Source organism: Equus caballus, chromosome 13, assembly GCF_041296265.1.
Source record: "Equus caballus isolate H_3958 breed thoroughbred chromosome 13, TB-T2T, whole genome shotgun sequence".
NCBI classification, from domain to species: Eukaryota; Metazoa; Chordata; class Mammalia; order Perissodactyla; family Equidae; genus Equus; species Equus caballus.
Genome location: NC_091696.1, coordinates 965,390 through 1,035,375, shown reverse-complemented (window position 1 = coordinate 1,035,375; position 69,986 = coordinate 965,390). Strand labels below are relative to the sequence as shown.

The 69,986-nt window shown below is 61.8% G+C and overlaps 1 long non-coding RNA gene across 1 annotated transcript; it reads right to left on the bottom strand.

Annotated features, from left to right (window-relative positions):
* Positions 1-40,044: 40,044 nt before the first annotated feature.
* On the bottom strand, positions 40,045-46,555 carry LOC138916962 (uncharacterized). Its single transcript, XR_011424232.1, has 3 exons — positions 45,651-46,555; positions 45,433-45,513; positions 40,045-41,050 (listed from the first exon to the last, which is right to left on the bottom strand). It is a non-coding gene; the product is annotated as an uncharacterized lncRNA (long non-coding RNA).
* Between the last annotated feature and the right edge of the window lie 23,431 nt (positions 46,556-69,986).

Here is a 69,986-nt window from a genome sequence, read left to right as displayed (position 1 = left end):
TGTCTGTGCCTCCAGAACCCTGCTCACAGCTGTACCCATGGACCGCGGGCCCCATAGACTCAGGCTGAGCGCCGGGGCGTGTGCACGGGAGAGGCCCCGTGTGCGGCCGTGCCGTGGGCGCGTGCATCTTCCTGGCCCCCCGTGCGGGAGGGGTGCTCCCCCACTGACAGATGCCGCGCCTGACCCGGGGTCGCACAGCGGGAGTGGGGGGCCCACGGGAACCTCCGGCCCTCCGACCACCCGCTGGCTGCTCTGGGCCGGCAGGCGGAGGGGAGCTAATTGCATCCCGGGTGAGAAGTGGGTCTGGGGTCTCGGCAGACGGTGTATGCTTGGGGGGGGGCCCCCAAAGTATGCCAGGCAGTGGCCCTGCTGCTTTGTCCCCGGAGGGTGAGCCCTGTGCCCTCGGAGGGTGCTGAGAAGCGCCCCTGTCACCAGCGTGCGGGCCGTGGTGGGGAGGACTCTGGGTAAGGGGACAGGCCTTGGGCTCTGGGGTCGAGGCGGAGGCTGTCAGTGTCCACCGTCTCATGTAGAAGGGCCAACCTGGGCTCTTCAGATGGCTGCCCGGGAGCGGTTACCCACCCCCCGGGCTGCCTCCCATCCTTCCCGGCAGATCTGCTCCCAGGAGGGCCCTGGGGCCACCCGAAGCCCCCCGCTCGGGGCTCTCCCGCCATGGGAACAGGCCGGGAGCTGAAGCTGCCCCTTCCGGCCGGGTGCAGAGGTTAATGGAGGCAGCGGGGTGCGGAGGCGAGACGTGCAGGGGGCCCGGCTGGGAGGAGCCCCGTCTCTTCCGCTGGACAGAAGAGGACAGATCAAAGCTCCGGGGTTTATGAGCCGCGGGGGTGAAAGCCGGAAAGGACTAGGGCTGGGGCTGGGGTCCCAAGACTCCGGGCCTCGAGGGAAGGGGCTTGGGGAGGGGGCAGGTGGGTCCCTGGCGAGGGTGCCTATCGAGTGCCCTTAAACACACTCACAGCAGCCTAGGAGCGGGACTCTCACCTCACTCGACAGATGGGGAAACTGAGGCTGGGACCAGATGACTCTCCTAGAGCTACCCAGCCGGCTGGTGGCCAAGCAGGGTTAGACCCAGGCCTGGATGGCCCTGCAGGCTTCCGGGACCCCTGTGGGGGCTGCCCCCCTGCAGTGGGCAGGCCGGTCTGGGGGCTGAGGTGGGGACATCCCGGTTCTCGGGCCGGAGTCGGTGGACAGTATCCACTGTGCAATCCCGCAGGGGTGAGGCGGCGGGCGGCCTGCCTGCCCCGGCCTGGGGACCCGAAGAGGCCGGGACACGGGGCCCGATCAAGGTGGAGGTGACAGGTTAGGTCTGCAGGGGCGTCTCCCGCCTCCCGGGGTCGAGCCTCTCCTCTTCCTCCCTCCAGCTCCTCCCCAAACACCCCCGTCCCCACAGCACCGTGTCTGCCCCACTGCGTCCTGCTCCCGACCCTCCGCTCTGGGTCCCGCAGGGCCCTAGACGCCACGGGGAGCGACTGGGTTCTGGGATGTGGGAAGCTCGGCCCCTTTCCCAGCGAGCCCCCGCCCACTCCCACCCGGCAGGGCTGCCCGCCCGCCCTCCAGCCCGGCCCCACGCAGAGACAGGCCCAGGCCCCTCGGGGCGCTTGGCAGCCCCCTCTTCTGCCCAGAATCAGCCCCCAGGAGCATCCAGAGAGCCGGCCCCACCTGTCCCCTGCTGTCTCCTCCCGTCCTGCAGCCTCTCCACCCCCGGGCCTTTGCTCGAAGTGCCCTCTGCCCGGGGTGCCCTCTCCAGGACTGCTCGCTCTTCTTCAGCGAGTGAGCCCAGCTCGTCCCGTAAGGCCCAGCTGCCCCGTCACCTTCTCCAGAGGGAAGACGTGGCCGGGTGGACGGCTCTGCAGGCCCCAGGTCCCCGTGCTGACCGGATTGTAGTGCTCCCTGCATTCTTGGTGACGGCCTCCGGGGTTCCCTGCGCCCACCCCCCGCGTAGATCAGGCCTGCAAGGGAAGCCCCTGTCTTCCTAAGGGTTCAATCCAGCCTGGCTAGCTACTGCTGTGTGACTCAGGTGGTGCCCTTGGCCTCTCTGAGCGAGTGAACACTCTGCCTTCAACGTTCCCCACGGCCCTTCTGGGTTGGCTGTTAGTATCATCCCAGCTTTACGGCTGGGGAAACTGAGGCTGGAGCAAGGAAACCGGTCCCCCACCTGTCTTCCTGCCCTGCCGGGGCCACCCACCAGTGCTTTTCAAGGGTGGATTTTAATTAAGCCGGTTGGTAATTACCTAGCTGCGTCCCCACTTAATAAAACTCGGGGGAGTTTTAATTTTTTTTGCCTTATTTAAAAGTTTCATCACCGCCTACCAACATGGGGGAGAGAGGTCCTTACAGAGCTGGCCCGTGTGCCTGGCTCTGGGCTCGGAAGGGGTCTGGGGGTGGCTGGCAGAGAGGGGCACCCGGCAGCCTGTGTGTCAGCCCATCCTAGGTGTCTCTGATGGTTGCCCCCACCTGAGTTATATCTGCCCTAGGGACTCCCTCCAGGGGTCTCAGGGCTCTCCTCGTCCATCCCTCTAGGCCCTGCCTGCCTCCCAGGACCACGCTGAGAATCAGACAAGAGAACTCCTGTGTCTGCTGCTTTTTCAGTGGAGATGCAGCACGTGCAAAGGTCCAGGGGCTTTCTGGGAGCAGATCACAGGGTGCTCCGGGAGGGTGGGGGTGTGGCCAGGATTTGGCAGCAAAGGTGGGCAGGGGCTGGGCCTCAGAAGCCGTTGCATGTGGTGGTGGCCGGGACTCCCCTCCTGAGTCAGCCAGTCCTGCTTTCACTCCCCACCCTTCCACGTAGCCATCCCTCGAGAGTTTACTGAACACCTACTATGTGCTGGGGCTGCTGTAGGAGCTGGTAAGGATGGCTCAGTCCACACACGGGCTGTCGGGCTCGCCCAGCTTTTTAGAACATGGAATCTATTATTGAATCGAAAGACCAGAGAGAATTTGCATGAAACTCGCCTTTCCGACTTCTTGTGAGACACCGGCGGTGGACCCCCCGAGAGTGACATTGAGAGGTGACTGCCAGGGCTGGTTGTCCAGGTTGCGCACTTGGTCTGGCAGCACTTCTGTCACGGCACGACCCTGCCTGGCCTTATCCCCAGACACTCCTGGGGCCTCAGCGTGGAGCCACCCCCCAAATCCTGGGGTCCCCCATGCTCCTTCCCCCACAAGTCAGCACCGGGCCCTGTACCCCTGAGCTAGAAGCAGGACCATGGGTGCTGCTCAGAGGACCACCCCGCCCGATAAAGGGCACCCTCTGCCCTCTGACCCCTGCCCACCCCAACTCAGGCTAGGAGGCCTTGGCCGAGACGGCCCCCAAGAGCCCATAGGCCTTAGCCCGGCCTGGGGAGGGAACACTTCATCCCTGGCCCTGGGAGGCCCCAAGGCCTAGGGGGTGGCTGGGGCCCGTCTTGGCGGAGGAGGCGGTGGAGGGGCCGGGAGCCGGGACGCGCTGGTCACTCCTCTCTGCTTCTCTAGAACGCTGTCTGTCCCTGACCGATGCTGACAGATTGACGCGGCGGCTAATAAATGTTCCCCGTTCCTTCTAAAAGCTAATTAAATATTAATCGGCCTGGTGAGGTCAGCAGAAATCGCTCGGTGCCGGCCGAGTGAGATGCGTTTAATTAATTCTCCCGCAGAGGGTCTGACCGAGCCCCTCCGCACTGCGCCCCCGGCTGCCCTCCACGCTGCCCCACTGCTTGGCGCCCCCTCGACGGTCTCTCGCTGTCACGACACCCAGAGGGGGGTGAGCGGTGGGCTCAGGTCCCCATGTGCCACCCGCCTGGCGTCCCCTGGAGGATGCTCTCCCACCCAGCCCAGCTCCCAGGACTTGTTGCCCTCAGGACACCTGGCCCTGTCCCCACCCAAGCGGTGGGCCTGCAGCTCCTGGGCCCGGGACGGTGGCCCCCGCTGCCCTCGTGGGTCCAGCGGGCAGGTCTGGTGGGACTTCCCGCCGTCCCTCAGCTCGGTGACAGCGGGAGCCGAGGGGAAGGGGGCTCTGACGTGCCCTGAGCAGGCCGCTTGGGGCTGGGGGCGGGGAGACGGGGCCCGGTCCCGCCTCTCCGTCCACCATCTGGTTCCCATCAGGGAAGCCCCCGCCCGCCCACCATCACGACAGGGGATCCAGGGTTGGGGGGAGGGTGCAGGCCGCCCCAGAGGGCCCCCCCAAAGAGGCCCCCAGGCCATGGGGCACTCAGAGGTGCGGCCGGGCCTGGCCACGGCCCCGACACGGACAGTGGGGTCCCCAGGCCAGCGCAGAGGGAAAGTCGGGGCTTCCCAGAGACAGGAGCTCGATGCCACAGGTGCAAGGGCATCTAGGGGTCACCTGTCAAACTCCCGGCTTATTTATGGAGGACATAACGGAGGCCCGGATGGGGAGGCTCGGCCGACCTGGCCGGGGTGGGAAGGAGGCTGCGGCCCGAGACCACGGCGCCCGGGGACGGCGGGAGGGCCCACGCAGAGGCCTGCAGGGCAGACCCTACGACGTGACAGGTGGGTCCTGGGCCGGGGTCAGGGACGTGCCGGGCAGCCAGCTCCTCCCCGACCGTGCGTGGGGCCGGCTCGGGGCACGAGGTCTCCCCGGGGCTCCCCTCCCGCCCTGCCTCTGCGTCTCCGCTCCGGTTCCGTGTTAATTTTTTATTTATTTGAGAGTGGGACTGGAAGCGGTTTCAAAGTGAGTCTAAAGTAATTAGGAGCCTCCCGCTGACGGATCGCACTGGAGGGACGTGGGGATTATTTATTACCGAGTCACTCGCCGGAAAGGTTAGAGGCTGGGAAGTAATTATTTTTCCTTCCTCTCTCCCCCACCCATCCTCTCTGTCGGAAGGGGATGCTTGGCAAGGGGGAGTTTCGGAGGTCTGGGAACGTGCCCCCGCGTCCAGCCCCGGGGAGTGGGGCTGACAGTAGGGCCTGTTCCAGGAAGTTCTGGGGTCACGGGAGCCCCCGGCGCCACCCCACCCATCTCTTCTCTTTTGTTCCTCCCTGGCGTGAGGTCCCCAGGAGGGGAAAGGCACTAACTCGCTGTGGCCCAGCCCTGTGTGGCACGTCACAGAGCCCCACAGATACCTGAGGGAAAGTGGCTCAGGACCCGGCACAGCAGGTGCAAAGGCACTGGGGTGGAGGTGGTAGTGGGCTGGCAGCCTGAGGGCTGGGACAGGGGAACAGGGAGCGAGAGGGGACCCGCACAGGCTGGGCCACATCATGCCACACTAGGGGCTCCGGGCTTTGTCCCAAGTGTTTGGAGAGATCTCTGAGGATTGGGAGTGGGGAAGCATGTGACCTCTCCACGCCCCTCACCTGGCCAAGGTGGGCTCTCAAAAGTGCAAACTCACCCTGTCCTCCTCGCACCCGTCCCAGCCTGGGCTTGCCTCGTGCTCACCTCCTGCTCCCTCCTGGAGCTGCCCTTCTCCTCTCCAGGGAGCCGCCTGGTGCAGCCATGGCTGGATAAGAAGCTGGCGGTAGCAAAGGGCAGAAGGCCCAGCCTGACAGACTTAAACACAAGAGGGAATTTGTTGCCTCCTAGAGCTGAACCATTGGGATAGATGTCTGGCTTCAGGTATGGCTTGATCCAGGGCTCAAGTAGCATCACCAAGATCAGTATCTGGGCTCTGATTTTTCTGCAATGGAGGGTCTACCATTGGCCCCCAGACTGCAAAAACTGCAGATTTCTGCTTCCATCCAAGATAAAGGACCAGGGACTAGATTTATCTTTTTACCTGAAAAAATTATTTTTTAAAAAACAGATAAAATATAAGAAATGATGGTTCTCGAGATACTAGACATCAGGCAGTGAAAGCCAGAGAGTCCTGAGGGATGGAGGAGAAATGAGGTGAGTCCGGCCATTGAGAGAATTTCCAGAGCATGAGGGCAGAAAGGGAGAACCCGGGTGGAGCCTGGCAAACCCCCTGCGTTGGAGAGACAGAGCCAAGAGTCTGGGGTGACCAAGGTGGGATTTTCAGGACAGTGCACCCAAAAGGAGAGACCTGCACAGAGAGGGTGAGGACCCCTATGTCCGCAGGGGTCCCTCCTGAGTATTCAGCAGACTATTGACCGCTGTCTGCAGGTGGGGAAATCCATTCTAAAGAATAAGAGAGCAAAATCGGTGCTGCCACGGGCCTGGGGAAAATGCCTTTTCCGACCAGCAGGACTCGTGAGGGAAAAACTCATCGTTCCCAGGGTCTCGGGAAGAATTTTCAGGAAGGTCTGCCTCCGTAGGGGGCAGTAATAATCAGCACTAAATTGAGAACGGCTCCAGACGCACAAAATCAACAGGAGGAGCAAGACTGGAAAGCATCATCGTTTCCCCGAGCAGCTCACGGACGTTTACAGGGGTCCAAACATATCCAGCCGCCGCGGAGGCAAAATTCACGATGCCTGGCACCCAATCAAAGGTTATCCGGGACTAAAAGAAGCAGAAAAATATGAGCCACCACGAGGAGGATACTCGGTTAATGAAAGCCGACGCGGATGTTTGAATAAACGGACTAGGACGTTAAGTCAGTAATTACAATCGTGCTCCCCATGTTTGAAAAGTTAAGTGGAGACGTGGAAGATAGGGCGGAAAAAAGACCCAGATTGAAATGTTAGACGTGAAAACTAGGAATGTCTCAGATGAAAAATACACGAGACGATGCTAACAGCAAATTCAACTTGGTAGAAGAGAAGATTAGTGAACTCGAAGGCGTAGAAAGAAATCTATCCAGGATGCAAAGCAGAGAGAACAAAGAATATTTAAAAAAAAAATAAAACAGATCATCTGTGGTGCATGAGACAACCTCCGGCAGCCTAAGAAATGTGTAATTCGAGTTCCTGAAGGGAATCGGGGAAGAGAAAAAATATTTGAAGGACTTTGGTTGAAAATTTACCAGATTTGATGAAAACTATAAGCTCATAGGTAGAAGCTCAACATACCCCACGTTTAAGAAACAGGAAGAAGACGACGACAGGGCACATCGTAGTCAAATTGCTCCAAAGCCGTGATAAAGAGAAATTATTAAAAGCAGTCAGAGAGGCGGCCGGCCCGGTGGCGCAGCGGTTAAATTCGCACGTTCTGCTTCGGCGGCCCAGGGTTTGCCGGTTCGGATCCCGGGTGTGGACATGGCACTGCTTGGCAAGCCACGCTGTGGCAGGCGTCCCACATATAAAGTAGAGGAAGATGGGCACGGATGTGAGCTCAGGGCCAGTCTTCCTCAGCAAAAAGAGGAGGATTGGCGGCAGATGTTAGCTCAGGGCTAATCTTCTTCCTCAAAAAAAAAAAAAAAGTAGTCAGAGAAAAAAAGACACACATACAGAGGAATAAAGGTAAGAAGGAGGGCAGGTTTCTCATGGAAATAATAAAGCAAGAAGACAGTGGAGCGACATCTTTAAAATCCTGAAAAGCCCGTCGGTGGAGAATTCTATATCCAGCAAAGACATCTTTCAAAACCAAAGATGAAATAAAGATGTTTTCCGACGCACGAAAGCTGAAAGAATTCCTGCCAGTAGACGCGGACCACAGGAAATGGGGAGAGAAGGCCTTCCCGCAGAAGGAAAATAGCAACACGCAAATGCGAATCGACATGAGGAACAAAAAGCACCGGAAATGGTACCCTCACCGCTTCCAGAGTCTCACGTCCTGACCCCATCAGCCCGGCAGACGAGGGGCAGCTTTCCGACGCTCCGTTTCCACGTCCGTAAAACGGGCACAAAACCATCGGGTTCCGGAGACGGTTGGTGGCCAGACAGCGGAATTGGACTCAGCCACACGGAGGAACGAAGCGCCGACGCCCGCTGCGCCGTGGATGGACCCGGAGGACGTGACGCTCGGAGAACCGAGCCGGACGCAAAAGGCCGCGTGTCGCAGGATCCAGCAGACGGGAGATGTCCAGAGGCGGCCGACCCGCAGAGAGAGGATGCCGATGGGTGGCTGCCGGGGACACGCCTGGGGAGTGACAGCTCGTGGGGACGGGGTCTCCTTCGGGGGGGACGAAAGTTCTCGGAACCAGACACAGGCGGTGGTTGTGCCGCCGTGTTGGTCTAAATGCCCCTGAATGGCTCCCCTGGAAAGGGTTAGCGGTTAATTTTATGTTGTATGAATTTTACCTCCATTAAGAAAAAGACGGCTGGGAGGAGGACGTCCAACGAGGTGACAACCGCAAAGGCCGGCGTCAGGCCAGGCAGCGGCTGGGAACGCGGTGAACAGCGGCTGCTCACACTTCTCTCCCCGCAAACCAGTTCCTTCCGGTCGCTCAGTGTCTCAGCTCATGTTCCCCACAGCAGTCCCGTCAGTGGGTATTATTTTTACCCCCATTTCCCAGATGAGCCAACGAGCCTCAGAGAGGGCGAGTGGCTTGCCCCAGGCCACACAGTGGGGCTGGGGTCCAAGCCGGGGTTCCCCACTCCTGGTCCAGCTGTTTCTGTGCACCACCCACACGTAACGTATTTGCGAGGGGCTTTCAGCACGTGAGCCTCAAATCGCCACCATCCTGGCGGGATTCAGGCAACGCTCGTGGACGTGGCACGTCACCGGGGCCTGGCACAACGCTGGGGAAGGAGATTTCATGAGGGGCTGTTCTAGAAGGTTCGGGCAGGATGGAGGGGAGGAAGCCCCCAGGAAGCGTGCTGGGGCCTGGAGCAGCAGGGAGGGCGGCCCGGTGGCGCGGAGAGTGGAGGGAGGGCCGTGGCCTCGGAGGAGGAACCAGCGAGTTGGAAGCATACACGTCACCTCACTTGTCTCTCCCCCGAACCAGAGAGCAGGAGCTGGGGGTGATGCCGGCGCCCCTCCTGGGACCAGAGTGGGGCAGAGCATGAAGCCTGGGTGTGGAGGGGCGCAGGGTGGCCCCCCTAGTCCACAGCGCCCCCCCTCTCACCTGGACACCAGCACAGGTCTCTCCGCTTCCCCGCGGCCCCCAATCCATCCTCCTTAGAGGGTCTTTTAGAAATGTCAGCCAGACAGCATCATTCATTGCCCCCTTAAACCTCCTCAGAGGCCCCCACGGCTCTTAGGACGAAGGCCAGCGCCTCGGCGGCTGGACCCTGCACTGCTGGCCCCCTCCCTCCCTCACTCATCTCCACGCCCCTCCCACTCCGGCAGCCCTAGGGCCTCCTGCCTTCCCTCCTGCCTCAGGGACCTTGCACTTGCTGTTCCAGCCACCAGCAATGCTTTTCCCTCCCCTCTCCCCCTGGTTGACTCTGCCCCTCCTTCAAGCATTGGGGAGCCCTCCCCCCTGCCCCTGGTTCCACTCCCTCCGTGAAGACCCTCGCAGCACCGTCCCCTCCCTCAGATTGCCCTGGGGAAGTCAGTGGGGGTGGGAATCAGGTCCGGTTTGTTCAGGGCTGTGCCCAGCCGGAGCACGGAGCACGGAGCACGGAAGGCCCCCAGGATCAGCTATAAAGGGCGTGAGTGACCGAGTGAATGACTAAGTGAGTGGGGTAACGAATGAGCGGTACTGGGGGCAGCAGGTGGCCCTGCTGACCGAGGGGGGCTCCTTGGGCTCCAGGGAAACGCAGAGCAGCCCAGGGGAGGGAGCCGGCGGGCGGCCAGAGGCCCGAGGTGCAGCCTTCTCGGCCGCCCGGAGTCTGTGCCCCGGCAGCAGCTGCCCGTCTGGCTGTCTGTCCATGCGTCTGTCCGTCAGTCTGCACGGGGGGCCTGCCCCGCCGGGCTGGTGGGCGGCTGGCCGGCGCACAGCTGTTAGCTGGGCCCCGTCCGTCACGAACCAAACACAGGGCCTGTTTAACGATCGAACGGCGCTAATGAATATCAGGCAGATATTTCCGAGGCCTGTTCCGACTGATTACTTGGAGAGCCGCGTGGGCTCCCAATTACCCAGGCAATTAGGCGACTAATTAAACACTCGCCCGCCGCTTCATCACCGGGCGCGCGCGGGGGGAGCGCGCTGGCTCGGGCGCGGCCGCACCGCCGTCGGGGGGGCCCCACCGCACGGCGCCCAGCATCTCGGCCGCCAGATGAGCAGGGGACCGGCGTCCAGACAGGCCCAGGGGTCTCTCCAGCTCTCCCAGGGTCTTCTCAGCCCGCCAGTTGTCTCCTGCTCCAGGAAGCCCTCAGGGCTGCCCTGACCCCAGGACTCCTGCCTGCTGACCGCGGGCGCCCTGGTCCCGGCCCAGCTCCGGGCACCTCCTCTCCCCACCCGCGCCTTGCTGCTCCAGCCGAGGCTGCTTCTATCTGTTCAGAGGAGCAAAGCCGGCCTCCCAGCCAGGGCGATGTTTCTGGAAAGTCCATCTGACCGCGTCAGGTGTGGCGGTTTGAAAACACGGCTCCAGATTAAAACGCGGCCCCCAGTTGTTGGCCCGGCTTCTGGAATCTCGTGCTTGAGGCCCAGAGCTCAGCACTCTGCACACACAAGCGTGTGCTCACACGCACGCACACTGCACACATCAGCCACCTCCGGACAGGCTGGGCCCGGCTCCATGGAACCCGCGGGCCAGCCTCCTCAGGGCACAGCTCCCTCGTTGGTGATGGGCCGGCTCCCCACCCAGCACACGTGCTCCCCGGGGAGGCCCCGTGGCGCCCAGCTCGGCCCCGGCCGGAGCCCAGGAGCCGCTCGGAGAATGTGTGACGCAGGCTCTCGCGGGAGGAGGGAGGAAGGAACGAACTCCTGGAGGTCGGGGACCGTGCCTGGGACCCAGAGACGAAGTCACAGAGTGAGGGAGCCTCCCATCCCGCCTGACAAAACACAGGCACATGCACGTGCACCCACACATGCACCCACACATGTGTACCCCACACACGCACCCCCACAAGGCGCACACATGCATACACACATGTGCATGTGCGTGCACACAATGCACCCCACACATGCACACACATACATGTGCGCACACACAGGCACGTGCACACACATGAACACACATACGTGCACACATGCACCCACACACAGGCACGTGCACACACATAAGGCACGTGCACACATGTGCACACTACCCACACACACATGCGCACACATTCACACAATGCACCCACCCACATGCACGCACACACATGCACACACGCAAGCACACACGTGCACACATGCACATTCACGCACGCACACCCTTTCCCATACCGGAGTGCAGCAGGCCCAGGAGGGAGGGGCATGGACTTCCCTCAGCCAGAGGGCCACCCTCAGGCACGAGGGACACCTCTCCCAGGCCCCCCAGGGGCAGCTTAGTGACCTCCACGACCACACCCAAGCCTGCAGGGCGGGCGTGGAGAAGACAGTGTGCAGGCTGTGCCCGGAGCCCCGTCCGCCCCTGCACTAGGGTCCTGGGGTCTCCTCTCCTATATGAGCGTGTCCCCCCTCCCCACCCTGCTGGGGTCCCTTCCAGGTGCAGAAGCCCCTTCCCACCCCAACCCCCAAGACCCAGCATGGAGCCTGACAAACAGCAGGCGCATCATAAATGCTCTGGATGGAGCCTCTTAGCCGGACCCCTAAATCCTCCAAGGCCGAGCATCGCCTCACCACCAAGAGGACACTGCCCAGCCCGTCCACCGCCTCGCAGACCCCGCCCTCCCCAGGGAGCCCTCGGGGGGCCTGGCACGTGGAACCCCTGCTTCTTAGGATGGTGACCGCAGTGGGCTCACTTTGGCCTCCATCCAGGCGGGAGACACAGAGAGAGGAACATGGTGAGGCCCTGCTACGTCCTGTGATGGTCGGGTCTCTGTGTCCCCACGGCCCAAACGCTGTCCAGCCATTGCTGGGGGACACTAGGTGATGTGGCCAGCAGTACGGTCTGTTCACTTTAAGTCAGGAGGTTGTCCAGATCATCGGGGTGGGCCAGGTCTCATCAGTTAAAGGCTTTAGAGCAGAGCTGAGGTTTCCTGAGGAAGGAGATGTTTCACCCGTGGACGACAGCTTCAGCCCGTGCCCGAGAGCTCCAGCCTGCCCCTCCCGGGCCTGCCCTGTGGTCCCTGACCTGCCCGCCGGCCCCGTCATCACAGCAGCCAATTCCTCACAATATCTGTCACCTGTCTATTATCTACCTATCTATCATCTGTTTATCAATCATCTATTATCTATTAACTATCTATCTCATCTATCAATCATCTATCTATCATCTATCAATCAATCTAACTACCTATCTTCATCTCTCTCTCTCTCCATCATCCATCCACCTCTTTTACGTAGAGATTAACCTACACTCTCCCTGGTGGGCCCTCCCTGATGTGAGTACCTTCTCGTCACCTCCTCGTTTAACAGGGGTAAATCGGCCGCCTACTGAATGCCAGGACCGTGCTCAGGGCTGGAGCCTCCAGTCTGGGGGTGGGGGAGTGGCGGTGGGGAGGGGCGTGGAGACAGACATGTGTTAAATGACGATGCTTCAATATCACACGGAAGAGACGAGGCAGGACTGGGACCAGCACCAGGGGCCGTTCGTGCTAAGGTCCTGGGGCTGCGGGAACAGAGCACCACAAACCGGGTGACTTAGCTCAATGACATCTCGTTTTCCCCGGGCCCTGGGGGTAGAAGTCCAAGGTCAAGGGGTCGGGGGCCGCGCTCTCCCCGAGGGCCCCCGGGAGGGTCCTTCGTGCTCCTCCAGCTCCTGGCGGCAGCCGGCAGCCCTGGGCGTCCTTGGCCGTGGCCGCGTCCCTCCAGCCTCTGCTCGGTCCTCGCGTGGCTTCTCCCTGCGAGTCTGCGTCCACGTGCCCTCTTCTCACGAGGACACCCGGCCCTGAGTGGCGGCCACCTGCTCCACTGTGACCTCGTCTGAGCCAATTCCATCCACACGGTCCCCGTTTCCAAGAAAGGTCCGTTCACAGGTTCCGGGGTCAGGACTCCGAGATATCTTTTTGGGGACACTGGGCATCCCTGGGCCAGGGCTTGCCCTCCCTGTGCCTCAGTTTCCCCACCCCATAAGGCTGAGGGAAGCAGGCCCTGATCTGTTTCTACAGCATGCCAGGAGCCCTGACCCCAGACTTGATTTCACGCTCAGCCAGGGGTCCCCAGCCAGGCCCTCTGGCCTCAAAACACCCATCCTTTAGACCTGGAAATAAGTAAACACAGCAAGGAAGAGAGGGAGGGAGGAAAACTGGACGCTTGCACGAGAGGAGCACGTGGATGAAGGAATGAATGGTGAATGAATGAATGAATGAAGGATGAGTGGAGGAATAAGGGAGTGACACGCTGAGCAGCAGGCCGGCCGGGTCGTCCAAGAGCTTGGGCTCCAGACAAACCCAGCGAGTCTGCAAGTCACTTCTCCACTCTGAACCTCTGTTTCTTCTTCTTTAAAATGGGAGCGAAGACGAGAGGGCCGAGCTCCGGCCACCTGCTGGGGCGCGTGCGGCCTCCTGGCCGGTTCTGCCTTTTTTCTTGACTGTCCTCGTCTTCCCGCCCCCCTGGGACCAGGGAGGGTCTGGGGCTCTGGTCAGGGCTCCCCACAGGCCGGCCGCCAGGGCCCCGGGGCCCCCCGATCCGCCCAGCGCTGGCCCCGGTGGGGCGGGCAGGGCACAAAGGCCCGGTGAGGCCCGGCTGGCGGAGTTTAAGCAAACAGGGCCCTTCCGGGCGCGGGCGAGCCGGGCCGCGGGCCGCCGGCGGCTAATTAAATCTGCGCCGGCCACAGAGGCCGATTGTGCGCGAGAGGATGTTAACGCGCGTTTTAAATATTTATTGTGACTGAGGTAGGTTAGGAAAACAGACATCCCTCCTTTCAACACTCGGAGCGTCAGATTTAGGGCCTGTCTGGCCGCTGAGTGATTTCGCAGCCGTCGGCGGGCCGGGCCATCCATCACGCCCACGAGGGGCCGGGGCCGGTGACAGATGAGCGGCCGATTTACGGGCCGGCCCGCCGGGGTCGGGGGGGCCGCACACCTGTCTGGGCCGGTGGGCGACGGGGGTGCCCGTGGCCAGCTCTGGGCTGAAGGGACGTCGAGGGAGCCGGCCGCCCCTGTGTTCTGGGCACGGTGGCACCGGCTCTACGGCCACCCTCCTGGATCCCCCACAGCCAGGCTGGGTCTCCAGGCTCCCTGCTCCCTCTGGCCTCACTTTCCTCATCCAGGAGCAGGCCCCCAGGGGACATTTCCGAGGTCTATCACGTCTACTCTAACATGCAGGCATCCTATCTCAGACCTCCCGCTTGCATGCCCCCAGTGACAGCCAGCTCACTACCTTTCGGGCAGCTTTGGTCCACCATCCCTCACCTACCCAGGCTCACAACAGCTCCCCAAGGGGAGCAGGCGGGACCTCGTCCCCACATGGGCAGGACACGAAGTCGACGAGAGAAGTGACCATTTTCTTCGCCTGCAGCTGTGGCTTCACTTCTGCCCCGGTTCTGGGGTTTCCTCTTCCTTCCTCGTGCCAAGTAACCCTATGTCCTCCTTGGCCCTCCTCACCGCGTCCCCTCACCCCCCAGTCTGCTCACCGGCCCCTCTGTGGGGTGGCTCCGGGCTGTCTCTGGGCTCATGGAAACCATCCTTAGCATGGGGTGGGGGACCAACGCCTCCCTGGGGGGGTCCCCACTAACGGGCCCCTTTCCCCCACTGACATCCCTGTGGATGACTCTCCTCGAGAAACTGGGCGCCTCGCCCGACTCCCCAAGGGGTAGGACGCTGATTCCGGGCCCCAGCGCTGCCGTCCCCCTCGAGCCGGGGCGGGTGCAGTGGCCGGGCGCCCAGACAGACACGCACACGGCCGTCCTGCCAATTAGGCCCGGCGGCACCATCGGATCGGCTCGTTAGCAGAGCGCGGAGGGACCTAGCAGACGGCGCGGCCGGTCGATGGGGGACGCGCCGCCTGCCCGCATGGATGGCCCCCCGCCTGGAGGATCAATGGTCCCCCCCACGGGGCTGAAGAGAGAGCGGAGCCCCCTGAGGCTCGGGCCCAGAGGGAGGCGGCCTCCCAGCCCCCAGGCCCAATTCCAGGCCCCCCGACCCCCCAGGCCGGCCCTGAGCAGAGAAGACTGAACCGTGTCCCCGATTTACAGAGGCCCAGATCTGGGCTCTGAGACCCACCTCGCTGCCCAGCCCGTCCTCGGTGAGGCCAGAGTGGACATCTGGGCACAGGCCTGGGGAAAGCGTTCCTGTGGAGCAGGCAGAAGGACCACAGTGCTGGCAGGGGTGGGTGGGGGCATGCCAGGCTGCTCAGGAGGCTAGGAGGCATGAGTCTGCCTCGCTGTGCATCCTCGGACTAGCCTGCCGACCTCTCTGGGCCTCTCAGCCTCCTCCTGCTCTCCCCTGCCAGGAACAGGGGGAAGTGAGCCCAGCAGGCAGGGCCTCTGGCAACGGGCCCCTCTGGAGCCGTCATGGACGATGGCTGGGGTTGAGGTTGACAAGCATCCCCCGATACGGCCATCACCCTCCCACAAACCCCATCTGCCGTCAGGGCCCAAGCCCCCGTCCCAGGCAGCCACGTTGTGGGAAGAATGCCTCCTCCCTTTGTCAGCCCCATTTCTAATGGCAGGCAGTGGTGGGCGGGGGTGCCCAGCAGTGGGAGGGGTGTTGAGGGTGAGGGCGGGGTGCGCATGGGGTGCTCTGGGTCTTGTGGGGCCAGGTTCTGAGGCCCCTGACCCCTGGCACCTGCCCGGGGCAGAGTCGGGGCTAGTCTCGAGGTTCCTCGAGGGGTCGGGGCCGCTGTGCACCTGCAGGGTCACACTTAGGGTCCCGGTGGGCTCCCCCTCCAGCCCTGAGCAAGGCCCGCCTGTCCCCACGTGAAGTCAGGAAAACTGAAGCTTCTAGAGTCCAGGAGCAAGGCCCAGCTGCTCCTCCCAACCCCAGGGCGGGGGGGGGGGGCTCTACTTCAGGACAACCTGGGGGGGCTCAGCCCTGTGCCCCAGGAGCCAATGGGGTCAGAGGGGACAAGCACAGGGCGGGGGGTGACCTGGGGACGACGGCATGAGGCCAGCCCTGGCCTAGCCTAGGTGCTGGGGGACATCCTGTCACCCTCGCCCCGGCCCCCCAGATGAATCTGCCCGCCTCCCCCAGCCTCAATGCCAGCAAAGGCGGTCACACCCCAGCCCAGGCAGGGACCTGACTGCCCCCGAGGAGGGGTGGGGACACGGGCATTGGGATGGAGCGAGCGGGTCCATGGGGTCCCTGGCAGCCACTCCCTCCCCCCCTCAGCACCACGGCACACGTGCACGTGTCCACACACGTGTGTGCTCAGACCCAAACTGAGCACCTCCTACCCTCAGAGTCACCTGGGAGCCTCACATGGACAAACATGCACACACACGCATGAACACACACTAATGCACACATGCACGGACACGCACAAATGCACACGTGAACATGCACAAATGCACATGCGTGAGCACGCATGCACTCACAGGTGTGCCCCCCACGTCCAGGCCTAGGTGTGAACACACAACCTCAGACATGCACACGCAGGAGCATTTGTGCTTCTGTGCACACACACACAAGCACGTGTGCACAGGCATTCACCCTCTCTTAGGCACCCCCCCCATGCAGACCCTCAAGCTCCCACCGTGGTGCAGACATGGTCACGGATCACGTGTACACAGAAACACACGTCAGATACATGCACACATGTGCACACGTGTGCAGGGGTGACCTCTGGGTGAAATGGTGCACTGTGCACTCGCACACTCATGCGTGCACATGAACGTGCTTGTCCACTTGCACATGTCCATGCACACCTCTGTGCACACTCTGGCCCCCATGCTCCCGGACCGCCTGCCCGCGCCCTGGACCTGTGTGCAGGGCGTGTGTGAGTGGACCCCCTGCTCAGACTGGGTGGCACCGTGAGCCGTCTGTGGGATGCCGTCTGGGTCATCCGTGGGTCACAGCCTGTGACAGCAGGAGCAGAGCTGTAACTGAGGACGGGAGGCTGCAGGGCAGGCCAGGCCCATCCTGGGGGCACGGTTGTGTAAGTGGTGGCCCCCCTAGTCCCCCGGCCTGGCCGTCTCTGGGTGAAACCGGCCCACGGCCCCCACGTCCTCCCAGAGCAGCCACCCCTCGGCAGCAACGTGCACCTAGACCCCAAATCTGAGTTTTAAGCCCCTTTCTCCACGGACAGGAACCGGAAATCTGTGAAGAAATCATGGTGGCGGGGCAGAGAAGGAACAGGAGCGGGTGCAATATCCGGTGCCGGGAGGTGAGGCCGTGCTGGAAGGCAAGGACGGACAGGAGGACTCCAGAGCCAGCCCGAAGGGGCCCCGACTGCCAAATAAATGAATAAACGGAAACTTTGATAACAGAATATTTACAAGTCTCAAAGTACCGCCCTCGAACATGTATTAATTACAGAGGAAAAGGGTAACGTCACGATGCAGAACCCTGGCAGACGCTCCCTTGAGCAAATGGTCCGGATCAGCCCCCCCGGATGCCGAGGAGCTGGCTTCCCTCCCTGACGTCCCCGGGATGACGCCCTGAGCTACCCCTGCCAAACGGTGAAACTGACTCCCAAGAAACAGCAGACAAACTCGAGCGACAGTAGGTTCCACGAAATGGCCTCTTGTCTTCAAGCGTCAAGGTCAGGCAAGTCAAGGGCATGAACCAGACGTGACAGCTAAGTGCCACTGGTGAGTCTGAACTGGATCCTTCTACCATGCCGGGACGGCTGGCAGAACTCACTGGGGTCTGAGGAACAGGTGGGGTGATGAGTCAGTGTGTCTGTCATCTACTGCTGGGTAACAAACATCCCCAAACTCAGCACCTTCCAACAACCAGCGTTTGGTGATGTCTCCTATTTTGTGGGCCAGGAATTCAGGCAGGGCTCAGCCGGGTGACAAGTCTGTCCCACGTGGCATCCATGGAGGTCACTCGACAGTCCTCAACTACGCAGGATGAGGCTGGGGCTGGTCTGGGGGGGGGGGTGCCCTGGTGGGCACAGCTGGAAGGCTGGGCTCAGATGGGACAGCCGAGCTGAGTGCCCACGGTGGCCTCGCCAACACGGCAGCCCCGGGGACATCAGACCTCTTCTGTGGCAGCTCAGGCTCGCAGAGCGAGGGTCCCAAGAGGAAAAAGAGGGAGATGCTGCAACCCCACTCATGGTCCGGCCTCGGGGGTCCCGGATGACACTTGCATGGCTCAAGCGAGATTCAACGGGAGGGGTTGCGACCCCCCCTGTCGCTGGGACCAAGCTGCAGCCTGGCATTCAAGGCCCCCACCCCTCACCTCCCACCCAGCGCCCCACCCCCGTTCCACCTGCTGGCGGCTTCCGGCCTCCCTCCCTCCACCCTTTGCTCAGGCTGTGCCTTCCAGGAGGAAACTCTCCCTCTCTGAGTCCTAGGTATCTTTCATGGCCCGGTTCTGGGTGCTCCCGGTCCCCAGCCTGCCCTTTGCCCTCTGAGTGTCCTGGATGCAGACAACCGAGGCTCGCAGGTGTCACATGACTGGTTTTCGACCTCCGGAAGCAGAGGTGACAACATCACCCAGAGCTGCCCCGTCCACATAGGTACCTAATGTCACGCTTTCTAGAAGCCACGGGTCGGGGGGGAGTCAGAAGAACAGATGAAACGGATTTAAATAATGTGTTTAATTTAAACCAATGGATCCCAAACATTATCATTTCAACACGTGATAAATATAAACAGAATTGCTATCAAAACACCACTCACCCTCTTCCTGGGGCTGCGTCTTCGGGGCCGGAGCCTCCTGTGCACACGGCCCGTCCCGGCTCAGGGGCCGCGTTCACCGGTGCGGGGCCCGAGGCTGCGCTCAGGGCGGCACATGGCTGCGAGGGGCCAGAGAGAGGTGGCGGTCCCCGACCCGGCCGGGTGCCAGGGCCTCTGCCCGCCCTGGGCCTGCTCGGGGCGCTCGGCAGGGCCCGGCGTCTCAGCCGGAGGGCAGCGTTGTGCAAAGAGCCGTGGCTGCTCCTAATCCTTAGGAAAATAGCAACCGGCTGTGGGTTTCAACATGCAAACACCCACTTAGCATGGGGATCAGAGCGACCTCTCGGCCCCCTCCACCTCCGGCTCTCGCTGGGGTCTCCCCGCGGCGCATGCACGCAGATGAGCAGGGCGCCAATGGATGTCGCCGTCCAGGCAGTGCCCGGGCCGGGGGCTCCCCGTCCATCCTGGAGACTGCAAACGTCCAGTTTGCTGCAGAAGGGCCGGGAGGGGAGGGCGACGCTCCACACCTTGGGGCTGGGTTCTCCTCCCCGTCTTACAGGAGGAAAAACTGCGGGTCCAACAGGGGCCGTTAGCTGCCCAGTGTCGCCTGTGAGCAGGGATGTTGAGACTAGAACCCAGGCGTGGCCGACACCGTCCCGTCTGTCTGGGGAGGGGGAGGGGCGGTGAGGGGTGAGACACCTTGGGGAACCCACCCGGGCAGCAGTCCAGCCTGGTCCCCACTCTGGCCCGGGTGGAAGACGGACAGCAGGGGCAGGAGGTGGAGGCCGCCACCCTGAGGGTCCTGAGATAGACCATGGTGCAGCCCTCGGACCCCAGACCTTCTGCCAGGCCCCCGTGCACCCAGTGTTACCCCTGGAGACGAGCTCGGTGCCTGGCTGGGGCTGCCTGGACCCTCCGCTGACCCCGGCTCCTCTAGGGACAAAGGGACAGGCCACGTGGGGCGGGCAGGCCAACCAAGCGTTCCGCCCCGTCGTTCCCACAACCTCCCGAGCTCCCGGCTTTTGGTCTCTGCTCCAAAACCAATCAATTTCTCGCGGCCGCTGCCTAACAGGCTTTCCCGATGTGGCTGTCAGTGTTAAAAATGACCAGGTGTCGCCACCAGGCCACCCCTGCTCCAGCCCGGCCCAGTCCCCCACTCCTGGCCCAGTGGGCGGCTCTGACCCCAGGGAGAAGTTCCCCGCCCACGCTCACGAGGTCCTGAGTGACCATGGGACACGGAGGGCCCCAGTGTGGCCATGGGGCGGCCCGTCCCCCTGCCGGGAGAGCAGGGCAACCCGAGCCCAGAGCACCAAGGGGCCCCAGGCCCACCCTCCCCGAGAAACAAGGCAGAATGGACTCTAAGAGGCGGGTGAGGCCGCCCCAAACACTCCAACCTGCCGGTGGGCGGTGGCTCCTTTTGAACTTTTCATTGTGTTAAAATTCACATAACATAACATTTACCCTCTCAACCGTTTTTCAGTGCACAGTTCAGGGGCCCTGAGCGCATTCCCACTTTTGTGCAGCCGTCCCCGCCATCATCCCCATGACTCACTCCATCTTCCCAAACGGAAACTCGGTCCCCATCAAACACTCACTCCCATCTTCCCCACCCCCCGCCCAGCCCCTGGCGCCCACCATCTACTTTCTGTCTCTGTGACTTTGACGACTCCAGGGGCCTCATACGAGTGGGATCATAGACTATTTGTCCTTTCGTGACTGGCTTTTTAACAGAATATCCTCAAGGTGCATCCAGGTGGGAGCAGGTGTCGGAATTTCCTTCCTCTTTAAGACTGGATCATACTCCCCTGTGTGGATGGACCACAATTTTCTTTACCCATCATCCACTGATGGACAGTGGGGTTACTTCCGTCTCGTGGCAACTGTGAATCACGCTGCTGTGAACGTGGGTGTGCAAATATCTGTTTTGAGTCCTGCTTTCAATTCTTTCGGGTCTACGCCAGGAGTGGAATTGCTGGGTCGTGTGGCGAGTCTATGTGTCATTCTCTGAGGAACCACCAGACGGTCTTGCACAGTGGCTGCACCGTTTTACATTCCCGCCAGCCACACACGAGGGTCCCGGCTCCTCCGCTAACACTCCCTAGTGTCTGTTTTTTTTTTTATTTCAGTAGCCATTCCAATGGGTGCGAAATGGTCCCATTTGGTTTTGAAATAAGATACCTCTTAGAAGAAGCGTTTTTGGCGCCCTTGCTTTGTTGACGCCTAAAGCACGTCCTGGTCTGCGTAACGTGCACCCCCCCTGCTCCCCTTCCCGGCTGGGCCCCCCGGGCACACTGCAATTCCCAGCTCTCCTTGCATCCAGGCGGGTCCCCGGGATCAGTTCCAGCCGCAGGCCGTCCTGCAAGCAGACTCCCCCTGCTTTCTCCTCCTCCCGCCTCTCAGCTGAGTGACACCAGAGCTCACACAATCGCATGCAGGAGAGGCCGTGCTGCTGTGGAGAAGGAACCTGAGAGCCTGCAAGACATTGCGGAGCAGAGGCCCTGTCAACCCAGACAGACCCGGGACGTCGAGATCAAGAAGTTACTCTGATTCTGGTAAACTACCGAGATTTGGGGATGCTGGTTCCAGCAGCTAGTGTCTCTCCCCCTCCTACGTTGGTGTATATGTGAGTCTGGATCTCGTGGCTTGTGCACACCCAGCCACACGAGGCCACCTGGCCCACGCACACACAGGCACAGTGGATCACTTAGCTCATGCATGTATGTGCATGCATGTGCACACACGTGTGTGCACATGTGCTCAGGATCACACATGCCCGTGCACACGGGAACCCAACCCCCACTGGAAGCTGGGGCCCAGGACGAAAAGCTGCTGGCGTAGGACCCGTCCTTCTCCCGGCCAGCGCTACGCTCTGCTCCGTCTGCCAGGTGGGCCAGGGCTGTTGGGAAGACGCCAACCCTGGCAGGCCTTGGAAGGCCAGCTCGGTGCTCCCGGGAGCTCTCAGCCCGGGCCCGCCGCCCCCTCCCGCCTCGCCCAGCCCTCTCCCTGCAGCCTGGCTCCGGGAGCCACGGGGGAGGCCGGGAGAGGCGAGCGGGCCCCCGGGAGCAGCTTAGTGGCGATTCCCTGGGTCAGTGTATCAGCCCAGCCGCCGGTCCGTCAGCCAGATGGTCGCTCCAGCGGGGAGAGAAAAACCTGACACGCCATTTCAAACCGATTTCACGGCGGGCCTCCAGAGAGCCCCGGCGAGCTCCTGACAGTCCGATCTGTTGTGAATAAATATGACAAAATTGCCAATTACGGAGGGAGGCTTCAATGTCGGGCGGGCTGGGCTGGCCGTGGCCACGTGCTCGGGGGACGACGCCACCGGGGGGACAGCCCAGTGGACCGAGAGCGCTGAGTCCAGATGAAGGGGAGCTGGGCTGGGGCCAGATGCTGCACCAGCAGGCAGAGGGACGAGGCGGCCGCGGCCAGGGGCCCTGCCAGCCTGGGCACAGGGGGTCCCCCTACCCGGCAGCCTAGCTCTGGCTACTGCCCTCGGCTCACACTCCTCTGGCCCGACGCTTGGCCCTGCCCACCCGCTGTCACCTGCAGGGTCCGCCAAGCAGGTCCTGGGCAGAGTGGTGGCTCCACTAGGAAGGGGACCAGGGCAGGTGGGAGACCCCATGTGCCACCTGGCCCTCAGCTCAGCTGCCCTCTCCAGCCTGGCTCACCCTCCCGGCCATCAGCTCTCGAGGCCCAGGTTTTATAACATACTCCTCCTTCCCCCGGTCCCCAGAGGAGGCCCAGAGACAGGCAGGGACCCGCCCTAGTCGCCCAGCAGCAGCAGAGAGGCAGAATTCAGATGCACGTGTCTCCTCCCACTGCTCCCACAGGGCCATGGCAGGCCCCTCTTGACCCCCCGCTCACCCCTGCTCAACCCACTTCTGCATCTCCGTGAGGTGGGAGTGGGCCCTCGTCTGAATCCAGATCTGCTGTGCCACATGGCCGTAGGCCATCCCCGCCATCTTGAAATTTGCACCTGGGACTGGTCTTAACCAGGCAGGTGAGATGCCAGACACAGAGGTGCCGCTGGATGGGAGGGTGTGATCTTCACCTTTTCCAGAGGAGGGGCTGCCATGCCCCCCGGGGCCACGGGGAACAGCCGGGTTGCTCAGGAGGCAGGAGAAGTGGAGGGTGGAACATGGCCAGAGCCTTGAGTGGGGTTTTCACGGGAAGGCCTGGGCGAGGCGGGTCAGCAGCTGAGCAGGCTCAGTGGGGGGTAGTTTGAAGAATTCCGGCCGGCTCTGACTTGGGGTGGTCTCAGTTGTCGGGTGCTGGCCCTGGTGACCTAGGGCAGGTAGTGCTGGCCTGGGGGGGTGACAGCCCACAGAGGGGTGGTGGGTGGGCTTGGACTGGCTGGTTTGCACGGGACAGGCACACTCCCGGGGGAGTATCTGCCTCTCTAGGAAGTAGCTCACCCTGGGGGGTCAGGTTCTTCCTGGCCAGCAGGGCCCCCCAGATGTCAAAGCCTCATAAAATACAGAAAATGAAAATATGATTGATATGCCCGCCCTCTCCAAGCCTCAACATCCATCTGAAAAAGAGGCCCTTGGAGCGGGTGGGCCCCCACACAGTTCCAGGCATCTGCACCCCTGGGGCTTCCTGCTCCTGCTGGCTTTTGTCCCCTCTGCTGCTGGCTTGACCTCACTGCATCCAGGCCGGGGCCGTGGCTGAGACATCCTCCGTGTGGATCGGCTCTGCCCAGCATGCTTTCCTTTCCCTTTGCCAGTGGGCAAGTGGGGCTCAGCTGCACAGACCCACAGTCCTAGCCCCTCACACCCAGCCTGCCTCGGGCCTTGTCCACCCAGGCGCTGGAACCTCAGGACTTGGGTTAAAATATCAACCCTACCCTCTCCAGGATGAAGGACAAAAGAGGCAGGATAGTACCCACCACCCAAACCGTTTATCTGAAACACTTAGCACAGTGTCTGGTGCAGAGAGAGCACTGAGTAAATGATGGTTGTTGTCATGGTAATCATCACCATCGTCACCTTCCTCACCACCATCATCATCATCATCACCTTCAACACCGTAATGATCAGTGCCTTCATCACCATCATCATCATCACCATCATCACCAGCACCACCATCATCACCATCATCATCACCATTATCACCATCATCTCCACCATCACCATCATTATCACCATCCCTACCATCATCACATCACCATCATCACCATCATCCCCATCCCCATGCCCATCATCACCATCACCACCACCATCATCAGCACCATAACCATCATCACCATCATCATCATCGCCTTCAACACCATAATGATCAGTGCCTTCATCATCACCATTGTCATCGTCCTCACCATCATCGTCACCACCACCATCACCATCACCACCACCATCACCATCACCATCATCACCATCACCCTCACCATCACCACCATCACCATCACCATCACCATCATCACCATCATCACCATCCCCATCATCACCATCACCATCACCATCATCACCATCATCACCATCATCATCCCCATCATCACCATCACCACCACCACCATCATCATCATTGCCTTCATCACCTGCACCATCGTCATCATCATCTTTATGGTTGTCGTCCCCATCTCCTCTCTCCCCCTGGTTTCTGAGCTCCTTGATGACTAGGACAACTTCTCATTCTTGTGGCCTTATGGCTCTTGTGCAGGGCCTGAGGCCACATGGGAAAGCCTAGACTCTGAACTCAGGTTGACCTGGATTTGAATCCTGATGCAAGCTCTGGACCATGGTGCAAGTTGCGGACTGCATGATTCTAAGAGAGCCATTGCTGTGGTGCTCCCCCGCTTTCCAGCTGCATGACTGAGAAAGTTGCTTGATTTCTCCCAGCCTCGATTTCCTCCGCTGACAAAGCTTGTTTGTCACAGGGTTGTTCTGAGGCTCCAATGAGGTGGTGGGTACAGAGCAGGCACAGAACACACAACCTCCAACTGATCCCCTTGTCCCCCAACAGTGCAGCTGACAGCCCTCTGACACCCAGTTATCCTTGGTGGAGACGCCTCCATAACAGCCAAGAGACCCTGCCCGGACCCTCCAGTGACAGGGAGCCCCTCCCATGGGCACCCGGCCCTTCCTTCAGGGCGGCCCGTGATTCCTGCCATGGGCTGGGCTCCACCCTCAGGGCCCTGTAGTCACATCTGCTCCTCCACCTGGACAGCCCCTCTGAGGGCGGGAACGGTGTCCCTGTGGCAACATCCCCTGAGAGGTGGCGCGCCCCCAGCCACCCCGCGACTCCTCGGCCCCGTCCCACCTCCTCCCCAATCACAGGACCAGACAGATCCTGTTCGTAGGACGACATTTGGGAAACCCAGGAAGGCACAAAGAGAAAACAAATCTTGCCCATAATCCCGCCATCCAGCAATAAACTCTGTTTATTAAGTATTTTAAATTACTGGAGTGGTAAATACTTCATGAAGAAGTCAGAAAACAGAAAAAAATGTCACTGTTCGTCTCCCTACCGCACCGCCACTCTGTCCTCGGGCCGCCCCATTCCTTCCAGGATTTGTCCCGCTGCATATGCTTTTTAGATCATTACACCCTCAACGTACACATAATTCCACACGCTGCCACCCCCTCCACACCACATTGTAGAAGCGTTTGCCTATTACCCCCCAGCCTTGGTAATTATCACTTTTAATGACTGCCTACTATTCCGTCCAGTGTGTGTGCTGGAATTTACTACACTGCTCCCCAGCTGATGGGCATTTCAGCTGCTTCCAATTTTGGGGGGTTTTTTGTCATTAAAAATAATGCTGCAATGAATAGCTTTGGGTCTAACACTCTCCCCATATTTCGGGTGATTTCCTTAGACGAGCATCCCGGAAGTGGCATTACTGGGTCAAAGGCACTGAGTATTCCCACGGCGCTCGGCCCACGCCGCCACATTGCTTTCCAGGACAGGCCTGGTTCCCAGCCCCCCGGGCCCAGGGGCCCCCGTCTCGCTGGGGATTCCTGGATTCGAAGGTTTGGACGCTAAGGAGTGGGTGCAGATCTCCGATGTTGGGAACACCATCCAACTCACTTCGACTCGAACTATGTGCCCGGATCAAACAGTGAACAGGACAGTAGCAGGCTTGGGGTCCGTGGTGGAGCTGGGGAGGGGACAGTGATACTCGTGGCCCCTGGGACATGCTGGGGAGGGGCATCTGGGGCATCAGTGTGCCGAGAGTTCGGGGGTTCACAGAAGCTCATCCACAACGGGTGGCTCACCACCTCCATCCAGCTGCTCAGACTGGAAATCTGGGAGCTGCTTTCGTGCTCCTCCCTCCCTCCCTCCGGGAGCACGTCCATTCCGTCAGCGCTGAGCCACCAGCCTGCCTCACCTGGGCGTCTCCAGCGCCCCCCTTGCCCGTCTCCCTGCTTCTGGACGCCTCCTCCTTGCAGCAGACACTCCCGCGATTAAAACCCTTCGACATTTCCCCACTGCACGTGGAAGAGCGTCCACGCTTCTCACCTCTAGATCTGCCTCTGATGCCCTCCCCAAACCCCACGTGCCCGTCTCTGCCTCATCCTTCACATCTCAGCTGAAACGACTCCCCTCCCAGGAGTCGCCCTGACCACCTGAGTAGATGCCCTCTTCCCCCTGGAGCCCATTCACACCTAGGTCCTTCCTTCATGTGTAATTCATAGATTTCGTTGCTTGTTTGCTTGCTTTTCTCCCCCATTGGTGTATGAGCTCCACGAGGTCAGAGGCTTTGTCTGTTTTGCTCATGACTGAACAATGAACCAGTGCAATGCCCTGCATTTAAGTTGCTCGATAAATGGTGGGTGGATGGATGGATGGGTGGATGGGTAGATGGATGGATGGATGGATGGATGGGTAGATGGATGGATGGATAGATGGATGGATGGGTAGATGGATGGATGGATGGATGGGTAGATGGATGGATGGATGGATGGGTAGATGGATGGATGGGTGGATGGGTAGATGGATGGATGGATGGATGGATGGGTAGATGGATGGATGGATAGATGGATGGATGGGTAGATGGATGGATGGGTGGATGGGTAGATGGATGGATGGATGGATGGATGGATGGATGGATGGATGGATGGGTAGATGGATGGATGGATGGATGGGTGGATGGGTAGATGGATGGATGGATGGATGGATGGATGGATGGTTGATAGATGGATGGATGGATGGATGGATGGATGGGTAGATGGATGGATGGATGGATGGGTAGATGGATGGATGGATGGATGGATGGATGGGTAGATGGACGGATGGATGGATGGATAGATGGATGGATGGGTAGATGGATGGATGGATGGATGGATGGGTAGATGGATGGATGGATAGATGGATGGATGGATGGATGGGTAGATGGATGGATGGATGGGTAGATGGATGGATGGGTAGATGGATGGATGGATAGATGGATGGATGGATGGATGGGTAGATGGATGGATGGATGGGTAGATGGATGGACAAGTGGCAGGTGGATGGATGGATGGATGGATAAATGGATGGATGGGTGGATGGGTAGATGGATGGATGGATGGATGGATAGATGGATGGATGGATGGATGGGTAGATGGATGGATGGATGGATGGGTAGATGGATGGACAAATGGCAGGTGGATGTATGGATGGTAGATGGATGGATGGGTGGATGGTAGATGGATGGATGGATGGATGGGTAGAGGGATGGATGAGTGGTGAGTGGATGGGCGGATGGATGAATGAATGAAATTAGAGCCTGTATAACAGACTGAAAGGTGCTGAGGAGGACAAGGAAACCAGGAAGGTGTCATATCCCAGTGGCTGAGCAAAGAGTGTGTTCCAAGAAGGAGGCAGGGACACGGGCCTTTTTGGTCTCTGAAGGAGACAGAGAGGGCTATTGGTTTGCCAGGAGCTCACCCAGGGTGCTGATGAGTTCAGTCTCTTATTTTAGAATTGTTCTACTTTTTAATTTTTCATTTTGAAGTAGTTTCAGAATTGCAAAAAACGTTGCAAAATAGTGCACAGGCTGCCCTCACCCAGCTTCTCCTAAGGTCACATCTTGCAGAACCAGGGGTGAGCTTGTGAGCCAGCTCTCAATAAAAGAAAAAAAAAGAAAGCCCTGCTTTGCAGCTTTTGCTGATTTCCACGGTGTAAATACTCCCACCACGGCCAGTTGCAGGAATTTACACCTGGCTTGCAAAATTTCTGAATATTTAACAATGGACGCTTGCAAGACAGTATGAGCTGGCTCCAGCACCCCGGAGTATAAATAATAAATACTGACGCGCCGGCCTTACTCAGACGTCGTCAGCCATCCCGCTAATGTCCACATCCCCTTCCAGGATCTCGTGTTGCCCCTTAGTTGTCATGCTTCCTTGGTGGCCTCCATCCTGGGACAGCTCAGTCTTCGTCTTTCATGACATTGACGCTGTAAAGAGCGCCGGCCGGTTCTTCGCAGAACACCCTCGCTCTGGCTTTGTGGGGTTTTCTCGTGACTGGTACGTTTGGGCGAGGCATTTTGGCAGGAACATCTCAGGGGTGACACCGTGTCTTCCCGGGGCATCGTTATCAGGAGAACTGGGACGTCCATCGCAACACAGGCAACGGTAACGGGACCACTTGCTGACGCCTGTTGGGTCTCTCCAGTTTGAAGTTTCTCTTTGAATTAAGGGAGTGTCTTCAGCCTTAAAAAGGAAGGAGATTCTGACACCTGCCACCACAGGGACAAACCTTGAGGACACCACGCTAAGTGAATAAGCCACAAAAGGACAAACACTGTATGATGCCACTCATACGAGGAGTCAAATTCACAGAGACAGAAAGTAGATGGTGGGGGCCAGGGGCAGGGCCTGGGGCGGGGATGGGGAGTGAGTTTAATGGGGACAGAGTTTCAGCTTGGGAAGATGGAAAGGTCTGGAGATGGACGGTGGTGGTGGCTGCACATCAATGAGAATGTGCTCAATGCCTCCGAGCTGCACACTTAACTATGGTTGAGATGGTAGATGTTGTGTCACGCGTATTTTACCCACCAAAAAAGTAAAAAAAAAAAAAAAAAAAAACAATTAGTAAGTATCTTGGGGGGAGGAACTTTGGAACACTGGATCCCTCGTACTTCCGCCCACTAATTTTATCGGCCATCGCCGATTCTCACACGAGCTTTGTTTTCAGGGACATCTCGACGTCAACCTGGTTCCTCCTCCTTGCGCTCAGAAAGCCAAGCTGCTTTACCCCCGAAGACGTGATCGATGACAACGCCGCAGGAACCAGAACAACAAAATCCGGCGAACGCGGGGCCCCCTTTGCAGGTTGCTGGTGCCCGACGTCATCCTCACGGCTGGCTTTCCTTCACCCCTGGGCGGAGGGACGGCCGGGCTCCGGCTCCCTCTGCTTTGTCCGGGATCTCACAACACCGCCCGGGGAGCGTTGAAGGGAGCCAGGCCCCTGTGTCCTTAGGTAGGCTGCTCTGGCCTTGGCCTGGCGCCCGGCCGTGGGCCAGTTTTTCCAAACGAGTCATAAATACCCCCTTGCTGGAAGGAGGAGGAAGGAGCCGTGCAGAAGGGACGTCTGAATCCGACCCCACAGGCTCCTTGCTCGCCCCCACGGGCCCTGCTCCCCTTGGCCCGGGACACGGCCATCTCAGGGGGTTGTCTGAGGCCTCAGGGCACCGCCTGGGCCTCACATCTCATTCCGGGCTTAAGATACTGGTGGCCTGTTGGCTCGGCTCGTCCACAGCGGCTGGTCTGGCCCAGCCTGGATTTCCTCCCACGGATCTAAGTGTTTTAGAAAACATTCTTAGACGCCCCTCGGGCAATTCTCCAGCCCCTCCTGCCATGTGTTCTCTTTTAAGGGGCAGAGGACAGCGGCCTGGACAGATAGATGGACAGACGGGCCAGTGGCCCTGCCCGAGGTGGCAGCTCTCTCTTTCCCACGCCACGTCCTTGAGCCTCCGCCTGCTTTCTCCAGAGCCCCGGCTCATTTCTCCCAGGCCCTGGAACCCAAGCTGGCAGCCATTCATCACGGCCGGATGAACACTGTCCCGGATGGGGCGCGGGCGGCCCAGGCGATGAAAGGCTCTGAGTCCCCGGCCCCCTCCCCATGGGCCACCGCCGTCCCCCGGGGGCGGAGCGTGAAACTCCATCTGTGACAAGCATGACAACCACAACACACCTTGAATTCTCATCTTCGTCCTGCCTCGGCCTGGAGCCCTGGCCCACTCACTCTCCTCCCAGCAGCCCTCGGGGCAGAGGCGGGGGGCTCTCAGCCCCCTATCCAGGAGGAGAAACTGAGGCCCGGCTCCCGATCCCGCCCAGGGTCCTCCTTCCAGGTGCTTGGCTATTCCGTGGGCACGTTCCCTGGGGAATGAGCTGAGGACTCCCCCAGAATCTCAGCCTGGAAGCTCTGGGGGTCCCAGAGTGCAGACAGCGGGGGGCTCCCAGCACAAGGGCCCAGCGCCTCCCCCGGGTGGGGTCTCCCCCTGCAGCTGGGCCACCAGCTTGCACTGCCTGCCACTCCAGTTGTCGGGCGGGTGGGGGACAGGGGGGCGGGCCGGTCACCCCCCCCACCCGTGAGAACTTCCTGAGCTGGCCTTCTCACCTGCCCCTACCCCACCCACCCCCCAGCTGGTCAGAAACCTTATCCACCAGCCCAGCCCGGGAACCGGCATGAGGAGGGCGGCGGCCCCAGCAGAGAGGCCCAGGCTGGGGTGGGGGGAGGCCGGGCTGTGTCTTGACTCCGCTGTGAGCTTCCTGTGTGACCTTGGCCGGCCCCCGCCCCTCTCTGGGCCATCTGAAAAATGGGGGCTGTGTCCCCACGGTCTGCAGCGCAGACAAGCGCAGGGCAGGAGGCCTGGCTTTTGAATCCCGGAGGGGCCACTCACTGGTTATCTGAGATGGGGGCAAATCTTTCCCTTTCCTGGGTCTCTGGGGAGCTGTGAGACGTGAGAGGCAAAAAGTCTGGCAAACTCCAGGTGGGGCCCCTCCTGGCCTGGCCGCCACCCACGGCCCTCGCTGGGTTTGGGGCTCTGCCCTTCGCGGGACCTCTCACCTGGATTTCCCACCAGGCTCCAGAGCCCCCATTGCCACGCCAACATGTCCCCTGACGGCGCACGGCTCCCTGCGGTCCCCCCACCCCCGGGGGCTCCTCTTCTGAGGCTCCCGCCTACCCTGCTGGGGTCGGATGAACCACCGTGTTTATTTTACGGGGCGATAATCTGCTGGAACAGGGGCCGCCAGTTCTCAGAGCAGCCGGAGGTCAGGGGTCAGGAAGGTGAGGACAGGGAGGGTAGTGAGACTCTGCCGGGGCTGGGAGCAGGGGTCGGGGGGCACCTGACCCCTGAGACTCTGTGTGTGTGCCTGGCTCTGTGCATGAAGCCGCCAGGCACCCCATGCCCCCGAGGGAGCCTCAGCGCCTCAAGGCTCCGGGCAGAGCTCTGTCTGTCTCCTCCCCTCCAGCGAGGCTTGCATGCTTCCTGGGACGGGCTGCTCAGCACTTCACCCAGCAGTTTGTCCCCAACACCCTCTGAAGGAGCCGGCTAAGGGGAGCCTCACCCAGGGGGGTGGGCATCCAGGAGGGTCCCCCACCTGCCCGCCCAGGGGCCCACTCCGCTCCACCTTCTCTCTGGCCCCTGTGTGCTCCATGCTCTCCCGTGGACCTCAGTGGGGGGCCCCGGTGCAGCCCTGAGGAGCTGAGTCCGAGTCTGCGGGACTCACGTCTACGTCTTGGCCGCAGGCGGCTCCCTGAGAATGGCACGGAAGGCTGGTCCTCCAGCCTCCTCCATCCTGCAGAGGCTCCGAGCCAGGAAGGGGACGGGCAGATGGAGCTCGTGCCACGGGGGCAGGTCCCGACAGCAGTGCATCCAGGGCCAGGAGGGGGCCCCCCCACAGGCGTGCGTCCCTCAGCGGAAGCCGGGTCCCCTCTGCCCCTCCCCGTGAGCTGGCCCCTCCCCACTCCCTCCTGCATCCTCTTCTGTAGTTGGAGCCGATGAGCTTCCCAGGCTGGCAGGAGGGGCCGCGCCCTGTGGACTGTGGGGGGCTGTCGGAGCCTCTGAGGAAGGCGGGGTGCCCACCTCCTATGCAGCCACAAGACCCCATGCGCTTCATGGCCACTGGGAAGGGGCCCCCTGCTGCCTGCTCAGCTCCCGAGGCTGCTCCATCTCGGGGTGCAGCTCTCCGGGGCAGGCCTTCCCTCTCTGGGGCTTCAGCCGAGCACGGGCCCCTCAGGAGGTTCCCCGGCTGCTGCATCCCTTTCTGGTTCTCCCTGATCCGCCTGGTCGCCAGGCCTTAGCACAGCTGGCCCCATCCCCCAGCACTCCTCCCAGAGGAGCTGGCCCTGGGCTGACCCGGGGGCCCCAAAGTGGATGGGAAAGCAGGCTTCTCACAGACACAGTGTTTCTTGCCCAGTGTTATGACCGCCATGGCACGGGGAAGACTGACAGCCCTCAGGAGCCGGGAGGGGGCTCCTGATGAGACCGAGGGTGGAGTATCCTGGCAGCCTTCCTGGAGAAGGTGACCTCAGAGCTGAGCTCAGGCGCAGTGGGAAAGAGGGCTCCCAGCAGAGTGCACAGTAGGGCAGAGGCCGCTGTCGAACCCCAGGTGCCGCAGAGAGAGGGACCCAGCGTCAGCCCCAGCTGCACCCAACACGCCAAGGCTGAGATGTCCCACGGGGCGTGGGGCTGTGTGGCCCAACTGCCCGGACTCAGGTCCCAGCTGCCCCACCTGGCCGTCCAGACCCTCTGCCCCCCATGCACGTCCCTGTCCTCCTGCGTCTAGACGGCATGCCCGGAGTGTGTCTGGGGTCCGTTCCTTCGGGCCCCTCGGCACCTGGCTTGGCGAGGGGTGCCCCAGGATGGCGGCACCAACACGGGTTGAGTCAAATTGGACCAGTCACAAAGGGGTTCATTCAAAGGATCCGGCCTGGAGTTCCCACTCAGCCACCACCTGCCGTGTGACTGGGATCTCTCGCCTCCTGGGCCTCGGTTTACCCATCAGTACAAGGCCGGGTCAAGTCCCTCAACCCCAAGTTCCTGTGCTGATCGTTAGGATTCTGCAGGGACAAATGGGGGTGCCGGCCCAAGACGGGGCGCCCCCTGCCCTCCTCGCCTCCCCAGGGCGCCCCCTCATCTCGGCCCATGCCACAGCACGCACAGGGTGCCCACTAGGACCTCTCTGCCCCACGGCTACTCCATCTGTGCTCTCCTTCCAGAACTCGGCACCCGAGGGTCTCACCCAGGACAACGCTCCCGGCCGCGCTGCACGCTTTGCACCAGCCGTGGACCTGGGGCAGCTACTTCCCCCCCTCCACCCCAAGCCTCAGTTTCCTCCTCTGTGAAATGGGACAAGGATCGTGCCCCCTTCCCAGGGAGGCACTCGGGGGCTGACGGCTGCCAGCACAAGGCCGGGACGGCAAGAATCACGTGCACACAGGTACAACTGGAAAACTCCTCCAGGCAGCCCCTCTTCCAGTGCCCTCCGTGCCTGCCGGCCTCTGAGACTGCCGCTTCCTGCAGACGGGGGCCACCCTCGGCCTGACTTCCGGGGCCATGGGGGGCGGAGGACAGGGGGCAGGCACCCCATTACCCATCCTGCAGCCTCCGGTGGAGAGAGCCGCTGGCAGCCCCCCCACCACCAACGACCTGGCGGGCGAGGCCATGGATGGTGCCATCCTCGGGCGGCCGGTCCCCGATGCTATTTCATGCCACACCACCTAATAGGTGTGTTTTCACACCCTCGTCACCGCTGGGAGGTTTCGCATCAGCTTCCAGGAGGCACGACAATCTCCCTATATGGAGAATGGGCCGGTGACGGCTAATTGATTTTACAGCGGTACCGAAGGACAGACAATGAAAGTGCCATCAATTTAATCCACTATTTAATGGTTCCAATTTAGCTTCCGTAAATGCTCACTAAACTAATTTCTCTGGGTTCAGCAATCTGAAAACCTATCATATCTCTAATCTCCTTCAATATATTCATCTGGAAAAGGGAATTTAGCCAATTCTGATGTACGGAGATGGTCTGTTAGCGCCGCGTAAATGTTTATAACACGGCAATCGAGTTCGTTTATAAGGATATGAAAAGTTTTATTGGGGAGGGCGCTGGAGCGGAACCGGCGGATAATAGGCAGTTACCCAGCAGGCTCCGGGCGCCCGGGAGCGGGCAGGCATGCAGAAAAAGACTCGGATTTGCTCTAATCCCAAATTGTGAGCTCAAGTCCGGCCCGGTGCACAATGCGCCTGGAACTTGGCGGCACAAAGGAGTCGACGCCTTTCCCCCCCGCAAACCCGACCCTCCGGCCGGCCCGCGGGGGCGTGGGTCCCCACTCGGGTCTCCCCTTCCCACTTCCAGAGCCCGGGGCTGATGGAGATCCCATCCTTCTCTGCCCGGCCCGCCTGGCCGAGCTCAGCGGGACAGCAGAGCGGGCGGGTCCCTCCCGGGCAGCGCGGGATTTGTTAGAAAGACAGAGGTGACCAGCTGTTCTGCATCTTTGCTGAGACGGAGCGGGAGGCAGCAAGCTTAAATTACCCAGGGAGCGGGATTCAGATGCCCCACAAAGTGTGTCCCCCCGTGGGAGGGGCCAGGAGGCCTGTCCGCCGGCGAGCGCCACCTCCTCCCAGTGACCTTTCCCAGGGTGGGTGCCCAGCAAAGGCGGCTGCAAGCAGGCAGGCCCGTGGAGAGGCTCACGCCCCGCCGACCGCTCCCTGGGTGGGTCCCCAGCACGGAAGCCCAGTCTCGAGCCTCGGGGCGGCCGTGCGCTGTGCAGTTTCCTGCAGTGTCTCGAGGCCCAACTGTCCAGCGCTAGCGAGCCAGCGACCCGCCCATTAAGGGTGGTTTTGGGGCATTGTTGTTTTTCTCACATCCATCCTGTTTTTAAAGAAAATACTCCCGCAGCAGCAGCTCATAAATTAGGGAGGGTGGGAGTCTGGAGAAACGCCACCGGCCTCCCGCAAATTTGAGAGTGACCAGGCCGAGGGCACAGCCTGGGAGAGACAGCGGGAGGCAGCTGCCCTGGGCAGGGACGCCATCGACCCTGACAGGGCCGCCCCAGAGACCTCCGGAGGCCCGGGGACCCAGGTGGCCCATCGTGGGCCCAGCCCGTCCCCGGGGCCTGGCTGATGAGGACAGAAATCAATTGGCCACACGGCCATGACCACCTCTTCTGTCCCACCCCCGAGATGGGGGCCCCCAGAGGGCAGGGGCCACATCTGGTCCTGGGCTCCCGGCATGCAGGGTGCGTGCAGTGGGCACGCAACGCAAGTTTGGCGAGTGGGCAGATGGATGCTCACCTGCTTGCACCCATGCAGGTGAGGGCAGCCCGTCTGCCCCTCCGGCCTCAGCTGTTGGTCCCAAAGCTTTGGCAAGGCTGGCCCGGGGGAGGGGGCTCCATTTCACAGGGAGCTGACCACACCATAGAAATGCACCAACCGGCCCCCCGTGGGCCTGAAACCCTCGTGCACAGGCGCCTGGCCAGGCTGGGGCTCCCTGGGGGCTCAAGGCTGCTCCCTCCCCGTCTTCAGCAGCCCTGGCCGATGCTGTACCCCAGGGGCAGGGGGCCAGGGGGAGGTGTGCCCCTCTCTCCAGCCCACGCACTCTCGGGCTGCCTGCCTGGTCAAGGGTCACCTTGCAGCTCAGGGAGGCAGCATCCACGGCCGCCCGGGGCACACACTGAACCCCTGCCACCCCCAAGTGACACACAGGTGTACTTCCATTCACACAGACACACAAACGCTCGGGCTTCTAGTCAGATTCATGTCACACACACACATAGCCCACCCACCTTCCCCCCCGGAATGTAGGCTGTGACTCTGGTTGGTGGGGCTGCTGCTCCAGATAAATTTTCCCAGCTGACAACTCTGACCGATATCAGCCGATCTCTCCAGAGGCCTGGATGGCCGGACACTCAGATTTTGATCAGAACTCACCTGGAATCAGGTGTGTGACTGGGCAGCACCCTCCCCTCTCTAAGCCTTTCTGTGCCAGCGGATTGCCAGAGTCCATGGAGGCTCCACATTTCGCAGCCAGAGAGAAGGCAGCGGTCCTGGGGGGGAGCGCTATAGTGGAGCTCGTTCTCACTACAGTGTAAATGACTACCGAAGCCTCCTTTTCTGCAAGTGGGTTTGACAGGGAGGAGGGGGCAGAAAGAGGACACTGGGTGCCTTGGCCCCGGTCCCCTGGCCTGGGGCCGGGGTCTCCCGATGGGGAGCTCTCCAGGCCTGCATTGCACCTGGCCGTGTTGGCAGGAAGAGCCCCAGGGCCAAGACCAGGAGGGGCCAGGAATTGGTCAGCACCTGGGCGGCCACTCACGGCCTGCTTTTCTGTTTGGAGACGGTTTCTCCCCTGAGTTCTGCCTCATCCGAGTTTTACGGCCACACCCGAGTGCAGGACACATCGGGCAGCCACAGCCAGCTCGAGGCCCACCGGCAGCACCTTCCACTCTGGGGAGAGGTTGATGACCGCCCCACTGTGAGCGCCCACTGCCCATCCCGTCTCCAGGCCCTGCAGCCCCTTGGAAGGGGCACGGGCGCCCAGCCCACCCGTGCCAGGCCCAGCGGTACAGCCGGCAGAACCCGGCCTCCCGGCGCCCGGAGAGGGACATGGCACACGCGGGTTTATGACGGCAAGAACATTCTTTCCGCTGTAAATTATATTTAACATTCCACAGAACTTTATTGCGTTTTGTGTTTGGGTTTATGGAAAAGTCTGTATTTAACTTCAAGCCCTGGTAAACATCTTTGCTTATGTTGTTATGCGATTCCTTATTTGAGTATTCGATTTAATTTCACAGTTCATATACCTTAAAGTTTGGGCTTCCCCCCTCCCTCCCCCACTCGCTCGGAGAATGCCGGCCCGCCTTGCCCGTCCAGGCTGGCTCTGCAGTGGGGCCGGGCCCAGCCCCGTCCGAGGCCCCGTCGCCCCAGGGTCTGGCCATGAAGCAGCCCCCTGCCCCTGGGCGGCAGCTCTGAGCCTCGCTGGCAGGCGAGCAGCTGAGAGCCAGGAAGCTGGGTGGGTGGCGCACCCGACCCCGGCTCCCCGTGACTCCGTTTCCACAGGATCACACGGAGGGGAGGGGCCATACATGTTTTTTGCCAGTCTGTGGTCTCAGCCACGCTGCCAGGGGCAGGGGGCCGAGGGAGAAAGAGGGAGAGGCCAGAGAGAGGCCCACTGCCCAGGACGGGCATACCCAGTGGGACGGCTCCCCAGGGCGCCCGCCACGTGCCCGCTGCCCCTCGGCCCAGCATCCCCTTCACCTGCCCTGGAGCCTTCCAGATAGCTCTCGTTGTCCGGCCGTGGGCAGGTCCTGCCCCTCTCTGGGCGTCCCCCTCTACGAGGGGAGCAAGGAAGGGGCCACCTGCAGGCCGGGCTGGCACAGCTTCACCGAGGCCTGTGCTTCTCCTCCGGCCGCTCTGAGTCCCCGGGGTCGGGCAGAAACTCTTGCAGAAGAGGTCAAGACCCAGAGAGGTTGAGGAGCCAGCCTGGGGCTGCACAGCACATTATGGCATCGCTGGGATGGCCTCTCCACCCAGGGCTGGCCTGGCCCAGGCCTCACCGTCCGTCTGTCCTCAAGCTGACCAGACAGAAAGGCTCTCTCGGGACACACTCATCGGTCAGCCCCACACCAGTGTCCTCTCTACTCACCACCCGGATGTGAAAACCGTCTCGGGGGGCTTCAGTGGTCTGGAGAGGCCCCGGTAAGGTGAGGACATGTGAGTCCCACCTGCCCGACTGCCCTGCGTGGGGCACCCCTGGCAGAGGCCCCCCGGGACGGGGACGGGAGCAACCACGTGGCCTTCCCCTTCCCCCGGGTCCTGAGGCTGAGGCTCCACGCGGCTTGCCAGGGCTGGAGGCGGCGGGTCGGGGGTGGTGACCTCAGGGTTTGCACTCAAGGCTCCGAGCGGGCCTCTCCCGTGCCCCGGCTCCACCACACAGCTCAGCCTTCCCCACCGGCCATCCCTCCGCCCTCGGGGCCCAGCGTCTTTGCGTTGGTCCTCCTCGGAGCCCAGCCCCATCCCACCTGCTCTGCTCTGGGTGGCCTCTCGGGCCGGGTGTCCCCCTGACACCGGCTGTCCCCATCTCTGGGGCCTCAGCTGCCCATCCTTCAGGGCCTGAAATGAGAAACCCGGCAGGCCCGGGGCCTGGGTCCTGGCTGCACTTCCCCAGTCCAGCCACCCCAGGCCCCCTGCACCTGCTGTGGGGTGGCCTCCCTAACCCACTGCTCAAGGACCACCCTCCGAATGAGTAAAGGGAAGAAGCCCCCTCTGGGAGCCGCCCTGATTCAAACCACCAGTGTGGGTCACCCCCTCCTAGGAGCCTCCCTTACACCCCTCGCCATCACCAGCAAGCACCCTCCCCAGCACCAGCCCCCCTGGATGGACCCCGCATGGAGCCCTTGGAGCGGGCATCTAGCAAGTGGGAGGAGGGTGAAGGAGTTGGACAGACACAGAGGCCCCTCAACACAGATCCACCCAATAATGGGTCATGTCGTGCTTCACTAAACTTCAATCACGTCATGCATGCCCCAGGAATTTGAAATACTCAGCAAGAAAAGGACACAGCACCCACTGAGCGAATGTGGAAAGAAGCTGGATGCGAGGTCAGCATTCAGAAGTGCATACCGTGGGTGCTGTAGAGTTAACAACAGACCGTGATTTGCCTCCGAGCTTCCTAGGGGCCAAGGCAAGAAGGGAAACAGACTCCACTGCAGTGTATCTGTGGTAACACCTGTGAGAGAACAGGAAGCCAGGCATTCAGGAGGAACGCGCCTCTCCCGTTCAGGAGGCTGGGAAGCTTCCGGCCATTGCCCCACAAAATGGGTTTCCTGAGATGGTTCAGGCAGCCTCTGATGCCCGCATGGAGCCCTGGAGGGGATGCTGGTCTGGGCATCCGTGTGACGGGCCCAACCAGGAAATCTGTTTGCTGGCTGGTCTCAGTTTCCCCATCACGGTGCTTCCCGCTGTGTGCAAGGAACTGAGAAGACACTGGTGAGGTGCCCAGCTTCGCCTGCTGCAGGAGGCCGGCCCCGTGGCGTGAACCCCGAAGGCTGCCACCCGCCTGCCCGCCCGCCCACCACGAGGCGGGATCTCTGCGTGTGTAATTCAGCCTCGTTGTTTCATCAGTCACAAGATCCAAGTGGAAAAACAGAGACATAAACAGGCTCGCCCGGGGACCTCCCGGACCGCACGTGGGCCCAGAGGAGCAAGACGGGGTGCCGCCCCGTGGCAGGAATTGCAGGGTCCCTGGGGGGCAGCTCGGCCCAACCCGGGTCAGAGGCTGAGCCGGCCTGGGCGGTCCCGGGGGCCGAGGAAGAGGAGGGAAGGGGTGGCCATGCGCTGAGCAGCGAGCCGGCGGGAGAAAGCCTGGAGGGGCAGCTGGGGGCCTGAGGCGGCGTCTGCTCTGTCTGGTCGAAGACTCGCTCTCTCCCCAGGAGGCCCAGGAAAATCCACGGCCTGAAAAACCGATTCAGGCTCCAGGCCGCCAAGCTCAGGCCGTCCCTACCGGACAAAGGGGCAGGCGGCACTGTCGGGGGGGGGGGTGGGGGTGGAGGATGCTGAGGCCCTGTGGGGGTCACGTCGTGGCAAAGGGGGCCCCAGTGATGTATGGAGGCAAAATCCTAAAGGAGGAGGCCCAGGGATCTGGCTTTGGGACCCTGCGCAAACACCCCTCCCTGGGCCTCAGTTTCCCCTTTTGTAAAACAGCAATCCTGACCCCGAGTATCTAGCTGGTGCAATGGGAATGGGAGCCTCCAGCTGTGCAAACTGTAAGGTGGGGGGAGGGGGCCTGCGAGCGTGGCTGGCAGTCGCCGTGACGACGGCGGCGGCGGTGAAGGCCGGTCGGCTGTTCCTGGAACAGCGCTGCGTGTTTTCAGCTGTTGTGTGACACCCACACCCCGCCAGGCTTGTTTTCCAACGGCGCCCTGTGAGCCGGTGCGAACGCAATCCCGCACGCGCCAGCCTCTCCTCTCTTTCCCTGCCAACCTCAGGGGTGGCACCGCGGCTTCCAAAATCTCATTACCGCCACCATTTCCCGTCCTCCACCGCCGCTCCCTCCTCCAACGGCCCCCTCTCTCCTTTTGGAGGATAAATTTCTGTAGCGGCCAATTACGGCCGTTTGACGTGCGTAATGATGAAGCCGTGGAAATTGGAATTGACACCTCCGAGGACCGAGGACGGGGAACCGCGGCGTCCAGCAGCCGAGCGCGTCCATCGGGTTTTCTCAGACTGACGACGGTCGCCGGGGCCGGGGCTGGGCCTGCGGGCGGGCGGGTGGGGGACGCGGCCAGGCCGGGGGTGGGGGGGCGCTCGGGGCAGCCCCCCGGCGCCCCGCTCCTGAGCACCGATCAATTACGGCGCAGACAAGCCAGTGTCACATGTGATTCTCAATGTCAATTTCATGCTCGCGGTAACCATTTAAGAAAGAGCCGGCCGGTTTTACATTTGATAAGAAATCAGTGGCGTTTGTGTCGGTGAAAAGACCGATCACAGAGTGTGACAGGTCCCAGAGATTGCCAGCCGGCGTCGACGGCCCGTCTGGAGTCTGTCAGGGACCCGCAAGTATTTATTTCAAATGGGCTCCCCCGCTACCCGACCCCGCCCGCCCGCCTGCCCGCCGCCCCCCTCCAGCCGGGACGTGAAAATAAACTGTCAGTCTCTATTTACAGCTGTACAAGCTGGAAATACAGAGGATTTCAGGTTAAATTGTCAGTTAACAGAATTCAAAATAGAAAGGAGAAACGGGCCTCTCTGCTTTCATTGCACATGGTGATGGGGAGTCCTCTCCGCGCCGGAGGGTGGGGGGAGCCAGCCCGCACGGAAGGCCCCGGAAGGGCCTGAGGATTCCGGGCTAGAGGACTTCCCCGGCGTTAGGGAGAATGAGGGCGATATTAGGGCTAATTAGACGGGACGGGAAGTTAATGGAGCCTGCGTCCTGGCCCTCGCCCGGCTCCCCGCCAATTTGCAGGATCGGTGTCTTTAGGTGCGTGGGCCCCGCTAATCCGGCCGGGACGACATCCTTGGGCGCGCTCGGCTTCTGCTAACGAGGTGGGAGCTGCCAGAGGCCTGCCTCCCTCGGCTCTCCCGGGCTCCCGTCCAGACGGAGGCCCGACACACTGGAGATGCAGACCCCGCCTCGCCGCCTCTGAGCCAGACGGGCGTGGGCCGTCCTGCGGGATTTTCCAGGCCTGCAGGGGCAGCAGGTCCCGCCCCGGCTCAGGGGGCACGGAGGCTCAGGGAGGACCCTGTGTGCCCCGCTCCTTGTGGGCGGAGCGGACGTTGTCTTGGGGCCGTGCCCGCAGGATCTGTGATTTCTCACCGTCCCGGTCCGGGGTGGGGTCCGAGGAGCCGGGGCCAAAATTGCCCTATTTAATTACCGGGCCGTGTCTGGCGGGATGTGGGTGTCGAGGGCCCGGCCCAGCCCTGGCACCGGGACAGGAGCAGACTTCCCCTGCCATCTCCAGGGCAACCAGCACACACGCCGGCTGGCCTCTCTGGTTTCCAGGCGCCGAGGCTGCAGGCCCCCAGAAGGCGGATGGGGCGCTCACTGCTCCGGTCAAAGCGGGGAGGGGGCAGGAGCGGGAGGAACGGCAGACCGAGGCGGCCTGGGCTTGGGAGTCTCGGTTTTCTTATCTGAAAAACAGGCATAGATACGTCCAAGAAGTGGGGGCCTCCCGGGTGCTGTGTGACCCTGAGCCCCTCCCTCCCCTCTCTGGGCACCCATCCTCCATCCGCCTAACGAAGAGGGCAAGGCTTGGGCTGTGGGCGGCAGGGCCCCATTTCTTTCGTCTTTCTGTCGGTGGGACTCCGACGGCTTCACCAGCACAGAGAAGGCCTCTCTCAGGGGGGTCACAAAGAGCTCGAGACAGCCACTGACTCAATAGGTCACGGACCCCAAGAGTGTCACTGAATGAGAGCCACTGGCCTCCGACACCCGGGAGAGCCCCGCCCGGACCCGCTGACTTCGGAGGAGCCTGAGTTTCTCCACCAGTCGCTTCTCCGGTTTGACCGTCAGCCTGCGATCGCCCAGGCCAGACCCAGCGAGGGGGCCGGCATTGGGAACCCGGCCCACGGGGTGGGGGGGTGCCACGTGCACAGACCACCCCCCACCCCCAGGTTCCTCTGGGTGGCAGGCGTGGCCCCAGATGCCCAAGTCGGCCAGGCCGGCCCAGCGGCCCCAGCGCCCCACCGAATCCTGTGCGCCGGGCAGATATGAGTCCACCCGCTGCCCGGGCATCGTGACGGCCACTCCTCTCGTGCGGGGGCGGGGACCCCAGGAGGTGGGGACGTCTGGAGACAGACAAGTCACACCAGATGGAAAGCAGAGTCTGAGCGCCACGTCCCGGCCACGTGGCGTCCCCCGAGGCCGGCTGGGCAGGCAGCCCGCCACACTCTGCCGCTGGCGAGGGATGGGGACCGGGCGAGCCTCGGTCTGGACAGACCCCCCCCACCGGCTCCGCCCACGCGCACGTGCACGGCTCTCTACAGTTTGCAGACGGGCGGATGTCCTGTGTTCCCCCGCTTCTCACAACATCTCCAACGTGCCCTGAGGCCCATTAGACAGAGGAGGAAACTGAGGGAGGCGGGAGCCCCAGGGCCGGTGGGCCTGACAGCCAGGCTTCCTGCTCTCGGGCGGCCCCCGGACCCCCACTCAGGTCTGGAGCAGCCAGAGGGACGTGAGTTCAGCAGACGTCATGGAAACGCCGCCCGCATCCCCGGGTGGACGGGCAGAGCCTCACTCGGGGGGCGGGAGAGCCCCAGGCCCACGCCGGCCCCGCCCCCGTCCCTCAGCTCTTCTTTGCTGCAAATGCCTCAAGGAGCCAGGTCCACACTGTCTTCACTGCTTCAGCTCCCCCAGAGTGCAGCCCCGCCAACCCCCAGGGTCACCCACCGGGGGAGGTGATGGTCGATTCTCTGGCCACTCAGCGCCTGGCCTCTCTGCAGCCTCTGACCCGGTCAGCTGACCTGCGGTGCCGGATGCCGCCCTCTCCCCTTGGCCGTGGGGAAGCACCTCAAATTTGATGGATGGGAAATAGCATTCTCACTTTCACCCAGAACACCCCTCCTTGGTCATCCTCCCTCTCAGTGATGGGCCTGTCCCCATCGCCCTTGCCCTTCTCTGTCTCTCCATCTCTCAGTCTCTCTCAGACCTCCGCTCCACTCCAGCCACGCTGGCCCCTCCTGATCCTGAGAACATCAGCTCCTTCCCACCTCGGGGCCTTTGCACGTGCTGCTCCCTCTGCCGGGTCCGCCCTCCTCAGATACACTGTCTCTGCTTGAAGTCACCTGCCAGGAGCCCAGCCCTGACAGCCACAGCCCCCACCTCACTGCGCCCCCGCCTTCCGTCGCATACCAAGTCCCTGTGTGTGTGTCTCCCCGAAAGGGTGGGCCCAGGTCGCTCTTGTTCACAGTGCATCATACTGAAAGTCTGTTGGACGACTGAAAAACCAACCCACCCCAGCCCACCCTGTGGGTCCCGCAGGTGTAATGGAGCCTCTCCTGGGGGTCAAGAGGAGAGAACGAGGAAGGTGCCCGGGTTGCGGGGGAGCCCGATCTGGGGAGGGGTCTGGGGTGGGAGGCGGAGGTGACGGGGGGGACCCATGGATGTTGTTGGGATGGCAGGGCCCCGACCGTGGAGGTGACAACACCGCCCCTGTCTCTAGTGGACACGGAGGACCCCCGTTCCTTCCGGGCGGGAGGGGCCCTTCCTGAGCTGGCGGACTGGACACAGCTGGGCCCCTCGGCGGCCGGGCAGCTTGAGGGGCGGCCGGGCGGGTTCCGCCTCCCACACAGCTTTGAGGTTTATCGACTGAACACATCGATTTGTTAAGAGCTTCTGCGCTCCCTCGGATGGGAAATATTGTCCTCGCGCCGGGCTCGCCGGGACCCCAGGTGAGAGGTTCTCTCCTCGACATCATAAATTTCCATCTGGGCCTCTCTACCGCGTGTGGACAAGGGTCTGCTGGAGGGTGGGGGCCGGGGGTAGGGCTGCTAAATGCTCTGTCGACCCCTCGGGGTCAGGCCTGCGGTGTGGCTGCCGCCGAGAAAACCACCCCCCCAAACCCACGTGCCCGGCTGGCCCCAGGGACCCCGGAGACCCCGGAGACCCCGGAGCATAATGGCCAGGCCACCCCCTGACCCCACAGAGCAACGGCCAGGACTGAGGGGGCGCAGAGCTCCCCGGAGGGCGCCACCTCTTAGCCACCCCAGCTCGAGCCCCACCCCGGACACCCTGCCTTGGCGCTCTCCTACCCGCTGTCCCCTGCCCCATTGTCAGCTGGACCCACCATCTTTAAAGCCGAGCCCAGCTGATGCTCCCGCGGGGCCGTCCCCGATCCCCCGGGGCCCAGGAGGCCTCTCCCTGGGCTGTGCCCCTGCCCCCCCACCCAGCACATTGTGCCGCTCGCTCTCGGTCAGTTTTGGGGTCCAATGCCCCAGAGCGTTCAAGGCAGCCCCAGCGGGTGGGGGTGCCCAGGGGACCGCGGTCTGCTGCTGTGGGGGGCCTCTTGGAGCAGGCGGGCGTGGGCTGTGCCTGACTGCACCACACGGCCCATCAGGCACCAGGCTCCGCTCCAAACAGCCCCTGAGGCTGGTCAAGGCTGGGGTGTTGGGGACCCCCGAGCGCCCACAGCCTTCGGGTGCAGAGATGAGGTCTGAGGGTGGCCAGGCCGGCCCCACCCCCAGCTGCGCCCAGGACGCCTAAAGGAGCCGCAGCAGCAGCTCTGAGCTCCGAGGCCAAGCCCTGGGCCACCCGGCCCCCCGGGGCCCTCTCCAAACGCTGCCCCATCAGCCCGGCTGAGGATGACACGGCCTTTCTCCAACAAGACGCCGGCCAGGCCGGAAGAAGGAGCTCCCGGGCTGCTCCCGTCCTCCTCCCCATGCGACCGCAGCCCTAATGAATCCCCAGCCCCCCCAAGAGGACCCCGATCCTTCAGGGCCTGGCCCTTTGCTGCATTCAGGGCAAGGCCCGAGTGCCCCCACGGGCAGAGGGGCGCATTGTGCCCTGGTGTCCCAACCCACGTCTCCCGTCCCCCTGAGCCCAAGGCCACGCCTGGGAGGACCGGGTGTGTGGTGGGCGGCTTCTCAGTTAGGACGAGCGAGGGAGGGACGCCCAGCCAAGGTCTCGAGGACGTGAAGACGCCACACAGAGCTGGAGGCGGAACTCCAGTCTTGTTTTTTCATAATTGTGCTTTTTGCATTTGAAACTTTAGTCCCGGGCCGGCTGGGTGATGGAGTGGTTAAGTTTGCACACTCTGCTTCGGCAGGCCCGGGTTCACGGGTTCTGATCCCGGGCACGGATCTATGCACCGCTCATCAAGCCATGCTGTGATAGGCGTCCCACATGCAAAATAGAGGAAGATGGGCACGGATGTTAGATCAGGGCCAATCTTCCTCACCAAAAAAAAAAAAAAAAAACCAAACAAACAAAAAACCAAAATTTCAGTCCAATAATTGAAAACAGGGGTTCAAACAAAAACTTGAAAAACGGATGTTCATGGCAGCTCTATTCACAGCAGCCAAAGGTGGACACAGCCCAAATGTGAACAGATAAACAGAGTGTGTTCTAGCCCCTCGATGGAATACTACTCAGCCACAAAAAGGAATGAGACACTGACACCTGCTACCATGTGGATGAACCTCGAAAACACGATGCTGAGTGAGAGAAGCCGGACGTAGATAACCACGCATTGTAGGGTTTCATTTATAGGAAAATTCCAGAATAAGCAAATCCACAGAGACAGAAATGGGGTGGTGGCTCCAGGAGGCGGAGGGATGGAAGTGACAGCTGATGGGGACCCGGCCTCCTTCTGGGGTGGTGAGAATGTTCTAGAACCAGACACAAGTGACAGTTGTACCACACGGGGAATGTACTAAATTCCACTGAATTGTCCGCTTTAAAGTGGCTTAAGTGGCGACTTTCATGTTATGTGAACTTCACCTCAATTTACACAAAAAGCCCCAACTTTAGCCCAGCTGGAGGTGCTTTTGGGGGTCGGGATGAGATAGGGTCTCACCTTGGAGTTTTGAGTCTGTTTCTGCATTTTCCAGGCCGGCAGCGTCCGAAAGAAATACCACGGGTACCACGTAAGCGATTTCTAATTTTCCAGCGGCCGCGGTAAAAAATAAAAAGAAACAGATGAGAGGAGTTCAAATACTATATTTTATTTAATACACTGAAAACGCAATCATTTCAACACGGGATTGATGCAAAAATATCAAGACAACCGTTTACCCTCCTTCTCATATGACATCGTGGGTCCCGTGCGGACGTCACAGCTCCCGCGTGTCTCGATTTGCACGGGCCACATCTCGGGGGTCACTCTGCAGCCACTGGCGGCCAGTGGAGTTGGGGCTGTCCCCGTGACCCCCCCCCGTCGGTCCTGACATCACCTCGTGGGCTGCCCGTCCGGCTTCTGACCCCTGTGAGTGTCGGGCAGGGGAGCCCACCGCCCAGCCTTCTCCATCTTCAGAAGGTTCCGGAAGGTCAGGTGAGTTCTCCCAGGTTGCCAGGCCCTCCCAGCAGGCTGAGGCCGGGCCCAGGAGCAGGTGGACAGAGAGAGAGGTGGGGGCGCGGGCACTGAGCGGTACCCCTTTCCCGCCGGCCCGGGAGGCCTGTGCTGCTCAGACCACCCTCGGCCCCAGGGTGATCCGTCACTCGTTTGCTAAGTACTCTAGGAGCATCTCCGCTGGGTGGGGTCCCACACGAGCATTATCCATGTCGGGGCAGACCAGGAGCTCTGGGGGGCAGACTGGGGAGCGGCAGAGGCCTCAGCGAAGGAGCAGCTGAGGTCTGAAGGGGCTGGAAGCACTGGGAACACAGAAACAGCATGTGCAAAGGCCCGGGGGCACCAATGGGCTTGGCCCCCTCAAGAAACTGGCGGGTGGATGTGACTGGCGTGGGGAGGAGCAGGGGTCAGGTGGGACTGACCCTCGCTGGGGTCCTGAAGACTTTAAACGGGGGGGGCGGGGAGGTGACAGGGTCCGGTCTGCATTCTTTTTATTCACATAAAATAAAATTCACCATTTTGAAGTGAACAAATCAGCGGCATTTGGTACATGCACGATGCTGTGCAACCACTACTTCTGTCTAGCTCAGAAACGTTTCTGTCGCCCCAAAAGGAGACCCTGAGCCCACTGGCAGGCCCTCCCCTCTCCCGCCCCCCCCCGCGCCCCCCCAAACCCCGACACCCACCCATCGCCTTCCTGTCCCTGTGGGCCTGCTGTTCTGGGCACCTCGTGTGAATGCAGGTCACACATGCCGTGGCCTTTGTGTCCGGCTCCTTTCACCGAGCATGAGGTTTTCCATAGCTTTTTATTTCCAGCTTTTTATTTGTGAAGAATTTCAAATTTAGAGAGAAATTGCAGGAGTCGCACAAGGAACTCCACGTGCCCCATGCCCAGAAGATTCCTTTCAAGTTCCACAATCGTCTCAAGGACGTCCTTGGTGGCAAAGGACCCAGGCGCAGGATGGCTCGCGGCTGTCGGGACCCCACCTCCCGGGTTTCTCCTTGACTCTCGGCTTTGACCCCCCGAGAAGTATTATCTGTGGTTGGCAATGAGAAACCTGGTCCCCTTACCTCTGGTTTGCTCAATCCCCATAACGTGACCAGTCTCCTGGCCTCACTTGGACTTGTCCTCAGAGGGGCCCTGACCACTGCCAGGCTGCCCCCCTGCTGGTGGGGAGGAGGAGGAGAAGGGGGAGGAGGAGCGAGGTGGAGGAGGAGGAGGAATCCTCATTTTCATTTCCAAAACTCACTCAGCAGCTCTGCAAAAAATAGATGAGTCCAGGGAGGTGGGGGGGAGTGGGGGCCAGGAAGGAGAAGATTGAAGAGATGAGAATTTATGGCACCAAAACACACGTACAAGCAATGTTCATAGCAGATTTGCTTATAATGGGTCCGAGCTGGAAACAACAGTGGGTGGGTGGGTCAGCATGCTGCTGTATATCACTCAGTGGAATATTACGCAGCCACGAAAAAGACCTCACTATGGATGTGCACGACGACGTGAATTCGGCAAAAAATCCAGACGCAGAAGGAACACACTGTATGATTGCTCATATATGACGTTCAAAAGCAGGCAAGACTAACCTGATAAAACCGGAATAGCGGTTACCCTAGGGAGGGGGCAGAGGGGCCTTCTGGGTCCTCCATCTGGGGGCCTCTGTGGGGGGTATACGTATGTGAAAGCCGATCACGCCGTCCTCTTGACGTTCATGACTTCCTGGACAGACTTCAATTAAAAAGAAGAAAGAATCTGGTTGGAAACTGAGCTCTCCAGCATCCCCTTCAACCCTGACGTCCCGTTTGCATCTTAAGCTGGTCACCCACCCCTCGGTTTCCCCATCTGTCGAGTGGGCGCACGTTCCACTCTGGAGCCCAGCCCATCCCTCCTCCGGCCCGGAGCCCCCTCTGCTCTGCCCCTCCGCCCGGGGTGGGGGGGGGTCCCCGGCCCCTGGGCCCGGCCGAGCCGGCGGCGATGCTGACCCTGCAGTCCGGCTGATCAGCGTGCGGCGGGGCTGTTTTTGCGAGCGAGGCGCGGGCGGGCGAAGGAGCGGGCGGAGGAAGGGTTTATAATGATGATTAGGCCCGAAATTGGCGGAGATTTACAGCGGGGCCAGGAACGGAGGGAGAGGGGGCCGGCGCCGGGAGCCGCCTAATGGATCCGTCAGCTCGTTCTGCTGCTCAGCGGGCCGAGGCCGGTCACCCGGCTTTCCGCTGGCAGCACAAAAGCACTTCAATTTCGTTAGGAAATGTATCAATTTAACTGACTTGAGCGGCACACTGGAAAACCTAATGAATCTGGACTCAATTTTCCGCCACACTGCTCCTGAGGACTGTCGGAAACAATGTCTGTGGTCGGAGGTGACGGGGTGGCCTCCGATAGGCCGGCCGGGCGCCCCCTGCCTTCCCGCCCGGCTCCCGGCCCGTCCCCCGTCAGGGTTAGTGGAGAGCGACGGACCTGTCTACACAACCTGGTGACAGCCCGGGCCGCCACTTCCTAACAATGATGTCATTATAGGTAAATTGGCCTCCATTTCAGCAGGATGATAGTGCTAATTGAGTGAGAAAATATAATACAGGGAGCTGTTGTCTGCAGCTAAAGGGAAGAGGGGACGGACTAAATGGCCTCCCATTGTTGGTGGCAGGCAAGGCAGATGTTGCCTTCCACTGATAACTGCGCTGACATATCTCCAGCTTGTCGCCGCAGCTTCTGCCCGGAGACTCGCGGCTCTGGCGGCAGATGGCTGCGCCGAATGGCCAAGGAGGGTCCCCGCGGCCCGGCGGGGCAGGAGGTGGCCGCCCGGTGGACGGCAGGGGGGCATCCAGGGCCTTCCCCAGGCTCCCTGGGGTCCTGGGGGACCGGATGCTGGACATCCTCTGACGCCCTCCAGGCGCTGGGGGCCGGTTGTCCGAGGCCAGAACGGTGGGGGGGGGGGGGGGGGGGGGGGGCGGTGCTGGAGAGTTCTGGAAAACACAGAGCGTCTGTGGTCGGGTGTGGATCCTGGTGCCGGGAGGGCGCAGGGCGAGCACTGGGTTAGAGGTGTCGAATGGGCACAAAGGTTGGGGAGAGGTGGGCAGGGCATCAGGGGGGCCAAAGGGCGTCTACCCCAGGGCTGGAGAGACGGGACCCCTAGAAGGCTTCCCCAGCTGCCGGCCCACTGACTCTGCCCCAGAACCCTATGGGGTGGCGCCCCCCCAAACCCTACCTCCCCAACATGCCCACTGCAGCCGACACGCCCAGAGCCCCAGGCTCGCCCCCGGAGACCAGGCCCATGGGGATCGGCCCCCGTCAGGACGCTCCCTCCAGCCCCACCCGACACCCTCGGCTCCTTCTAATCGACCCCATCGCCAGGTTAGGAAAGGGCCCCCTACGTTCGGGGCTGATGTCTCCCGCCAGTGCTGCATCTGCCCTGGAGATTCCCAGAGCCGAGGGTCCCCCCCCGGCCGATGCCCTCGACCTGCCCAGCCAACAGTCGAGGGGACCTGCCGCCAGCCCACCCCCACCTGGCTGGAGCGACTAGACTGGGACAGAGAGGTCGCCTTGGGCCCAGGGCTGGGCTAGACCAAGCAGAGGAGGCTGTTCCCACTTCTAGGTGCTTCCGGCAAGGATGCACCGAACCAGCTCTGCGCCTGGCTGTGGGCTGGGCCACACTGGGGACGCACCATGACCCAGATGTGGCCCTGCCCTGACGAGCTCCAGACTCACGGGCAGTGCAGGCCCCTAAACCATCAGTGGGGGAAGCATGCCCCGGGGGCTTTGGGAGCCCAGGACAGCAGGACAGGCTTTCCAGGGGAGGAGGTAACAGAGCAGGCCTTGAGGGATGTGTAGGAGTTCGGGGGCTGGGGGAGTGGGGAGCGACCCCACACAGAGGACACAGCAGGAGGGTGGGTGACGGCCTTAGGCAGAGGCCTCGAGGGAGGAAGCACCCCTGGTCTGCGCACGCCGTGGGACTCATGGGACCCCCCCAGAGTGACCTGCTGCGTGCCAGCACAGCTCTCCCCCCGCCCGCTGCCACATTCCCACCGGCCTGGGGAGGAGACGGAAGAGCAGACGTCGGAGCTGCACGGGCCAGATTCGAATTCCAGCTCAGTGCCACTGCCTCCCGGGGGCAGGGCTCCCCCAGCATCGGGGACTGACGTGCAGACAGGCGGGATGCGGCCTCCTGGGGTCACCCGGGCCCTGAGTGAGGCGAGGGCAGGCACACCCACAAACAGCCCGAGGCCTGGGCAGGCGAGGGGCTGCGGCCCCCAGACCTGGGCCTCCAGGTAGGACTCCACACCTTCCCGCGCATCCCCTCAGCCCGTCCCTGCCCCAGGCCCCTTTCCCAAGGCCTCAGACACTCTAGAACATGCTCCAATCTTTCTAGAACACACTGCATTGGTTCTAGAACATGCCGACCCCATCCTGGGGCTGGGGATCAGGGATCGCACCCGTGCTCTGAGGAGCTAGACTCCAGGCGCATCCTCAATTCCACAGCTCTGATGCCACACGGCCCGCCCCTTCCACCTACCTCCCCTAACCTTGGCCCCTGCTCCTTTTTTTTTTTTTTTTTTGCAGAGGAAGATTGGCGCTGAGCTAACATCTGTGCCCATCTTCCTCTATTTTGTATGTGGGTTGCCGCCATAACATGGCCACTGCTGAGTGACGTAGGTCCATGCCGGGGAACTGAACCCCGGCCACCAAAGCAGAACGCAACAAACTTGACCACTAGGCCACAGGGCCGGCCCCTCAGCCCCTGCTCTTGGCTGAGGGCCCCTTGATCAGGTGGTTGAGCATCTCTGAACCTCAGTTTCCTCATCTGTAAATTGGGGGCAGCCAAGTGCCTGGTTCCCTGAGGTCAGCTGACAACGTGAATTGTGGGGCATGTGAGGGGCCCTCAGGAAGGGGGATCCAAGCTGCTTCCCGGGGTCTCACTGAGTCCACCCTCAGACCCGAGGGCTCGTCCTTCCTGCAGCACCACGCTGGCCTGGCTGGGCTGGCCGGGGTTTCTGTAGAGGACGGCCTCAAAGCCCCCACTGCCCAGCTCACACCTCCTCTCTCCCCACCCTCCAGCCTGGCCTCCCCCCCGCAGCCGTCCTTCTGGTCATCCACACCACCTGACCTCCAGGGAGGTCAGCAGTGGCCCAGGGGCTTGGGAAGGGGCGTCCAGCGACCAGACGGGCTTTGGGGGTGAGCAGTGAGGTTCTGCTGTGGTCCTGGGCACCCTGACCAGGAGGGCAGGCTCCAGTCTGCGTCCAGCTGGGTGACCGGGGGACCCAGCCTCTGCACTGTGCCTGTGCGCCAGCAACTGAGCCCCCACCGACCCCTCCCAGGGGCCCAGAGGGCAGAGGGCTGAGCGCTGGGCACACGTGAGCAAGTGTCGTGAGCCGGGCGGAGAGCTGGCGGGAGACAGGGAGGGGGCAGGCAGCCTGGTGGTGGCTGGAGTGGTCAGTGGTGACTTCCAGGAAGAAAGTGACCAGAACTGAGCCCCAAAGACCAGGTGCTCAGGGACGGCAAGCAGGGCTGCAGCTGCCTGGGGTGCGGGTGACCGGGGGGGCAGCAGTGGAAGCCGAGAGCAGAGGAGTGGACGTCACTCCTGCCCTGTGGAGCTGGGAGCCGGGGGAGGTTCTGGCACTGGGACGAGCCCAGCGAGAGCTGTGCTCAGGGAGCCAAATGGGGGCCCCAAAGGGCAGGCTGAGGGAGAGGGGCCCTGGGGTCCAGGCAGGGCGGGGGTGCCACCCCAGGACGGTTTCCGGCTCGCCCCGGGGTGGAGGTGAGGCCCCAGCCAGCCCGGCACTCAGAGTGGCCGGGAAGGACTCAGTCGACAGGTCTGTGTGCTGGTAGTGAATTTACTCAGATTATTCTTGGGAACGGGTCGGGGGTCCCAGCAGGGCAGCCTCACGGCCCACCTGCCCCGCCCAGCCGGCTCGGAGCAGAGACACCTACAGCTCAGGCCGCCCGGGGTCACGCCCACTCTTCCCAGGTGCTGGCCAGGGCAGGCTGGGAGGTGGGTGTGGCCTTGTGGCCAGAGAGGCCCCTGACCGACAGCTGGAGAGAGGGCAGGAGGGGTGTGGAGGGTGGGCCGTGTCCCCGGGGAGAGCCCGGAGACCACGTGTGGGTGAGGAGGCCCCACCGGCTGCCTTCAGCAGTAATTGCTGTGCACCAGTCTGGGGACCCCTGGCCTCTCTGGGCCTCCGTCTGCTGCCCTGGGGTCAGGGGAATGTGTGCACCTGTCCCTTGTGGTCCCACCATCCTGGCACCTGGTGGCCTCGGGGCTCACCCAGGGACGCCCAGCCCCTCCCCAGGTTGATTCAGTGGGACCAAAGCCGGGGTCTGGGCCGAATTCGCCAAGGGCAGGGGTCACAGGGAGACGAGCCCTTGGCACCCCACCTTGTGTCGGCCGGGGGGCCCGAGAGAGGGCTTGGCCCCTCCGAGCCCCCAACCTGAGCCAGGGCGGTCAAGCTTCGTCTGCCGCTGCTGGTCCGGGAGGGTGGCGAGGTCCACGCCAGAACCCCACAGCACAGCAGACCCACTCTTCATCTCCCTGTCCCCACAGCTTTGTTATTTAAAGTCAGGTTAAGGGAAGAAAAAAAAAAACCCACAGCCGGGTTTGGCTGGGAAGCCCGAGGACAGGAAAAGTTAGAGATATTTATTTGACAGGGTCAAGGTTGGTGCCTTTCTCTTCTCTCTCCCCAGGTCCCATAGGTGTTAGGCTGAGAGACATTTAATCGCGGGAGTAGCGGTTTCATATCTATAACAAAAATCAAATAATGCAAGATGATTTACTCCCCCTAGCAACCGCGGAGCTCGCCCTTAGCAACCAGGCTAGCCTCGGGCTGCGGTGTAATCAGCTTGAAAATATTTCAATTATTGTGTTGATTTTAGTGGATTTGAGGAGCGCTGTGTGGAGAGCTGGGCACATTCTCCTCGCGACCTGGAGAGGAAGATATTGATTTAAACAGGTGTCAGGGAGGGAAAGTGGAGTAAATTTAAATGCAACGGGAGAGCAGCCCGTCGCGCTCGCGCCCCCGAACAGAGCGAACAGGGCGGGGATGACATTTGGTGCGCCGCCTTGAACGAAAGTGACTCAACTGAACTAGAAATTTCACCTTGAGAATCGTCTCCCCTCCACACCAGCCGGGCAGCCCGGCCGCCACCCCCCACGTCCCACCGGGCAGCTGGGGAGGGCCGGCGTGGCCGGAGAGGAGCCCGGGGGTGTCCTGAGGCTTCAGAGTCAGGAATGGGGATGGCATCTGCAGGAGGCCAGTCACAGTACCCTCTCCCAGCCTCAGTTTCCCCTCTGTAAAGCAGACCCGTGTTCTCTGAGGGCGCTGCCGCTGGGCTGTCTTCATGCCACCCGGGTCGCCAGCCTCCACCCAGGCTCCCCGGGCCCTCCCTGACCCCTGACGAGCCCGGCGCTCCAGCCTTGGCGCTGGACACTGCCACCCGCCCCGACACCTCGCATCACGGCACTGACCCTGCCGGACGCCCAAGACCCACGTCCTCCTCCCCGTCGTGTCCTCTGCCCGGCTCCCTGCTGTCCGCTGTCCATCCTGGGAAGGGAGGAGACCCTGCTGGCGGCCTCAGCCCCTCACCCAGTGCTCTTGCCCCGCACAGGCACCCATCTCCCCGGGGACAGCTCCCCCTTGCCCCTGTCACCCCAGACTCCTCCTGCGCCCCCCAACACTCACCACCTCATCTCCGTGTGGAAGAGCCCGGGAAGGCGTCCACGGTGGCCGGAGGGGGAGAGCGAGCTCCTGCCATCCCTGCTCCTCCCGCCACCCCCACCCTCACCTCGAGGGGCTCTCCAGGGCAGGAGGAGGGGAGAGCCGAGGGGGCAGGAGAGGCTCCCTTGATGCTCCAGCCTGGACGGTGATCTGTCCACAGCCGGCTGCGGCCGTAGCTTCTCCAGACACCCCAGATGGGGTCAGCGATGGCTGCTCCCTTGGGGAGCACAGGCCTTTCCCCAGGCTGGACACTGACCCCCGTCCACCACCTTGGCTCCCCCCACTTGTAAAGTGACAGCGGTGCGGGCAGGTGGGGCCCGGTCCATCCAGCGGGCACGGGGCTGAGCCGTGAGGTCAACACCAGCCCCTGGACTGTCCTGCTGGCGACCCGGGGCCCCAGCCTCCAGCTTGGTGCCAGGAGGGAGGCACACACCCACGGCCCAGTCCCAGCAGGCGAGGGGACGGGCCACCAGCCAGTTCGGCCTGGTTCATACGCAGGGTTGCGTTAGGGGGCTCCTGCCGCATCTGTTCCCTCCACAGATGGGAACACACGGGCCCTGTGCAGGGTTGACGGGGCCCCGGAAGGAAGAGGCCCAGCCCCTGCCCCCCGGGGGCCACAGGAAAGGCCCCATGCAGCAGAGGTGCAAAGGGCCGTGAGGGACACACGTGCAGCAGGGCAGTGGTCTCTGACTCCCTTGCACGAGAGGAGTGGACGGGATGGAAAGGGAGGGCGGGGGGACTCCAGGAAGAGCCGAGACCAGCGTGGGGGGCAGAGCGGCCGGGTCCAGCAGGCTGGGGCAGGGAGCATGGGGCCGAGAGGTCAGTGGGACCTGGACCCCGGGCTTGGTAGCCACGAAGAAGACAGACAGAAGCTCCTGAGGGTTCTCAGTGGGGTCTGGTGACCAGATCTGGGTTTCTGGAAGGTTCCTCTGGGCACTGTGGGTGGAGAGCAGACGACGGGGCAGAGGGAAGCAGGGCGAGTGGTGAAGAGCTCCTCGGCCATCCCCGTCCAGGGAGAGACGGGGGGTGGGGGTGGACCTTGGCCGTCCCTGTCCGGGAGAGACGGGGGGTGGTCAGTGGAGGCAGACGGTGGAGGACCGGCTCCAGGAACAGCCAGTAGGTGGGCGAGCCGGGTGGGCGGTGATCTATGTGCTGGGAGTGGGGGACACGGAGGGGGAAGGCTGGGGGCTGAGCTGAAGCAGGAGCGGGTCGGGGATGAGAGCCCCCGGCGGGAGAAGTGGACTTCGTCAGATGAATGGATGCACCATGCAGGGTGAGCCCCAGGGCTCCTGGACCATGGGGACACTCCCACTTCGGCCCGAAGTCCCTCCCTGGAGGAGTGCCAAAGGGAGCGGCCGTTTCTGGGGCGCCTACAGGCCAGGCCCAGCTGTGACCATGGTGGGGCCGGGTGGTCGGGCGTGGCCTGTCAGGGTGGGGGGGGCTGTCCCAGAGGGCTACCCCAGGGGGATTTGGAAGGTGTGGTGGTGTCCTGGTTGTCATGATGGTGGGGGTGATGGAGGTGCTCCTGCATGGGGCACAGAGCCGGGGGGCAGTGACCAGGACAGCCCCAACATCAATAAGGGCCCTCCTGCCCACCCACCGTGCCCACAGCAGCACTGGGACGGCCGCTCGAGGACCTGAGATTGGGGTCCTTTTGGAAGCAGGACGTGGGGGTCAGGACAGAGTTGCTCCCTGGCTCCCTTCATGACACGGGGCTTCCCAGGACCTTGGAGTCAGGATCCCCGAATGGCGTCCAGACAGAAAGGGACAAGACCCAGTGCCCGACTGCATGGGACGCCCCAGCCCTCAGGGAGCAACCAGCCCCCAAGATCCTGGAGGCCCCCGTCCTGAGCCATCTCCGAGAAAGGCCCCACACCCAGGCCCTCCCTCACATGAAGACCACGGCGACCGTCCACAAAGCTTCGAGAGGAGTGGACAGGGGCAGACGCGCCATCGGGAGGGCCCCGAGGTGGAGAGCCGCTGGGGACAGAGACCCATCTCCTCGCCAGGCTCCGGACCACCCTTGGCTCCAGTCCTCGTCACCTGGGGGCCTTGCGCTGCTTCTCACCGCTGCTGAAGGCCCCCCTTCCCAGCGCCCCTGGAGGGAGACCCCAACCTCACACAGTGTGACCCACCCCCCTCTCTAACCACATCCCCGCCGACACCCCCTCTCAGTGTCTCCAGCCACACTGGCTCCTGCCTGCAGCTGCAGCCTCCAGGTCCCAAGCAGCCCCAGGGCCTGTGCACATGCCATTCCCTCCGCCCAGAGCTTCTCCGCGGATCTCCCCATGGAGCTGGCAATGGATGCATCTGTCCACGTGTCACCTCCTCCCACAGGTCCACCCTGGCTGAAGCAGCTCCCTGTTCCTCGCCCTCAGTTCTATCTGCCACGTGGCACCCATGACCACCTGGTATTATGCAGCGTGTTCGTTCACGAGCCCCGGGAGCCCAGGCGCGGCGTCCGCTCTGCTGGCTGCTGCGCCCCAGCCTGGCAGGGCTGCTGAGGGATGGGGGGGTGGGGTGAGGCTGGAGTCCAGCTCCCCTTGTTCCCCCTAAGCCAGCGGCCCCCGTCCAGAGGAAGCTCCTCCTCCTCCGTGTTTGCACAGAGGCCGCTCCGGTGCACGGCCCGGAGTCGACTGTGCAGATGAACTGAGTTATTCCTTAACCTTCCCAAACCTCAGCTTCTTCATCTGCAAATGGGGGCCACGGTGTGCCCTCTGCCTCCCTCTCGGGGCTGCTGGGAGGATCCCAGGAGCAGGAGCACAGGGGGCCGGGCAGGTGGGTGGGGTGGGGCTGGCGTCACTCTTCTAGCGCCTTCCACCTGGGAGAGCAGAACCTGCGAATATGGTCGTTGCCCGGGAGGTGCATCCGGATCTTCAGATGGTCCCCAAAGTCACTGGGAAAGACTGCAGCAGAGGATGGTGGGCTCCTGGGGACCCCTCACTGCACACAGGGTGGGCAACCCGCCCAGGGTCTGGGGATTCTGGGACTCAAGGAGGCAAGAGGCCCATCTAGCGGTGCCCCGAACTCTCTGTGGGACCTCAGGCAAATGCCTGTCCCCAGAGGCCTCAGTCTGCTCATCCACAGAATGGGGTGCGAGCCGGGGACCGGCCACAGCCCACGTGCTAAGCCCCAGAGTTACAAGGGCCTCCCCATTTGTGATTGTGTCAAACCAACACTCGCAATCCAGGGCCTCGAGAACACCCGGAGGTTGTCACCAAATGCCATGCCTTTGTCAGTTTTCAGGGGCGAGGGCCCTCAGTCCACCAGCTCCCAAAGGGCTGTCTCCCACAGGTAACCCCTAAAGGTCGGGAAGTAGGTGACCTCACTTCACAGGTGGGGAAACTGAGGTCAGACTCAGTGAGGACCGGACTTGCCAAAGTCACCCATAAACAGGACGTGGTTCCAGCACGGCGGTGTCAGTCCCCGTGCCCGCAGGCCAGGCTGCCGAACCTGCTGGCCACAGCCCATCCCGGGCTTAACTTTGGCTCCGAATTTACAGCAAAACGCACTTCTCTGCCCAGGTTTCCCAGCCCCTTTGGAACCGCAATTTGCTCCTTAAATGTGTGTTTTTATTCCTTTCTCTGTTATAAGTGAAAATACCGTAATGCCATCTGATGATTCGCCAGCTGTCTGTGCGCGAGTGGGTGGCGCCGTCCGGGAGTGGAGCTCTGGCGGGCGGGAGGGCGGGCGCGGGGTGCTGTCGCGGCGGGAGGGGGGGGGGTGGCACACGCGGATGTCTGCCCAGGTTGGCCCCACATATGCCAGGCCACATGTTCCCGGTCTGGGAACAGGATAATTGTGCCCATTTATCTTGCTGTAGCTGAAAGTGCGAACATTATAGAGGCACACCAGCGTTGGCAGTGGGGAAGTGGGGGTGCAGGTAAAGCGTGCAGGTCCTGGTGAATGCAGGGGGTGCAAGGAGGACACAACAGCTGCAGGGGCAGGGGCCTGACGGCCTGGGCCGCCCCCCACCCCAGTCCCAGCGTCAACAGCGTCACGGCGGGGCTGGCTGACTCGACGAATGACAGCGGTGGGCACATTCTCGTCAAGCAGACCTGTGGTGAGCGATGTCCAAAGGATGGCATACTCACGGGAGAGTGAGAAAAAAGCCCGACAATTGCTTAGTCTGGACCGGAGCTTGCAAATCCAGCCCACAGGCTGACTCTGGCTGACAGATAGGGGGCCCACGTGGTATTTCTGAACGTTTTTAAAGAGTTGCCAACATTTGGAAATCGGGAAGACGTCCTAAGCTGATCTGGATTTCCAGCTTCTCTTGCAAAGCCCGAAGGTCTGGCAACTCTGAGCCCTGGGCTCTGCCTGGTGAACACCCCCAGCCCGGTCCGGCCCGAGAGGAGGTGGCCTGGGTCTGGCTGGGCCACACTGGCTGCCGGCTCCCTCCTGCCAGCCCCTGGGGACCTGGAGGAAACCCAAGCTGTCCCCCGACAAGTCACTTACTTGCTGGCTAATCTTAGGCGGCCTCCCAGGAGGAGGCGAGAGGCCTCCACGGGCAGCTGCACCCTTTAGAACTGCTCTCTGGTCCCCTGTCACCCTCGTCCCCCAGATCCTGTGTTTCTCTGTCACCAAGGGAAGTGTCCTCCCCGTGAATGTGACCCACCAGGACAGAGACTTTGTGTGCTCTGTGCGTGCTGCACCCCCAGCCCCCAGAACAGCGCCCGACACACAGTAAGTGCTCAATCCGTGTGTTCGAATGGGTGGCCCTCTCTTGGGGCTGACACGCCTAGGAGCCCCATCCGTTTGAGAGTCTTGCCTGATCCCCGTGGGCACGTGAGCTTATGGCCCTGCTCTGAGCCAAGACACCCATTTTACAGACGAGAAAACTGAGGTCCTCAGTGGGCCTTGCTGGCTGGCAATGGGGCAGGAGCCAGGGCAGGTCGGAGCCTCTGGACCCAGAGCCCCCTCCCCGGTCCTCACCATCCTCTGGAATCTAGACTGAACTGCAGCACCAGCCCCGGGACACAGCCCCCCGTGCGCCTGGCCTGCCCTGGAAGGCCCGGGACTCGGCCAGGCTGGGGTGGCGGATGACGAGCGTGTCGCTGACAATCCAGCAGAATGGCATGCGGGGGGCCCGTCAGGGGCGGGCGGAGGGAGCTTGGAAAGCGGTCCCGGCCATCACTTTGATGTTCAGCCCATGAAACTTCTCAAATTATAAAAGAGAATCACTTTTGAGCCTTTAAGTGGCTCCGAATAAACCGACCTGTCCAAAGATACAATGAAAAACCGACATCGGCTCTCCGTAACAAGGCAGGAAAAATTGTCAGCACTGAGATGAATATTAAAAGCCCTCTCCGTGAAAAACACCCTGGAAATATGTTTTAAGGAGCAGAGTGAGGCAAGGCAATGACGATGGCGATTATCTAAGGCGGCCGGAGAGGCCAGGCCGGGCCCGCAGAAGCCCAGCCTTGGGAAATCGGGAACGGGGGCAACCAGAGCGATGGGCAGGTGGGTGTCGTCCGGTGCACCTGGCCTGGGCTGCGGGCCCGGGAGGAGGCCCTGGGCGGCCCGTGACATGTGGTGGCTCACCCTCCTGTCCAGGTTTGGGGCGCAGCCACGTTATCGTGCCGAGCAAGGGTCATCTCCACCTGACCCCTCTGCAAGGAGGGGACCAGGGGCAGGCTGGGCTACGCTGGCTGTGGGCTCCCTCGTGCCAGCCCCTGGGGATCCAGAGGGAGCAGAGGGGACAGGCAAGGCAGGAAGTGCCAAGGCCTGGACCCCAGAGTGGACTCCTGCTGAGGTGGAGGTGGGACTGGCCTCCCAGGAGGAGGCGAGGCCCGTCGGGGGGGTCAGGAGAAGAGGCCCCTGCCAGCCCGCAGCTCCGCCTGCATCTGTGCAGCATCCTGGCTGTGCCCCTGCGATGGGGGCCTCCCGCCTGCACCCCATGCCCAGCCCTGGCCTCCTACAGGGCTGCCCACTCGCTGCCCTTGTAGTCTCCTCCCTCCGGCCCACTGCGTCCCTTCTGGTGAGGGACCCTCCAAATCCCCCTCACCCAGCAGCCGGCTGGGGCTCGGGCAGCAGGAGGGGGAGGTGGCACATGTGTTGTCCTCATGTGGGCCGCCATGAGAAGGGGATAGAGGTCCCTGACTTCAGGGCATTAAAAGGCTTTCAGGGCACAATCGGATGCTGAGTGCCCCAGCCTGCTAATGCGTGCCTGCTGGGGAAGGTCCTGCCAGGGGATTCTGGGAAAGCTGGACCAGCAGCAGCGGGCAGCCCCCCACGCTGAGGCTTAGCCACCCCGTCCCTGCTTACGGGCACGGCTCCCCTCGACCCCTTGGGGGCGAGGGAAGGGCCAGAGGACCCTCCTCCCTCTGCGGAGGGCCCTGCACCTCTGCTCTATGGCTCACGGCTCCCACGTGGGCTCCCAGGAGGCAGGATGGGGTCCTCCCCAGGCAAGCAAACACCTAAAGCCGTCCCGGGAAATCCCGCAGACAGCGCCACCACCGTGTACTGTCCCGACTTCCAAGAGGCCAAGGAAGCTTCTAGAGGTTCAGTCATTGCTGGGGCACCCAGGCAGGAAACCGGCCAATGCTCCTCGCACCCCCGGGAGGGGGGGAATATCAAGAGGCCACAGCCCAGGGGTGAAGCACCTGTCCCCATAAGTACACAGAGCGGCTCCCCTTCTGCAGGCTGCTCCTCTGAGCCCAGATTGACCAGAGCAAGCAGACACAGGGGCTTCTGGAAAACTCTGGGGCCTGGGGGTGGGGGGGGGAGGGAAAAGGGGGCAGGAGAACAGGAGACGGGGGAGGGGGGAGGCAGCCTTGTTTTGTCCTCAAAGCGGCTTTCGTTGTAATTAAGAGTAAACTTTGTAGCAATGTCTCTGCGGCTGTTGCCTCGCTCCGCCTCCCGCGTGATAAATTGTTAATGAGCACCTGTTACAATGCTAATGAAAGTGGGATCCGTATGTAAATAAAGAAAATTTAATAACTTAACAAGGTGGATTAACACGCCCCAGCCTCCTCCTCGGCGGCTCGGCGGGGCCGAAACGGCAGGGCTGCCATCTCAGCAGGAGCCGCGGCTGACGCGTTCACCTCGGCACACTTTCCAAAATATAATTAATATTTTAAAAATTTATAAAACTGAAATCAGAGGTCTTGATTGTAACAAACAAAATATCCATCTTTAATCTGCTACCCAAGGGCCGAGGTGCCCCCCTCCACCCGCCCAGCACCCTCCCCTCGCGGGTTCCACCAGAAAACACAAACCAGCATCCGACAGGGAGCCAGAGGGCGCCTGGCGGGGAGCAGACCTGGGCCCAGGCCCTCGTCTAGTCGGTGCCCTGTGCCCCTCATTGGGACACGTCACTGACTCCCTTAGTGGGGTGGGGTCTCAGGCCTGGTCTCCCGGCCAAACACATTTGTCCTCCTCCCCAGCATCATGGGCACCCCCAGAGCCCTGGGTGGCAAGGTGTGTCTGAGCCGCCTCACCATCCTAGACTCTGATCGTTCTCGGCAGGGGTGGGCTGGACGCCGAGGGAGGCTGGTGGTCTCAGGCCCCAAGCCGCAGCTCCCCCATTCTGCAGAAGAGGTTGCTGAGGTGCAGAGGCCTCCGCAAGGACTCCAGCCCTCGGTGGGGAGGGTCCCGGGGTGGGCCTGGTGGCTGCCGGAGATGAGGATAGAGTCTGTCCTTTCTCCAGCTAGGACCTGCTTCCCTGTGGGACGCCCCACCCCAGCAGCCCCTCCTGGGGCTCGACCGCTGTGTCTACTGTCCGCTCAAGGCAGGACGGAGGGGGCGTTGGGATCCTGGCCCCCTGCAGCACCCACCCCTCAGCCCTGGCCCCCAACTGGTTATGCCCCAGAGCAGCAGGCACTGTGCGCTGTGTCAGACGTGACATTCAGGGCGAGGGACCACCAGGCCAGTCTTCTGGGTCTCTGCTGACCAGGAAGGGAGAGTGGGAGAAAACAGAGGCAGAGGGAGCCCGCTCAGTCCGGCCCTCACCGCCCCTGCACCCAGGAAGCCCTGGGCTGGGGAGATGCCCCCCCGGTGATGAGTCAGCACTGTGGTCCCACTGTGTGCCAGGCACTGTCCTTGGTGCTGGGGACCCAGGCAAAGGGCCTGCCCTGATCTCCTGGTTGGAGACAGACAATTGATTAAGAACTGAATGTAGACTATGATGCCTACAGTGAGAAGCACACCAGGAAACTGGGGGCAGGAAGGGGGCGCAGAGCGGGGGCCAGTGGGGCGGGCAGGTGGCGTTTTAGCCAGCGTGGACAGGCAAGAGGACGTCTGAGCAGACACCTGAACGAAGTGCGGAAGCGAGCCAAGTAGACATCTGGGGAAAGAGCATTCCGGAAGGAATACACACAGAGCTACAGCAGGATGGGGCTGGTGTGCTGGGGGATGCAGGGTGGCGGGGCAGAGGGAAGGGAGCCCCTTGGGGCCATGGTGGTGACGGCAGCCAGGGGGAGGTGGCTCTCTGGGTCTGCCTGGCAGCCTCTCTCTCCCTCGGGGACCCTCTCCCCAAGGTGGACCCCACCACCTGCACGGTGAGCCAAGGCCCTGAGGTTTGTTGTGTAACCGGAGCCCCCCGCCAGCTTGCCTCAGATCTGCCAGCAATTTAATGCATCGCGGTACCACCGGACGTCCAGCCATTTTTCATGGCTTGACCTCACTTTTAATTAGAGACTAAATTATTCATGCTGTTTGATGGGAGACGAGGCTTGGGAGGTGCCTGGGCCCTGGGCGGGCTCAGCCAGGCTGAAACCACCCCTTCAGATCAAACATAAGTGGCCAGGAGAAAAACAACTTGCCCGCGTGCCTCCTGCACGCCCCACATCCATCACTCGCCGGCCTGTGGGCAGAGACTCAGAATGCAGCAGAAGAGGGAAGGGAGGCCCACTGAGCCCTGAGGGCCCGGCAGCTTCTCCCTCCAGCACCCCAGCCTGCCCACTCATAGCCGGCCGAGGCGTGGCTGTCGGGCGGAGCTGGCTGAATTGGTACCTGAGCCCAGTGGGGCTCGCCTCTTCTTTGTGGCCCGCAGCCGGGCTTCAGGGCTGAACCAGGGGAGGGAAGGGGGCCCCTTCTAAGCCCAGGACTTTGGCTGAGGAAGGTGAGGAAGAGTCCACCTGACACCTACACCCAGGTCCACCTGGTACCTACACCAAGTCCACCTGGTACTTATACCCAAGTCCACCTGGTACTTACACCAAATCCACCTGGTACCTACCCCCTAGTGCCCCTCCTGTCCTTATGTCCCTTGACACCTCCACCCCACCTGATGACTCCCTTCCGATTTGACACAACACACATTTACTGAGCACCAGCTGAGTGCGAGTCCTGTGCTGGGTGATGCGAGGGATGTGACGTGAGCCGCCCCAATCCTGCCTGCCCGAGAGGGGCTCACGAAATAGAACTGCCAAGACAGAGCCTGCAGAGGGGCTGTAGTTGCATTGAGGTGTGGCCAGGTGGTCCCGGAAGGCTTGGGGAGGAGGGGTCGTGCAGCTCCGTCCCTCCATCTCAGCAGGCCAGTGCCCCTCGCTGGCCACACCCTCACGCTTCCTCCCACGCACTGTCTCCAGCACTTGGGGCCTCATCTGCTGCACGGGACACTGCTCTGCCCTGTGGCGGGTCCCAGGCCTGGGGGGCCCCCAAGGCCAGGGCCACAGGAAGGTTCCCAGGCTGGTCCACGCAGGCTTGGGTCTGAGAGCCCCAGGGGTGGGGGAAGGAGGGGTTTCAACAGAAAGGAGGGAAATCCCAGAACTGTGCATTCACACGCCCAAAAGAGACACAAGATGGGGAAACTGAGGCTAGAGCAGGTGCACGACTTCCCTCTGATCACACGAGGAGGTCATGGCAAAGCCAGGCCTGAGGGCAAGCCGTGTCCACCACCCTGGGCTGTCCCCGCCGGGTATGTGTGCTGGGCCCCAGGAGCTCAGGGGCCTGCCTGTGCCCTCGCCCCAACCTCTTCTCTCTGCCACCCCACATGCCGAGGGCGCCCCCTGTTGCAGGACGGCTCCGGGACCCCACATGGCCCCCAGCCACCACCGTCCCAGCCCAGGCTGTGGCTCGGACCTCCCGCACCCCCACCGCGGCTCTGGGGACCCCAAGGTCTCCACCTGAGTGGGCTCAGGTAAGCCCCATACCTGCTTCAAACCTCAGTTTCCCTGTCTGCCATCTGGGGTGCTGACGCTCACCACATAGCGTTACTGTGAGGGTCGGGGCCAGAGCAGCCTTGGGGAGACACACAGGCGGGGGGCTCCCTGTCTGGTCTGAGCTCGCCAGTGACACAGACCTGCCCCCTCCAGGAGCCCCAGCTGCCCGCCTGCAAAGTGGGGGGAGTGTTACCATCCGCCCCCCGGGTGGCTCTGAAGATTCCAGAGACCCTTCTGGTAAACGCCTCGAAGGGTGCTGGCGCACAGTAGGTGTCAGTACTGGGAACTGCTGACCATCATCACCGTCAGCCTGGGCAGCGGAGTGACAGGGAATCCCAATCATGGGCCCCCGGTGGGGAGAGGTGGGCGGGGCGAGCAAAGCCCTGATCTGCGGCGTTTGCTGACGTCTGTGGTGTAGATCTTTGTCTTATGGTCGATCTCAACCCTGCAGAGTGATGTCACTGATGGTGACATCGTGCAGAGAGGCGCACAGGCGGTTCCCATTGTGAGCTGGTGTGGGCCACCTCCAGTGCACCCCAGAGTCTCCGGGGCCCAGGTTCCTCACCCCTAAACGGAGAGACATTCATCGGATGGTCCCTGCTTGGGTCTTAGCCACCCCAGACCCAGGGTGAGCCCAGGAGGACCCCCCGGGAATGCTCCCCAGGAATGCTCACAGGGTGGGGGCCTGGGTGGTCCCCAGCAGCCTGGCTGTGAGGCAGGGGGACGGGGCGGGGTGGGGGAAGCTGGTCTCGCCCTCCTTTTCCCTCTCTCTGCCACAGTGGACCCCGTAAAAGGGGTGCCCTCGGCTGGCTGGCAGCTCTCAGGTAGCCAGGAAGGCAGGGGCTCGTTATTCCAGAAGAGCAAAACTGCCACACGTCAGAGGCAAGACGGGTGAGGGTACGGGGCAGCTCTCAGCCGAGGCCTAGCTCAGGGACCCCTCCACCCTGCAGCCTCGTGTGGCCCCAATCTGCCCGCCACGGCCAGTTCAGGCCTATTGATGCCCAGCAGTCAGCCCCCCTGGGAAGGCAGAGTGGGCCAGGCTCCAGCTGCAGGGTCACACGCATCTGCCCTCCAACCCCTGCTCAGCCACTGCCCAGCTATGTGTCCTCCAGTAAGCGTCTGAACCTCTCTGAGTCTCTGCTTCCTCCTCGATCAGCCTCTCAGGGGTGCCAACAGGGCTTTTAAACATGCTGGCGTCCCTGAGGGTGGGGATGGGGGGAGAGACACCTGGGCAAGCTTCCTTATCCTGGAGGAGGGGCACGTGGGTCCCAGAGGACCGTGGAGGGGGCTCTGGGCTCTGGGTGCCGGGAGGCCGGGATGAGAGGCGGGTGAGGAGAGGCCCATGGGGTGGAGGAGCCCCTTCCCCTCCCCAGGCTGAGATTCCAGCACCCCAGCGGGCGGCTCCTTTGTCACTGGGCTTCCGGGGGAGGGCGGGAGAGGGTGGCCATCCAGCATTCCCACGGTGACCCCCAGCCGGTCTGGGGAGGAATAAATCAATCCACGGATGTGAGCCCCTGGGAGGGTCGCCTCGGGAGGGTGGGCACGTCCTCCTGTTGCGGGGAGAGGGGGTTCCCGCACCCGCAGAAGCCGAATTTGCCCGCACGGAGCCCCTAGGAGCTCGCCCTTCTCTCTGCAACGTCGGAAGATAAATCAGAAGCAACAAGACTGTTCCATGGTGCCGTCCCCGTGGCATCACGGCACTAAATGACAGATGTTTCGCTCTGCAAAGTGGTTCTGACGCCCGTGCAGGAACTTTGTCTCTAATGGTTTCCGCACACGCCCACGAGGGGCAGGGGGCGAGGGGCAGGGGGCTCGTGGCGGGCTCGCTGTCACCTGGCCACACGATGCAACAGGCTGAGGGGCGGGGCGGGGGCCCCCTGAGGCTCCACCATGTCCGGCCTGGCTCTGCGGAGCAGGTGCCGAGCGATGGCAGCCGGCCGGAAGGGGTGTCCTGGGGTGTTTAAGCAGTGGCCGACCCTGGCCCCAGGCCAGCAGGACAAGCCGGACAAAGTCACCTTGAGCAGCAGGCCTGAGGCGCCTGTCAGAGAACTCCAGACACGAGGGAAGGCGTCCACTTAAGGGGCAGCCGGTGGCCTGGGTTCCAGACCCAGGGGCGACCTGCACAAGTGGACACCCTTCCCTGGACCTCAGCGTCCTCGTCCAGCGGGCGACCCCACTTGTGCAATGCTGGCCAGATGTCAGGTGCCTGGATGGGCATGGACAGTAAAGCCATCGAGCCTGCCTGAGTCAATCCAGAAGGGCTTCCCAGAGGAGAGGGCACCCCGGCTGGGCCGTGAAGGATGAGTAGGAGTTTGCCAGGCAGGCAGGGAAAGGAGGAAGTGTGTTCCAGGCGGGAAAAGTGGCCTGCGTGGCGTGACCTCCTGGGGGCTGGCGTGAGGCATGGGAAAAGAAAACAGGAGAGGTGGGGCCTAGAGATGTGGGTTTCTAGCCCCCAGCACTCCTCATCCCTCTCTGGGCCTCAGTTTCTCCTTCTGTGAAAGGAAAAGGCTGGATTCAGTGACCTGGAGGACATCTTCCAGTTCCACATGGGATTCTGTGAGCCCGAGGAGGGCAGACTGTCAGGGGAGACGCCCCGGGATACCCAGGAAGCTGCACGTCAATGGCTTTTGATGACAGGGCCGGGGGGGCAGCTCTTGTGTCCCCTTTAAGCTATTTATAGCAGCTCACACTTGTGGCGTGCTAACCACAGGCGGGCGCTGTCTAAGCACTTCGTACCATTATCTCACTTAAGGCTCCCGCAAGCCTACCAGGTCCTTATATCACCTCCATTTTACAGAGATGGAAACCCAGGCACAGAGAGGTTAAGCAATCTGCCTTAGGCCACACAGCTGGCAAGCAGCGAGGCTGGGCCCAGACTCCTTACTCCCAGCCCGCTGCTGCTCTGTCTGTCCACCTCAGGGCTCACTGAGAACCACAGGGTGCATTGCCAAGCCCTGCAGGGGGAGGGACCTTGGGGGACGTTTCCATCCTCATATGGAGAAGCAGGGGGCAGCCAGGCCTGAGCCCCTGGTCGGGTTCCAGTCCTAAGACACCGGCCAGGAGCTCCAAACGTCATCGGCCAACACAAGGGCTCCCAGAAAACTCTTGTCAAAACCCAAACCTAACGATATTTATAGAAGTTATTTCCAAAGGAGCTGTTCAAATAAGACACCTTGTTACTTGATGTCGAGGAGGGTGGCCAGGAGAAGACACAGCGGCTTGGTTTTCCTTTTTCTTTTTTTCTCAGATCGTTGTCTTACTTTTCAAAATGGAATGACAGTGCCAGTCGTTGACGGGGAGCTCCTCCCCAACCCTTCGGTCCCCCGCCTAATCCTCGAAGGCCCTTTATCAAACACCCGGTCGTTTAAAGTGTTATTAAACGCCTTTTTTTTGGATTATAATTTTTACTCTTGATTATAGGATGACTATATAATCAAATATTCATTGGATAATGATGATTAAAATATATAATCCCCCAAAAGATGTTTAGAACAATTTCGGCTACCATTGACTTAATCAAGGGAGTGGGGGATTAGCAGTGGAATGAAGGGGCGATTTTTTTTTAGAACTAATTTCGTGGTTCTCGTGGCTCTGAAACCAGAGGGAGAAGGGGGTCGACGGGGAAGATAGAAGACAAGGGTACAGTGGTCACCTCCAGCTGGGGGACCTCAGGCCTCCAGTGGCGACCAGGACGATGCCACCCTCGCAGACCGAGCTTGAGCCCGGCACAGGCTGGACACGCAGGGGCCGGCCTATGGGAACGGAGCACTGGGGACCCCAGCTCAGAACCGACTTGTAAACCGGGGGCAGGCCGCCCGCTGCCCTCCAGGACGTTGCTTCATAAACTGCAGCCCCTCTGACCAGCATTTGAACCCGACACTTCTGTGCAACCGCAAGGAAGGCCTCCAGGCCCACTCACGGCCTCCCCGGGTCCTCCTGCTGGAAGCCCGCTCAGACGCCACAGCCTGTCTTCCCAGAGGGGCCACTCCTGGCTGGTTGGCCTGGGGTGGGCAGGGGGGAGTGCAGGAGGCTTGGCTCAACTCGGCTTGACACCCTTGACCAAGCTCATCGCCCAAGGTTTAGCCCAATATGTGCCCGGCCTCCTGCCTCTTCCTAAACCAGAGGTGGTACAGGACAGACCTGTGTCCTCGGGATTCGGGTGGCTGGATTCCAGGGGACAGGTTCACGAGCCTTGTCCCCAGGCCACCCTGCAGGGCGTTCAGAGAGGGGAACTGAACCTCAGAAAAGAAAAGGATCTGCCTGGAGGAGAGTCACACGGCCAGAAAGAGGTCGGCCTGGCGCTGGGCACCTCCCCTCTCCGCTCCTGGGGCTGCGAGTGACCGTTAGGATGAAGCCAAGAGCAGCCGCGGGCCGGGCGGGGAAAGCTCCCTTTCTTGGTGGCCTGGCTGTGCCCCTCCCGTCCCTGCCACCCCTTCCAGGCCGGCAAGGCCTAAGCCCACAGCGCAGGAAGATAAGCAGACATTTGCCTGAGAATTAAGAGCTGATCGTTGACAGGCTGCAGAAACCTCCCCCGCCAACGGGCGCCGGTGCCCGGGCTGCTCCGGGAGGAGGGGAAGGGAAGGGAGAATTGGGGCCAGATGCCATAATCCATCTTTACACAAATCTGCAGCTAAAAGCTGGGAACATCCCTTCGCCCCACGTGCCAGGCTCCCTCCACAGAAGCCAAGGCCGAGGCCGCGCCAAGCCTTTCTTCCCGCCTGCAAGGACGGCTCCGAGTGACAGAGGCGTCCCCTGGATAAAGACATCTGCCGACTCCCGGATGGGCTTAGCTCAAAGCCGGGAGACAGGAGCGGCCAGAGCCCGGCCGCCTCGCCAGGGGAGCTGGGCTGCGGACAGCCCTGACTTCGGGATGGAGGCTCGATGGACCCCGCCTCTGTCCCGGGCTGCTTGCTCGATCTGGAGGAGGGCTAAGTGTCGTCATCCTGGCCTACGAGAACAGATTTGCCCCCAAACCTCAGACAGGCCCCAAGGGAGAAACTTTCCCAGTGAGGACACTGAGGCCTGGGGGTGTCAGGACCACCTCCCCCCAAAGAGACCCCCGGGCCCAGGTGAGCCTGACCATAACAGGTGCCGGTCAGCCCTCCTTTACCCCAGGCCTGCGTCCTCCCGGTAACATACGCTGTGTTTGTCTGCCAGAGCCACTGCCACAAATATCCCAGACGAGGCAGGACTTAAACAACGGAAATTTATTGCGTCTCAGTTCTGGAGGCTGCACGTCCAAGACCCAGATATCGGCAGGGCTGGTTTCTTCTGAGGCCTCTCCCCGTGGCGTGTGGATGCCGTCTTCAACCTGTGTCCTCACGTCTTCCCTTGGTGTGTGTGTCCTCATCTCTTCTTCTTACAGGATGTCAGTCCTATTGGAGCAGGGCCACCCTAGCGACCTCATTTGACCTTAATTCCCTCTTTAAAGACCCCACCCCCAAATACAGCAGCTCTCTGAGGTGTGGGGTTAGGGCTGCAACGTGTGGATTTTGAGCGGACACAATTCAGACAGGGACACACGTTATCCCCCTAAACCCTCACTGTTGCCTCAGGAGGACACCTCCCCACGCTGCTGAGACCCTGCTGGCCCCACCTCGCTGGGCCACCGCTCAGCCCGACCTCTAAGCTTTCAGAGGGAGGGACCCCGAAACCAGCTCAGAGGGAGGCAGTCGGGGGGCGGGAAATGAAACCGGAGGGCCCTCCACCCTTCCTGTGACTGCAGCTCGGCTCTGGAGGGGTCTGCCGAGGTCGGGGAACAGACTATGGGGACATCCAGGTGAGCGGCGGGGACCTGAGGTTGCCCCTTGCAGAGGAGAGGAGGGGACCCCGGAAAACGAAGGGTCCACTCAGTGAGCCAGCTGGGGTACAGATGGCTCCCACCCCCACTGCCCCACCGCCCTTCCTGCCAGGCCCCTGCTCAGAACGGTGCCCCAGGAGCCTTCCGTGAGCCCAACGACCCAGCCCGGAGTCCCTCTGACCTCTGAGCTGCTGCCGCCCACTCCAGGCAAAGTGACCCCGAACGGCTGCCCTCACCAGCCCGCAGAGCCGCTGTGAGGACCACCGACGACGGTGCGGTGACAACCCTGAGCGCTCCCACGAACGTCAGGGTCCTCGCCGCCCCCCAGCCCCACGCTCACCATGAGGAGCCGGAAGGGAGCTGGGCAGCATCTCACCTCTGGAGAGCGGCCTCGGACAGCCGAGGATGGACACTTGGAGGAGCGCACCTGTGCCCCGGCCCAGCCTCCAGGG